The sequence below is a fragment of the Netta rufina genome, assembly GCF_964035555.1.
Source record: "Netta rufina genome assembly, chromosome: 3".
NCBI lineage: Eukaryota > Metazoa > Chordata > Aves > Anseriformes > Anatidae > Netta > Netta rufina.
The window spans coordinates 86315010-86384479 of NC_140125.1; the positions used below are offsets into that span (position 1 = coordinate 86315010).

A 69470-nucleotide genomic window follows, 5' to 3' on the forward strand; every position below is an offset into this window, starting at 1 on the left:
TTTCTTTTGCTATATTCCTACTTGCTGTCCAGAGTTCTTTGGTGACAAGTTAAACATTCAGGTTTCAAAAACGTCAAGATCTTTTATGAAAGCAAGACTTCAAACTCTTTTAATGATTTTCAGACTTCTTTCTTGGAGATTTTTAACATAGTATTTTGATTTCTAAATGTCAAAAGAAGCAAAACAATATTTGCTATGCAATGTTTCTTAGTAGGTGAGTAGTAGATTTCCTTTACAGATTGAGTCAACATTTTCAACCACAGGAAACTAAAGCTAAGGACCTATATCCATGCATGTACATCTAATCAGCTCTGAAAATGCACAATTAGCATTTACATCCCTGAAGGAAGGGGATTGCCTTTATATAGAAGGGCAAAAGTGGTTGTAAAAGGCACGTTATCTAAGATAAGGGCACCTGTACTTTCCCACTCCTGCAGAAGGTATCAGGATCCAGAAAACCACTTAAAAGAAAGGAGTACATTTTAGTTAATTTCTGAGTAAAGAAATGGCAGAAGGAAATGCTTTCAGAGAATGCTAAATGGCAACACCTTGCTGCAGCATATGGGTGGTGGTGGTGTTATCTTCAGTCTGTTGACCAGGGCCATGGTGTTACTGTTCTGCCTGGGCTGTGTTACAGGTGAATGGGACCATTGTAGTTTATGACCCTGCCTCGGTGGGGTGATCCCTGCCCAGCAGTCACCTCTGTGGCTGTCTTTGGCTCAAAGTGGTGCAGACGTGCTGCCAAGTCATTGGGAACCCTTGAAATAACTCACCCACAGGCAACTTGCTTATGTAGTGGTCATAAGATGTCGTTATTATTAGTCTTAACTTCCTATCTGCCTGATCCACTGAAATCATGGCATCATTTCAAGTTTCCTTACAGATGTTTTAGGTTTACTAAGGCCCTAGTTCAGACCATACCAAGAACTGAGGGCATGAGAGGACTGATACTGCCTAAGTAATATTCAAAAGCATTTCAAAGGCTTGCTAGGTGCAGACAATGCAAATGAATTAAAGTCTGATTTTCTAGGTTGCAGTGACTAGAGATCTCCCATTTCTGACTTTCAGTGTAGACTTAATTGACCACAGCAATACTTTTTCTGTTGACAGAACTATCATCTCTATTTCTCTGAGACCAAAAGTTTGCTCTCAGGCATGAGTCACTGGATTTTCTGTGGAGAAGAGATATTACACCACTGTAATATGCAGAAGCACCTCTAAGCTATCTTTACCTCGATTTGGCAACAGTGAGACAAGTCCATGGCAGGTCTTGGGGAAGAAGCATTTCAAGATACAGCAGTGCTGACGTGGCCAGTAAAATGTAACCACATACCAAAATCCCTTGTGTCACCTTTGAAAAGATCTCTCCATCACACTAAACCCATAATGTCCTCATCAGATGTGTCCAGTGGCTCACAAAGCCCGCCTGCTGCCTTTGCTGTTTTTTATGCAAAACTGAGGAACATGAAGCAAAGAAACAGCTTGACCTACAGAGCTCACTGTACAGGTAGAGAGACCTACTAGCAACAGAGATGAAGGGATTACTAAATGAGACAAAACAAAACAAAACAAACAAGCAAACAAACAAAATAAAATAAAAACCTACTTTTTGGTTTGCTCACGTCCACAGAAGTACATTAAACAAACATATGGACAAACAGACCTCTTTGACCTACTTTTCAGGACACAGGCCTACTTTTTGCTTTGTGAAACTATCCAAAAGTGTTCTTGGTCACTGTTTGCTAGGGCACACACAGAAGTGATCCCATGAAAAAACAAAAAAAGAGGCACCTCATAGCCATCAGCTGTTCAGTGGGGCCTCACTATCAGGTGCTCTTCCCAGTGCATCCAAGGGCAAGCCATTCCCAATGGATCAATGAAAGAAAGCTCAAACCCTGGTAGATATGCTATCTATTTAATTTCTGTGATTTCTAGAGACTGAGGAAAAAAAAAAAAAAAAAAAAAAGAGTGGGAAGCAGCAGAGGGAACATCAAAGTCAGAGAAAAGAGGAGGAGGAGGTGCTTCGTGGTGGAGCAGATCAACACTGCAGCCCATGCAGAGCTCACACAGGAGCAGAAGGATATTCCCAAAGGACTGCAGCCTGTGGAGAGCCCACACCACAACAGAATGTTCCTGGCAGGAACTGCAGCTTGTGGGCAAGCTCACACTGAGGAAAAGTGTGAGGAGGAAGGAGGAGCAGAGAGCACTCCATGTACTGACCATGCTCCCCTACTGAGGAGTCCGGAGTGAAGGAGTAAAGTTGAGCCTGGGAAAGGGTGGAGGAAAGGTGTTGGTTTATTTTATTTATTTATTTTGTTTCTCATTTCTCAGATGTATTTTAACTGGCAATAACTTTAATTGATTTTCCCTAAATTGAGTCTGTTTTGCCTGCAAAACTTTTTCCATACCAAAAGTTTTCCTGATAAGTAACCTCCCTGTCTTTATCTCAGCCAGTGAGTTTTCTCACCCAATTTCCTCCCTCTGTCCTGCTGGGGAAAGGAGATGGCAGGGAGGGGGAGGAGGAGGCTGCGTGAGCCACTGGCTGGGCATTTAGCTGTTAGCCAAGTTTAACTCAGCACAGTCCTCTTTTGAACTTGTCTTTTGGGAGACAGGGTAGAGAGATGTTACTTTTGCTTTACTTTTTCTCTCCCAGCCAACAGCAAGGCCAGGCACAGACACAGGCTGACGGGTACTCCACATCTGGTACTTCCAGCATCATCTCCAGCTGAGCCAAGAACTTCTTCCCTCAGGCAGGGAATATCCTCCTCAGCCTTTGTTATAATTAGGATGGGTCTAGTACAAGAGGGCAGATGAGGGCATACTAGCTCAGGCTCAGTGCTGACCACAATGCACTGTTCAGTCTGGTTTTGTGAAGAGCTGCTGTGCAGAAGTCTGCTATGCGCCATACCAAACATCCCTCATCATCCGAGCATCCCCACTACCAGTACACAGAACAATCGAGATTCCTGTTATAGCCAGTAACAAAGTAAGTTGTCCTGACACATTGGCCTGTCCACATGAATTTGTGCATGAAGCGACTGATGGTTGTATAAAAATAATAATGTGTGTGTATGAGGAGAGCAGCATTAAGAACTCACGAGTGGCCTTTTGTTACTATGCGCCGCCATCTAGTGGATACTAATTGTTGTCTCCAATCGTCAGAAAAGAACTGTGCTGCTGCTCTTTACTGCTGATGAGTAAAGAGACAGAGAGAAAGAGGATGCACAGGCAAGAAAATTCCTTTCCTCCTTGTCCAATGCATAAGCATTAGCCTAGAAGTGTGACATGGAGAGTCACACATGGAAAGTGTGACATAGCTTTTTGGCTATGGGTAGTCTTTCTAAAAAGGTAAGTTGGTAAGGTGTGTATGGACACTGAAGTCCCACCAATACCACAAGTAATTCCTGTCAGAAATGGCAACAGTTATATTGCTCCTTGTGTTAGTCCAGTGTGTATGTGCTTACATACCTATAGAAATCCCACACCCAAACAACTTGCTGGTATACTTTTGGCTTCTTTTTCTGTAGAAATCTATTTACACATGACAGTATATGGGTTTATTTCCTAAATAAACTATTTTGCCACTTATTTTCTAAGAAAAAAAAAAAAAAAAAGTTATTTTAGCATTTCTTTGTGTCAGAGAAATGCTGAATGGTCTTAAAGGAATGCATAAAAACTGAAACAAACAGAAAGAGCACACGTATGTAAGGTTTTATTTTGCTGATTTGCATATCCCCAGACAGGATGTATGGGAATACTTACTTAATATTTAGCTAATAGTCAAATGATAATAAAAAGGAGTTGCACAAGAAACTGCAAAAATGTTTAAACATTGATCTAATTCATATCACCAGCTGTGTACTAGTAAAGCTTGTCAGTCTGTGTAGTAGACCTCAGTAGCAGTTTCTACTGCCTGACAAATTACAGTCACAAGGTACGAGAATCCAGCTAGTTTCCCATTTCTGTTGTATCTTCTCCCTCCTCCTCCCAGGAGGCTGCCAGCTGACCCGTGGTCCGGGGCAGGCACCACCAAGCACACCACCCTCACCTCCCCTGCACTCACTAAACAGGTGTCCATGTGCAGTGCAGAGCATGATGGAGTGAGGAATGCACTTATAGCAGCAAGAGGAAAGAAAAAGCAGTTTTGGTCACTCAGACATAGGTCCCCCACTACTATTCTGCCTGTGTGCTGTGTGAGCTATTTTGGGGTCCTGTGTAGCTGAAGCACCACAGAGCAATGTGTGAAAGGAGGCAGGACTCCTTCACCATCATTTAGTGGTGCTTGCCTTAACCAGGGAAACACATTGCAGTCCAGCCCTTATATTTTCAAATTAAAACTAAAACAGTATAAATCTCTGAGAATACACACATAAGCATCTGTGTTTGTATTCTTACGCTGATACAGCTTGCTCTGCTTTGTGTGGCAACCTGCTTGCAGAAGCAAATGAGTACATTAATATGAACCATGCACAAATGAGCCAAATCTTATGTCAGTAGGTTATACACATATTTTGAAAACAAATCCTTCAGGCACGCTTTATTAACATGGGAGAATGCATGAATTTGTACAGGTTTGTGAGAAGAATGTAGAGACCTAAGGCAGAGGAAGCTTTCCAACTCCCTGGTCTAGCCCCCTTTGTCACACCAGCAGCGTGTCTCACCATCAGCCTTTGCTTTGCAGGTATCTGAGGGCTGCGTTTGCTCTGCATTTGCCTCGTTTATGAGGCGAGACCGGCTGGCACGGCCCTGCCCGGCCCAGAGCCCCCCAGTCCGAAGCCCCCCAGCCCCGAGACCCCCGGCCCGGAGCCCCGCAGCCCTGCCCGGCCCCGGCCCCAGGAGCCGCCAGGGGGCGGGCGCGGGCAGCGCGGCGGGGCCGTCCCCGGCCTCCTTCCCCTGGGGGACAGGAGCGCCCTGTGGCAGGCCCTGCCCTTGTGTGGGGGCAGCTTTCTTCTGCCTGCAAGGAGAGGTTTCCTGACCGGGGAAGCAGTCGTGTCCTCGGTCTGGGGGCAGGCAGGTGCTGTGCTGTCTCTCTGCCACGGCACGGTTTGGTATCAAGGGCATCTGGCCACCGCCCGCATCTGTTTTTTTGCAAGCAGCCCTTCCTTTTTTTTTTTCATCCCTGGGGTCTCATTCTTTCACCAGAAGGATCCTGCCCTTATCACTTATAAAGAAATAAGCACGAAATGAGAGCAATTATCTGACATGGAAAATAAAAAGTGTCATTTTGCATGGCAAAATCTCTCTCCTGGTTTAGTAATCGTCTCCACAAAGGCCAAAAGCGGCACTCGGTTCAGTCTGTGGCATTCAAACATGAGCTAAGTGCCTCCCAGGGCTGCCCCAAGGTGGCTTTGTGCCTTCCCTATTGCACAGCAGTCTCTGGAGAACCAGCACGGAGGGCTCCATGCTGGGACCCAAAGCCATTATTTCTGTTGTAGACATAACCATCAGAATTAAGGTTGGCTGAGACACCCTCCTAAGGCAAGCAAGACCTTGCATGGATAAAAGTAGTTCAGATAACCAGTGAATGACTGATTTTACCTTACTTGGGAATTAGCTGGAGTACTGTGGGTTTAGCAGGGACCCTGTTTTTTCGTGCAGTATAAGCCCTCAGGCTCTCTGTCATATGTTTCTGAAGGTAAAGGAACTAATCCAGATTTTTTGCCAAATTCCAGTCTGGGTGTCTAATTCAGCCTAGCAGAAGTTCTCCTGCAGGTTGAGGTTGCTGGTAATGCAACGCACAGGTCCTTTCCAAGCAGCCATGCACTGCTGTGGCATGCTGTAAATCAGCTCCTTTATTAGAAACTGGGGAGTGCAGAGAGGCGAGAAATGAATTACTGTACAAAGGGATATAGTGGATTCTTTTGAAAGAAAACAGTTACAGAGGACACATTTCTGTAACTCGTTTTCCAAGAGATGTGCCAGTACAACGTAATCACCTCGGTGCCCAGTGCAGGCCAACCCCATTCTTTTCCCTCCAGGTGCAACTCCAGAGTCACCACCGCCAGAAAAAAAGAGGCAATCAAAGAGTATTTGGGTGCAGAATTGCAACTACTTTAATAATCCCTTTGATCTGGTTCTCTTTCTGCGTAGGCTGAGGCCGTGTGCTGTGAATACAGCTTCAACAAAAGACAGAAACTAATCTCAAATTGTTCATCCACTTTATCTTTTCCTCCGTGCGCAAACGTGCCTAACCAATTTGAGGAGACAGCAGCTTCCATCAAGTATAGAGTCATGGGTAATTCCCTCGGCGCAAAACAGCCTAGCAGTTGGAGAGTTTTACATGATTTATGACCTTCCGTGCATGCAGGGAGGCAGGAAGGGCAGATTGGCAGGCGCTGTCTGGTTGAAACCACCCCGGTTTGGGTGGAGCAGGCTTCTCACAGCTCCAGCTGACAGTTTCACTCTGTCACCAGGCCAGGGGAAGCAAATTAAACTGCCTGGAGTTGCTACAATTAGACATTAATCTCTGCCTCGCTGCTGATTAACTCCTTAATGTCACCCTACCCACCAAACAATTTGTTACTCAGCCATAGACACGAATCTCTAGCAGCTTACTGCCCCTCCTTCATGGGTGCAAGCAGTGACTCTTCTTCCCAAATCCACAGCTTTTGTTGTGGAGTTAGCTCACATTGTACTATATCCTCAGCCCCAGGCCCTCCCACCAGCAGGGCTAGCACAACACTGGCCCAGGCAGGAGCAGCAGCTGGAGAAAATGCCTGCTGCAGGAGAAAGGGAGCTTAAATGCTCTGAATACATCTGAGTGTGATGGGAACTCCTGAGATGGTTCTTAAAATGCCTTTTAGAAAAAAAAAGGTAGTGCCTGTCAGAGTACTGATGACAATCTATATTTCCTCTGTGTCTTCAGGAGGCCTGAAGCTGATTCCCTAAGCAACAGATAATCAAAATACTGTTATAATGTTGGATGGGAGCCAGAATGCATCTGTGCAAGCTGAAATTATATGGTTATATATGATTAATGTTGGTCTGGCTTTGGTTCATATAGGCAATGCTTTATCCCTAACACAGAGGGCACGACCTGCCAGGTATTTTGGACCATTATTCTAATATCTATAATCCCTTGGTCTTTCAGTATATTTATTCCTGCAGCTTCCTCATAAACAGACTATTCCCCCCCTCCCCCTTCAACATTGGGCTTGAATATGGAGATCTTGAAAAGACACAAAGGTTTCTAGATGCCACAGGTGCCTTGTTTTTTAGCATACACCAGAGCAGAGTAATCACAGGGAGCCCTGGGTTCAGCTGCATCCCATAAAAACGTAGCTATATCCCCTCCCTTTCCCTCAGTTGGAGACCTGTGGCTTCACATCTCACTGGGCTAGAGGCAGCACAGTGGTGAACTACCTCATGTAGTAGGTAAGCGAGAATATGTGGGGAAATGGATTGCAGCCCCCTCTGTGACATATGTTCATGAATATATAATGGTTCTTAAACGTGTAACCAGTACTTTGAGAAAAGGCAGAATCTCAGGTCTCCCTTCAGGTGCTGTGTGCTAATCCCTGAGCTCAAGGCAACGATCCTTGCGATCTCTTACTTTGCTCTTATACTTACCTTTTCCTCTGCAGTGGATAAAAACACATTTATCAGCCCTAAAGATTATCTAACATTCCAAGAGAGGTAGTTTTTAAGACTTGGACTTGCTTTCAAACGCTTCATATCTTGCATCCTTAACAGTATAGCTGTCCTTTACAATTTTACCTAAAGCAACTTCCCAAGGTGACACAGGGCATGAAAGGCAGGCAACAATTAACTTTTCTTTTTCTCGTTCCTCTGAAACCTAGGCTAGGTGGCTGACTGTGCCTCTTTTCTCATAATTTTCTGAGGACAGAATAATATGTATTCCAAGACCATGAGACCCCCTGCTCAGCGCATTGCTGAGGGTTTGGGACGGTGCAGTGCTGCAGTCAGGATGCAGCAGGCACTAAGGGTGGGCACAGGGTGGTCAGTGGGGGCAAAACTGCATCAACAGGTACTGGAAGAGATGCAAAGCACTCTGCAGCCTTAGTGGGCATTTCATCAGCCTTCTCCTAATTTCCTGGTTAGTGCCCTTGAATTGTGCTTCCTTCTCAACTAATTCTAATTTTTCCTTTTGTTTTTTTTCACCTTACTGACACTGAATTACATCAGCTGCTTTTCTTCCTCTGGCAATTAGTGCAGCTTAGTCACTCCTATTGAGCATGACGCCCTACCAGCACCTAAAGGACCCTGCTTGTTAGCAGCACCAATCTGGTCACATCACTGTTTGTGTGTTTGTTCCCTTACAGGTCATTCTCCCCCCACATTCATACACAGCACCTTCTGCATCAGCAGGTTTGGAAAACTAAACCTTCTCTTCTCTTGTCTACTGAATAAAAGCAGGTTGCTAAGCTGCTCTGTAGCTTTTACCCCCCAAGAGCTTAACAGCTCTAAACATGTAGACAGTGCCACTGCAATGTGACACTGAAGAGGGAAGTGGTGGTGCCACCTGCTGCACGGACACACAGACCTTGTGAGCAAAGCAGACATATGCCCACCAAGTGATGACAGAATTTGGCCGGTCCATTAAATATTTCACTGTAAACAACTTGAAACCAGAACTGGGAAACTGAGCTTTGGTTTCAATCTGAGTTTCCTGAACTTTAGAGCAGAGACAAAAGTTTCAGAGGATGCCTGGAGGAGTGTATTTCCATAAACTGTTCTGTCCAAACAGTCAGCTCATACATCAAAGCTCTGTAAATTTGGTCTGCTTCTGGCTGAATCAGCTGAGGTTTTGCCGTGGGCTTGTGTGTGGACGACATGAGACCCAGTTAAAACATATTACTCACAGTATCTCTGTTTGCAGTTTTTAGCCCTGTGGTAAATTTCAGCCTCCTTGCTCACCATGTTCATATTTGAAAACCCTCAGGTGGTGGAACCTGCAGCCTGGGCACGGGCAGCTACAACCACCTGTTACCGCAGGAAGCAGAGAAGCTGATACAGTCACTACAACATATTCTCCATCTTCTCCTATGTAGAGTAAGAAGTGATATTTTTTTTACATACAAGGAATCAAACCTATCTTACACGGCTATGAAATTTGAACTATTTACCAAACTTGCTTCTTATGTTCAAACTCATCATCCCATAAAGTCTTCTAGATACTGTACAAAATCTCAGTGTAAACTATTCTGGGCATCTGTCCATGAGTAACAGGTAAAACTTCTAAGACCATCAAACCTGACGTCAACAGCTCTTCCTTCCAATACTTTTATAACTACCACGTTCAGCCAGAGCTGCTCACTAAGTGAACAAACCAAGGGCACACGCTTAGTGTTTACCAAGTAATCCATAACAGGGATTACAACGTCCTTACCGCAAAAACCAAGTCTCTAGAACTGAAATAAAGAGAAGTCAACATGGGTGCTACTAATACAGAAAGCTAAGGTTACTTTCTAAGTCACACAACTGGAAAGAGTGTAACTGTAAAAAAGTTACCAGCCAAGACATCAAAATCTAAATTGTGGTCAGTGGCTGGGCTTTAATTGCGAGGACTTAATGATCAATTTTGAAAGTTATAAATTTATGTAACAAATTGTTATTTGTCCTATGTAATAAATAACTTCTTATTTGCACAGTGCTGTTAAAAATGTGAACTCCTTCCTCCTGCCCACAGACCACGGCTTGCACTACTGACGTTGTTTGCCAAGCAAGTGCTGATGTAAAGAAAGTGAAATGTCCAAAGCATACCATCAACAGCTCAAGGTTTACTTTAGAAGCTACTGTCCTGGGTGTCTTATTCAATCTGACAAAGCAGACTGCCTTTCCTAGAGCAAGTGAAACAGATGAAATCCTTGAGATTCTTGTGAGATAATTTTTGAGAGCCCATGAAGGTCCTAACACTTTTCTACCTGGGAGATAAACTTGCCTGCTTCTAGATGATTAATAAATATGAGTCCATTATGCCTTCTGATAAAATAAATTAAAAATAAATAAATCCATACAAAACTAATTATTATTTACTTGGGTTTGTTTAGGATAAACTTCAAAGAACTCAAGGGCATGATATGTTGGATCTGAACTTATAACATGCTTCCTGGTGAAATTACATTGATAATAGTGTTTGTCTTTTGTCTATTTTGTGCCATGAAAGGAAAAATCTACACAAAGTGGGATAGGCATTCAGATATATATCTGCAGCAGGTTCCCTTTTGAACCTGTTTAAAAACAGGTTAGTAAAGGAAGGTTGTTTGTACAGATATCAGGTGGTGGTAGTGCCAATAAGTACTGGTAGCATTTCTGAATGGTGCAGTCAAATCTTCCTGTTTTGCACACTGTCCTCCATTTATTCCACTACACGTGGCAGGATGGACTGAAGTATGTGTGTTTTTTTTTTTTTTTCCTTTTTGGGGAGTGGATAGCAAACTCCAGCCATATGACTGTTTTTTTTTTTTTTTTTTTCTAGATCTGCCTGGTGGAGGTCTAACTCAGCAGAGTATAAAGCAAAGAACTGAAGTGAAGAGCTCCTGTCTCAGACAAGACTGTGACTGTAGGTTTAACTTAGTTAAATGATGGGGGTTGACTCCATAAAACAGGATTACGTCATCCATACAGGGAGGGGATGTTAATATTTTTACATTAGTTTACTGGGATAGAAAAGCAGATGTGAACCCATCGTTTGAACTGTCTTCCATAAAATGGAATGAGAGGGGATTTTGCCATTCACTTTCACTAGGAGCAGGCTTACAGGAAGCTGCAGAGTCACAAACAGGGAAAATTTTGCATGCTGAGACACAGATGCTTCCTAGATGCCTGGTTGGCTTTCTTGGCCTGGCCGATGGGGAGAAACAAGCCTTTTCAGTTCTTGCTTTATTTCACAGTCCTTCCGTGCCTGAGACCTGCTGGAGATCATGAGGGAGGCCTCCAGCAGGCTCCCCACAGCACAAGTGGTAGTCGTCCTTCCTCCATTGCAGTCACCAGTCCCAGAGCATCGCCCCAAGCTTGTTCTGGGGCAGGAGATCCTTGGCCAGTGCAGGTTTCTCTAGGTCAGGAGGTCTTGCACATGTGCCCAGTCATGACAGCAAAGCATTGAGCGATATGGGCCCACATCTGCGTGGGAGCTCAGAATCAAGACAACCACAATTCAGCAGCACAGAAAATGTGCACTATAGACATAAATTCTGAGCTATGCTTTAGCCCCAGCTTGAGATGATCCAGGGATTAGAACAGGCAAAGGTGGCTTGTTTGTTTTTGTTTTGTTTTGTTTTGTTTTAATTTTATTATCATTATTAATAATCCATTGAAAAAGTAAGCATTTAAATGGTTGGAAAAGTGATCTCACACTTCAGACAAATAAACGATAAAGGCTGAGTTTGGCAATGCTCAGACATTTTATTCATTAAGAACGTTCACGGCAGTGTCATGCAAGAAGCAAGACTAGTGATAAGAGCCTTAAAATCTGAGGTTATTGAAAATGATACACAAAGTGTCAGAAACTGAGATAAATGTACAGATAGGTTAACCTATCTTAGATGTCTACACCAAAGTTGCTCAGGCTGGGCTCCCTTCATCCTCTGGGGAGGAACGCACAAGGAGATGATTTTCATCTTAGACTCTGACAACTGTAAAATGTCAGCTGTAAAAGGAGGGTGCACTGCAGCAGCTATCTGAATTTTTGTCCCATAGAACCATTTCAGAGGCCTATTTCTTAACTCTTCTGTCTTTCACATTTCCTGCAAACTTATTTCACATGAAACACACCCAACTGTCAATTGTGGTGAGAGACACAGTCCCTCATTTTCCAACAGAAATCTTTCTTTTATTTAAGAACAGAGAAAGGTTAGTTCAGTTCAATCAGTCCTTCCCGCTGATGTTGCCAGTCAACTAGCTCCATTTGCTTTCTGGAACTAGCAGACAATCATTTTAATTTTGTCTCTCTGCTTGGAAGGAGATTTTTTTTGAAAATGACGGAACCCCAAAACCAAATATAGATCTGTTGTACTAAGTGTATTTGGAGCATTAATAAAAACAAATGTTCATGGTTTTGCTTGGTTAGTTTGGGATATTTGATGCCTGTGTCAAGACACACGTACAGTCCTAACCTCCTGCAGATACCTTATGTGTCCACTTGAAAACCTTTTATGTACTGTAGTATTTTTATTTTTCCCTAGAGTGCAATGGATTATCACTTTGAAACCTGAGAAAACATTAATGGAGAATTATCTGTACATTCAGGCTACACAGAAGTGCTTTATATTGTCATTTTATATGGGTGTTTCTAAAAGACGTCTGTGGGGTGTTGAAGGAAGCAGGCAGAGAATTAAGCGGAGTTTGAAAAATAAATCACATGCATATACCCCCATGAAATGACCTTGGTGAAGACAAGGTAGGGCCCAGCTCTCAGGGATGCATTTTGTATTGCAAGGATAGGGCCTCTTCTGGGTCCAGGGACAGCAGAAGAAATGAATCCCACCTACTTTTTTCTTCCACAGCTGTTCTGACAACACTGCAACTACCAAAGCACTTTCTAATTCATGTCACTGCTAATCAACAAATATAAATAATGTAAATTAGAGGAAAGTAGAGACTTGGTAGGAAAAAGTCTGAAAGAATCCAAGTGACTGTGCCAGAAACAAATTAGGGAAAAATAACAGAAATGATTTTGAGGAAGATCAGCATAGGTATAACCTGTCCCCTAGCAAGAGACAATGACAAATAACAAGGGAGGTAGTAAGAAATAAAATCAGAAGAGGATCCTTCTCAGCTATGAAAGCCATGACCATTGCCTGGTTCTCGAAAAGCAAGAGCTCTCATGTCTGATTTTGAGACAAGGTTGTTCTTTCCAGTACTGACAGATGAGAAGATTTGAAAACCAGTCAGTTTCTAATGTGAATGAAAACACTTGTGGCTTAGGCAAGTTCAGTTTAGGGGAGGGCTTTTAGACGTTTGGGCTGAAACCCAGTCAAGGTTGATTTATGTTTAAAAAGAAATGACAGGAAATAAGCTGTTCAAGTTACAGACCTATGACACCTGGAGTAAGGGATAAACTTGCAGTCTGTTCCTTCCATATTCCCACCTGGAGGATCACTGATAAGGAAATTTGCCTTCCAAGGAAAAGAGTCATCTGTGCTACAGCTCACAAATAAACCAAGCCTGCACCAAATGTATCACTCTTTGCACAGCCTCTGGTTTGTGAAATTGTAGATTTACACACCTACTCACACCAGAACTATTTTTCATGGTTTGTTTTGCTTGTTTATTTACCAGTCTTAGCAAAATGTGCAATTGATCCAGCCCTGCCATTCATTATATCCTGTTCTATTAGTAGGAAATATATATATATATGTGTGTGTGTGTATATATAATGTTAGCAATAGTTATAACACTTTCATTAATTTGTTCAAAGTTAAGAGAAAACTTGCTTAGGCAAATCCACTCCTAAAGTCTACATGTGTTTCTAAAACTGGTATCGAATCTCAGAGTTTCTAGTTCTGTCAGATGCACTAAAATCCATTGTTGCTCCAAGAGCTGCTGTCTGGATGCTGTTAGTCTCTGTGTTCACACTCACACAAACACTAGGACCCTGCTTTTGTTTAATAGAGGACGTAGAAATCTTTGAGAAAAAAAAATAATCTAGATAAATATAATTTGTTTTCTAGTTGCTTAATGAGGCTTTTGAGATCCCTGAGCTACTCTGGAAGCACAGGCAGGGTTTTTTCCTGTGCATGCTATCTGTTACATAGATCAGTCCCAGACCTGGACGGTGACAATGACAACGGGAGTGTTTTCCTAGCTCCGTACTGGCTTTGTTAGGCTCCTTTGTGGAGACTTTCTCTAAGCTGAGCCAAGCTGAGCCTGAACCAACACCCTCATGATTCATCGCCCCTCTGTGCAACAGAAACGTGTTGCTCAGCTACCAGAACAAACTGAGTTCTGCAGATGCAGCACCAAGGCAGCCACGCCATGAGCTGGGAGGAGCATCACCACGCCAGCACTGCTAATGCACGGATGAGTTGTCCTTGTGCCTTTGACACTGTGTAGGAACCCCTGTAATGACAATGAACGGAGGGGTGGTGCCACTGCTGCAGGTGACAGAGCGGTAGGCTTTGAAGCTTCTTGTGTATGAACTTGAGCTTCCAACCAGGCTTGCAAAAACAGTAAGAAAAAAAAAAAACTAATGGTGGTGTTTTGTGCTAGAACATACACAACTCCCAAAGAGTTTGCAGATTGTACTGAATCAGCACAAAAGTTACCAAAAATATTCTGAGTATTTTGGATGTGTATCTACTGAAATTACGTTGTACTGTCACAGTTGCTCTTTCTCTAAAGCATGGGAAAGTACATAAAGGACAGTATTGCTTCATCTGCCTCAATCACTGTGGCGTCTGACGTGAGCAGAATGGGGCTTGGGGACACAGAGGAGTAAGAGGAAGGAAGGAAAACAGCTTCTTCATTTCTTTCCAGATCAGGGTGGTGGTGTTGTCTTGGGTGTTGCCCTTGAGGAGTGGCTGCGTTGGCATCCCGAAGAACAACAGGCTCAGATTGTTTGCCAGTTTTAGCAATCAATTACAGCTAAATGCAAAGACATCTGCAGATCCAATGTTCCTTTCAAATATTCATCCTCCCAGTGGCTCTACGAGATGCTGCTCTCCCTATTTTACACGGAAACAGATGCTCAGAGGAGGTAAGTGGCACTGGAGAATTACAGCTCGTTGTTCCTGCACTCCCTGTGTTATTGGCCATGCTTTTCTGTTCATCCTTCACATCCACACACGCAGGCAGAATTGAGATTCCCACTCATGAAAATCACAGCTAAGCTCAGCCCCCTGTAGGTTTCCTTTCCTCCCAACCCTTCACGCACAACCAGCTGCTGAATAATGAAGACTTTCCTGAAGCAAATTTCTGCTATCAAAAGACTTCAGGAATAATCAGACAAGAGTGGATAAAAACGTGGGTTAATATTAACTGAAGTGTAATGCAGAATCTTGTCTTGCACATGTGTATTTGTCCTTTGTCCCCGCCTCCTCCTTGACTGAAAGATTTCCATTTAGTGCAGCTGCTGGTCATCGTCAACCTTTCAGTCCAGGGTAGCTTGGAAAAGCTTTAGCACTAATAACTGCTGAAGAGCTATGATCAAAAGCTTCGTGTCTTTCACGTGAGATGCGTCTGCTTGTGTATGGTGCAATAAAAGCTCTTACTAAATCAGTAACATTTCAGTTTAAATCATTTGCTCATTATATAATTAATAGTCTTCCCTTTGCTTGTAATCAGTCTTGTACTACACAGCGAGCAAAGGAAATGTTGTGGATGCCTCCCTAGACTGTGAAGCAGCAGCCAATACTTTACAACATACAGTCCTCAGTAATACCAGCTGCATTGGTCATTAAATGGTAAGTGGTCATGTTGCAACTCCTCCAATACTGAAGACAGAGGCAGACTTATTCACCCATGTCTTCAGGTCCAGTGGTGCTGCCCCTGCAGTCTTTTAGTAAGACCTTTCATCAGGTAGGCCAAAGGAGGTTGATCTGCTAGGTCTCCTCTTCAAAGTGAGCAGTGGGGTCAAGGCTGGCCAAATGCAGCAAGCTCATGGCCAGGCATCAAACGTTCCTCCAGAGCAGGCGTGGGATGAGGAGGAGGTTTGAACCTGCCGTTTGTTCAGAACCTTTCTCATTTTTTTGGTCCCCAGTCCATCCCGCCTGCCTCCTGGAGGTGCTCGGAGAGGATTTGAGTCTTCCTTTTTCCCATCCCCTGCTTAGTGGGTCTTTCTCTTTCTAAATCTGGTCTTGCACTGAGGAGATGTGGCAGATGTGCCATGAGAGGTCACACCCGTCAGCCACACGCCAAGATATGATGCCTACATAGCTTTGCTCAGGCAGGTGAGGACACATAGGATTTTAATGGTCTATGCCAAAAAGCTATGCCTGAATATTTGGTAGATATACGCATAATATTCAAGTTGAAGAGGACATAATTACAGAAAATCCCAAATTTTAAAGACATATTTATGTAACTCTCCATGGTGCCTGTGGCCCTTACATCCAATACTGGTTCTTACCCAAGTTTTATCTCAGCTTCTGCCCTATATTTACAAACCCATTATTTGTATTTCCATTGACTTTGAATCCATGCTGACCATGGGCACAGCTGGGGTGTTGGTTTGAGTGTAGCTTCATTTTAAGGCAGGATCTAATCTATCCAAATAGTCTGAAGCCCCAGTTACAGAGCTGAAGTGTTGTTATGTACTACTCAAATAGTCAGGGCATTCACAGTTTCCATCAGAATGGATATTTTCTCTACCTTTTTTATTTCATTACATCTAAATGCAGGACTATTGTGTCTTCCCCCCCCCCCCCCCTTTTATTTACATCTTTTTTATTTTACCTGTAGAAAACTTGAATTTCCTAATTTCCATAATGAAAAATAACTCCTGGTTGATACCCCTCGTCCCAACCATTTCACCAGACTCAAAACTTTAATAAACTTTAAAAAAAAAATCAATTTTGACAGTAACAAATCAAGACATTTCTTTTGTGTATTTTTTGTTATAAAATTTTGGTAATTCCACCTGCCGTGAGATACATTTATATTCTAAAAGCTGAAGAAACAATGATTTTAGAATATAAATGAAGGATTTACTAAGGTTATTTTGATGAGGTGAAAGTCCTTTTGTTTTGATAAGATTCCGAAATTCATCTCATTAAACTCTAATTTTGCTGTTTCACATGAATAAAAATAATATCAAGATAAAGTGCCTAAGTCTTCAGATGAAGTGCTACAGTTTTTCCTAATTATTTCTGGTTGAAAAGCTTTATTAAACCAGACTGGTTCATAAAAGTTGTTTTGATTTTTTTTTTCCAAATCTGTTTTTTTTTTTTTTTTTTTTTTTTTTTCAGTGGGAAAGCTTTCCTTGTGAAACTTTTCACAATTTCCATTTTAATGGCTGTCCAGACTCTTACCCTCTTCAAAAACAAACAAGAAAACAGCAGTGTAAAGAAACAGCAACAGACAGGTATAGGGTTCAATGTAAGCCCATAAATCTCTTATTATATACATTGTATTTGTTGCTAATAATACATTTTACTGGTCACAAATGATAGAACAAGGACTATTAAAGTTAAAAGGAAACTATTATGCAGATGAAGGGAGAAGCATCCTTTTAATATCATACTGAAGGTGTTCAATTATTGTTATTAAAATGGGCGAAGTTGTTGCTTTAAATTAACCCTGTGAGGTTACGGTCTTTCCTTAATTTCTGCCCACATGAAAACACTGGACCTATGCAGAGGAAGGTTCTGAAAGCCTCCTCTTTGCACCAGCACATGAGGAAGAGAGAGTATCAGAGGAGGCATCTCTATGATGGTCAAGTGGTGAGTCCTTCACAGTTGCAACAGACTGACCAAATAACCTAGCAAGGAAACCCTGCCTATTCAGATGTGGTAAAACAGAGCATTTCTAGCAGTCACCCACACCTTTCTCATTAAAGTAGGTGCCACCAGCCTCCATCACAAATCCAGTGTTCTGGTTTCATCCATGCCATTTGGCAATCAAAGCAGGTGACCAGTCATCTAAAGCCACAGGGAAAAGTCTGTTGACAAACCTTTGGAGACGAAAATTACAAAAAAAAAAAGAATAATAATAATAATAAAAAAAAATCTAAATTGCACATTTTGAAATTGAATTAGTTTATAATTATGTAAATTATGTAAATAAATGTATGAAAATAATTTTTAATTACTTGTGTTCCACTGCTGTACTGCCTTGTCTCAGTTTCACATCTCCTTCCATTTCTACCACATTTCCATTCCCCTCTCTGGCCATTTTCCCTGTGGCTTTAGCTATTCCTCCAGTGAGACTTCAAGAGATGATGGTTTCAGACACACGGCTGGGCCACACGGTGGTGGTGACATAAAGCCGTTTTTCCAGATTGCAGCCTGCTACTGACCTACACAGAATGGTCCCTCCTGGCTTCCTCACCCTATTTTCAGGATGTTTGCAGTTGGAAGGGTACAACTGTTAATTGGAAATTAGGGCATGAGGGCGGAGGCTCCTAAAACATAATTACAAAGCACCATGCTGTGTCCCAGCACTGCCATGGGAAAGCAGCTTGTAATTTTAATTTCAGGGCTGTGATGGCTTCTCTGCCAACTGTCTCACCGCCCTCAAGCAATTGCGAAGGAGCTGCTCCCTGTACCCAGTGGAAGATGTCTGCACCGCCTGTGCCTGCTGTGGCTTCACCCAGGAGGCTTGGAGCAGCCCAGCCCTAGCCCGAGGTGTATTTTCTGCCCAAGAGCTGATACTGGATGTCTCATCACCAGTGTCTCAGCCCAGCATTTTGTGCCGATTCAGCTTTACAGGACTGTGCAGTGTATTTCTTAATCTGTTGTGTCAGTAGGCATAAACTAGCTGCCCCAAAGCTGAAACAGAGGCTTTCTTCTTTTGCCTAGATTAACTGTTTCATGCTGAGTTTAACTTTTGTACGAATAGATATTATAAATGCCTAGTATTTGCATCTACGTGGTACTTCGCCAGTCCCAAAGCGTGATAGCATTTGGTATTTGAGGGGTACCAATTCATATTTTTTTCTTACATGAGGTGAACTACAGTGGTACTTAAAATAGCAGTGAGGGGAGGAGGAAGCACAATGATGAAGCTCTATAGGAAGGACGCAAGACTCCCTTTTTGGAAAGCCCCTGCACTTTAGTTCTTCAATTAATCCAATAATTTTTATCACCAAGTCAGCCTACACTTTCATTTTATTAATACAGCCTAAGAGAAGCTTCACACTGTAAGAATATTATGTTTAGAGATGCCAACATCTGCAGAGCTACAGCGAGGCTTAAATCAAACTTTTAGTGGCAAGAGTGTATGGCAGCAGCACTGTAATTATTTGGCATTTGTCTGCAGTGCCTCCCTGCCTTCAAAACACTTTTCACAGGCTGTCAACAAGTCTTTGTGTTTGTGTTTGGCTTGGCAGTGACTCTCAAAACTGGGCGAGTAAGTGAGGAGGAGCCCGTGCACAAGCCCAGTCCTATGCAGCTTTGCTCAGTCTTCTGTGATCTCTCATCCGATAACCTTCAAAGCCCTGCCTTTCCCTGCATTTCACTCACTGTTTGTACGTTATCGCTACTGACTTAAAAGAAAGGATCTCTTCAGATTACATTAGCTGTACTACTGTTTCTAATAGCAGAATGGCTCCTATATTTACAACAGCAGAGCACTGGTCTTGGGCAAATAGATTATTCACTTGAATAAACAAATCAGATCTCAGCTTGACTTTAAACTCTCAGATTTGTCATTTGTGAATATATTCATCCACTAAAAAATGAAGTAACTAATAATAAATGAAATAATGTTGTATCTATACTTTTGAAATAAAGCTATTTAATTTCAAGATTTGATTATTCTAAAATCTGAAGAAAAAAAAAAAAAAAAAAAAAAAAAAGATTGTACTGGCAAAAGGAAGCTGAAATAAATATTTTGGTTTGGGCTGAACTAAATCTCATGTAGTAGCCAAGCAAAAAGAAACCAAAAAATGTCCTGAAAAAAAACCCTATCATTTAGGTGAACAACATGAAACTTCTGGATTTTGTATGAGGTAAGCTACATATAAACACAGTCCAAAGTGGGACTGTTTTGATAACACTGAGGTTGCTGAATATCAATCCACATTTCCAGTATTAATCCACCCTAGTACCCCACCTGTAGCATTATTTAATACTTCAGAACAAAGCATCCTTTCCCAAAACAGGCACTGTGTAAGATCTGCATGTGATCTTTATATTATTCTATGCAAAATAATGTTTATACATAGGAGGGGATAGCCCACTACGCTGCCTGAAGCGATCTTTCCTCCTCGGAGATATTTTGGTTTGGTTGCTTCATGTTACTTACACTCCCATTGCAATCTTGCAGTTGTATCGCCAAGAAGAGGTGGAAATGTGTGTGGAGAAGAACCCCCCCTGCTCTCTTTGAACTTCTGGAGGACCCATCCTTGCCAGCACCATGGTTCCCAAGGGCCCTGGAGGCTTTGGGAGGTGAAGGCAGAGCATGTCCTTTCAAGTCCACCCCTGCAAAAGGCATGCGGGCAAACAGTTCCCTTGTCCTTATTTGTCTTAACCGAACAGATGGAGACCTGTGTAAGTTTGTTTTCACCTCATTCTTCACAATTTTTTTTTTTTTTCAAAGCTCCCTCATGCTGGCCTAGCTGCTGTTTAACCACACACATTCACGGAGGGGAGCAAAGCTCCCCACCAGCCAGCTGGTGGCTGCTCCTCACCTGGCCACTTCCTGGCCAGTTCTCAGTAACTGTGCTCTAGACTGGGTAAGGAAAAGGAGAAACCCAGGGGCCTGCCCGGGGCACTGCTCTGAATTACAGCAATCACGCAGAGCAGCAGCCTGAGCAGGGAGCAGCAGTCATGACAGGGACACAGATGTCAAAGGCTGCGTGCGGCCTGGGGAAGGGTGTGTTGAAGGGGCTGGAACAGACAAAATGGGACATCTTGCTGCCAAAGTAAGAGCTTCTGCTTGAGAAGAGCTCAGGGCCAGAGGCACTGCCCCAGGGTGAGGCCTGGATATAGTCACAGGCCCTGTCAGCAGGAGAGGAGCTCTTGTCACCTGGCTTGTGGTACGTGTCAGCTGCAAGGCGGGGGCCTGCTCCCAGTGCAGCCTCCTCGGAAAGCAGTGGATGGCAAGCAGAGCTCAACAGACAGCGAACAAGGAGATAAGAAATTTTCTCTGACAGCCAGGGACAGCACTCCTCCGTGACTCAGATGGTCCCTTACCTGTGCTGTGACTCAGAAATTGTGTGCGATTATGAAGATAAATAGGTGCATCTGTTCCCTGTCTTTTTCCATGTGTTATACATGGGAGTGCAGGAAAGAGAGAGGGTTAGGGCATAAAACCTAGCTGTATTAATACTGGATAGGAGTGTGGTAAGCAGGGGTGTGCTTGCCAGGACCCGGTGTGGTAAAACTGGGGCAGCATACCAAGGAGCAGGAAAGCCTTACAGAACTGAGGTGAGAAAATTTCTGCATGGAGAGAAAGAGAACAAAAACCTCGAAATAACAGTGCAAGCCCAAATGTGTTTATATACCTCACACTGAGGTCGATTTTAGACAAACTGCTGATATATATGTATATATGTGTAAGTCTTTATGTAATATTTTTCCTTACCTAGTTCCTTTCTAAGAAATTGGGAGCTGGGGATGTAACCCAGGCCAACAACTGCTAATTGAGTGAATTTCCTTCTCCTGGCTTTACACTATTCTCCAGAAAAATCCTTTAAGCAACAGCTCTCTCTCTGCTTGAAACACATGTGAACAGTAAAGGGCTATTTAGAGTGATCTATGACGGGTTCTCCATGGATATCTAATATAATTTCTGTTCAGCATAATAGGCTCATTAGAGTAGGCTTGTGCAAAACTGTTTTTACAGAAAAACAGATGGCTCAGTCAAACAGGAGCTCAAGTAAAAGGATGTGCCTTAAAGCTGTCCAGGAAAGGACGTTTTGATCCAATCTTACTACATTTATCATAAGCAGTAAGGCTATTTTGAAAGATGTTCCTATAAATTCACACCCAAAAGTCATGTGCAAAATTCTGCGATGCATCCACATTTTCACATTTTACATTATTATGTAAAATAAGAATAAGAATCACTACACCATTTCACATGCAGGAAATCTGTGGAGCTAACCAGTGTGTATAAACAGGCATATGGGCCCAAATCCCTAAGTACTTAAGGAACCATCTATGTAAACAGCTCTGATGACCCTACCAAAACCATCTGTAACCTTATCTGTGCTTTTCCAGATTATGGCACTTGGCAATGAAAAATTCAGGACATAAAATTTAGACCTAGTCATTATTACAGAGCTGCACCCAAATAGTTTGTTGTTGTTGTTGTTTTGCTTTTCTTGTTTATTTGTTTATTTTTGAATCACAGTTCTCTAGCAATAGCAATATTTTGACAGTGGGAAAAAGTCAAGGGAAAATACATATGACTTGTTCCCTCTTTCTCCATTATTAGCTATGTAGCAGTCTTTTAATTCTTTTTTCTTAGTTGACTTTCCATTACAACTCTGAAGTAACTCTTTGGTAGTTCATTTCAATACCCCTCAAGCAAGACAGTTTGATTCCTGCTTCCTGACAGAGTGTAAAAATAGGTTAATTCTCTTCTCCCTTATCACAAGCTTAATTGTTTCAATCTTTTCTTAAAATTACTCATCTTCAGAGAACAGAGAAGTCCATTGAATATAAAAGCATACAAGCAAGGATTCCAAGAAACTGCATTATAATAAATAATAATTGTACAGCTGAGATGTGCCAAAACGGAAGATCCATCTTTTTCCTGTGACCATGCTGTGTCTTAACAAAGTGTCATGCAACTGGGATACAGATATTGCTTATCTTTGCACAGATTGAATTGTCCTTTTTTTTTTTTTTTTTTTTTTTTTTCTGGGAACCATCCTGTCTTCTGTAATTGTGGCTCCTTACCTCATACGGACTACAGTCCTACTCCAGAAGTAAAGAGAGTTGCTGAAATCAATGGAGCTACCCACAGAGATGATATTGATTCTGAGCACATGTAGGAAAAAGTGTTTGCTCTTCAAGAATGAAATGTCAGCTTCAAGAAAATCAATAATGGATTTACAAGTGATGTCAATGGGGTCAAAATTTCACTCATAGCATTAGTTCATACAGCAAAATATGCACAACTTTAATACAGTTGCAAACTAGATTACGTTTGAATTATTGATTAGGCAGGCTACATTACAGGACAACATGGCAGGTGCCTGAAAAATGCATAGTGAAAGATGGAAATATTTGCAAAGGGAATTGGAAAGACCAAGGCATCAACATGTTACACAAGCCCTGGCAGAAACCCCAGAAATTAAATTCAGAATATTAACTTACCGATAGAAGGATTCATTTACTTCTTCTGCTTTGGTTTGTATCAGTAAGGCTGCTTAACAATCTGTTTGTTCTCAGCACATTCTTTCTTTTGTTTTTCAGTAATATACTTGAATTATGCAATGCGTTTGTTGGAGGATGTTCCCCAATACTTTGTTGTTGTAGCAGACCTCATGTTCTCAAAAGCCAAATCCTGCAGATATCTGTTTTTACCTGGTATCTCTTTAGCATTGCCATTGGGCACAAAAAAACTTTAAGTCTTATTTTGTTTCTTTTAGTCATTAAGTTTTCGTCAAAGAACCGTAGAATTGCAGAATAGTTTGGGTTGGCAGGGACCTTGAAGACCATCCAGTTCCAACCCCTTGCTGTGGGCAGGGACACCTCCCACCAGACCAGGTTGCTCAAATCTCCATCTGACCTGGCCTTGAGCACTTCCAGGGATGGGGCATCCACAGCTTCTCTGGGCAACCTGTGCCAGTGCCTCACCCCCCTAAGAGTAAATGATTTCTGCCTTATGTCTAACCTAAACCTACCCTTTTTTAAAGCCATTACACCTTGTCCTATCACCCCACTCCCTGGCAAAGAGTCCCTCCCTGTAGGTCCCTTTAGGCAAGGAATTCATCACATTGCATTTTGCATTCTGCTTTTGCCATGCTGTCTTGAGTAGCTGGTTGCCCTGTTGTGGCAGGGGGGCATTGGACAGAGTGCTAGATAATCCTGGTCTAGATTCCCTTTTCCCATGGCATCGTGGAAATGATGGTGTTTTTGATGTCCCTTCCAACCTGAGTTGTTCTATGACTGCAAACAAGCTACCTTAAGTATGGACAACCGAGCTCTGGCACCTGAGATGCTTCTGTGTGTTGGATACCTGCCTGCTGGCCTTCCTTTAGAGAAGCCTTTCCCTGTGTGACATGGGGGCTCATGGAGAGGAGCTGGGCTGGGTTCCCTGTGGCTGTGCTGGGGTCAGCAATACCTCTTCACCTCTCCTCCCTCCCAGGAAGGGGAAGGTGGCAGCAAGGAATGGGTACCGGGGCTGTGTCCTGCAATGCCACCACCACCAGCCCTGATGCTGCTCTGTTCTGTGCACCTTCCCACCTCCAGATGTTGGGTCACCATTCAGATAATGGCAAAGAGACTGCAAATACAGTCAGTGGTTGCTTGAGTTCCCCTTTCCGTCCTCAAGGGATTGAGGCATCCATTGGAGCAAAAGCATGGAGCAGGACCACACCGGCTTCCTATTTGGTGAGCCTGGTTGTCCTCCTTGTGAAAGCGAGCTGTAACACACTGCAATACACAACCATGCAGATGGTTACTTGAGTCCACGTGGACCATAAGCTCAACAGAGCAAGTTCAGTATTCATGTAGATGTGAACGAGGTCCCAGGATGTGGTCCACTGAGGAACAGTACAAGCTGTTTTGATGTTATATTTGTAAACTTCTCTCACCCTTTAAATCCAGACAACACACCCATACGCTCCAACATGGTGCCTTAGAAGAGAATACTCTGGGGTCTTCACACTTCCCTGCTCTTGATAGAGAACAAAATCTAAGACTCAGTTTTTAAACAATACACAGATACCATCATTTATTAGGTGTTATAAGCAGAATGAAAAGAGTTACGATTTTTTTTTCCCTAAACAGGTAACATTACATAAAAAATTGCAAGCCATTTTATACAAATTGCTTTTCCATGTGTGTTTATTTTATTTTCATTTGCTTCCGACTAGGAAATAGCTTCTTAATGCATTTGCAAGTTCTTGTCTAGCCAGTCCCTGTTGCATAGACACTCCACACTGGCCTGATACAATTCTCATGTTTATTGATCTAAGTTAGAAGTCAATCTATAAAAGTGAAAGGGATTAACTGTTTCAAAAAAAAAAAAAAAAAAAAAAAAAGTTAAGGCCTGTGTCTTTATTAATTTTAGCTACTCAGAGGTTTTATTAAAATAATGTTCCTACCTCCCATTCTTTGCAGTAAAGAATACTTGGCAAGGCTCTTTTCATAGAGTACAGATTGTTTAAAAATTGCAGATATATTACAAGATAATAATCAACTCTGTTTAAGGATTTCAGTGGGACTCCTTTTTACACACAGTAGAATTATTCCTTTTTTTATGTAAGAGAAGAAAAACAACATTATAAAGCGAGGGTTTGCAATGCAGAAACAAATAGTGTTGAGTATACTTCATTGCTTGCAATATTCCCAGCTCTGAAGCACTGTGGAGCATAAGATACCAAAGAGTGTTTCATGAAGATTTCTCTCACTGAAAGTCTTACTGTGAGATGGTAGGGGGTATTTACACATTTTACGGTACATACTTTCCACTTTTAGAATATTTAAAACAAGCAAATTAATTTTAAAGGGCGTTTTGACCAAAGTTTGATACCTAGAGCCACACTGCTCCAAGTCCACTCCTGCGAGCCAAATGCTGAGGGGAGTCATACCTCTGTTTAACTCCTTTCTGACCCTTTTATCCTGGATAAAACAACTGGAACAGTAAAACAGAGCTTTCTAAAGATAGATGTTGATACAGCCAATTAAAGGGGCAGAGGCCCATGGAGAAAGCCAAACCAGGAGCCTCTTCAAACCAGGTCTGTAGGTTGCAAGGATGGCTGGAAATCCCCTCTGCCTGCTCTGTGCTGGCTGCAGCAATGGCATCCCAGGATTTTTAAGGGTGTTTGGATTACTAATGGTCCTTGCTTACTCTTACTGATACTCAGTAATAAAAGCCTACCCTCCAAATAGATGGGTGGAAGTCTGGGTGCTGGCTTTGGTAGGGGCGGTTCTCTTGCCCTTTTCTTAGTGTAGCCCTATGGCTTAAGTTGAATGAATAGAAAATTGGAAGCAAAGCCATGAAGTCCTGGCTGACTGATTTGCTGCTCTGGCAGTCAGTGGATAAAGGCATTTGGCTTTCTGAAAATGCACAAAATCTTCAGGTTAAAGGAAACTAACACACATGAAGTGGGACTTCTGCAAGCCACTTCCCTTCAGAAAGATGATATACATTTTTTGTTGTCATTGTCTGCTGATAAATTCTTTTCTGAATTTAATTAGAAATATGAAGGCACATAAAATTTAGTAAAATCCATATGCACCCCCACTCATCAGAATGAATGAGGAAACACAAGTTTTTTTTAACATTTAGACTTAACCTAAGCAACCCACATCAGATATGAAGGTCCACAAAAGAGTAGATAACTTTATTGTAAAATGCCAGTACTGATTTTCTACATGTATTGTAAAGTTTCCAGACTTTCCTACTAGCATCTGATGACAATATTCTGAAAAACATAGATAGCCTGTCAGATATCTCTGGAATATGAATGCATTTTTCCTGGTGTTTACGGGGAAGAGTAAAAATATGTGGGCTTCACATTACCCAAGATTTGGTCTTCATAGTTAGGAAGGCAGCAGAAGAAGAATCCCAAGCATATTTCCATAATGGCAGTGGTCCAGCCAAAGCCATAAGCCCAGCTGAACATATTGATTCCTGTCATTTCAATTTCACTGGAGAACTTTACTGGGTAAATGACCAAGCCCATGATGGAGAACACAGCTGAAGAAACAGGAGAAAACAAAACAAAACAAAAGGATTAAACTAACACTCATCACATTGCCCGTCTCCATAATACCTGTAGCTAAATCCAACCATATTTTGGAGGATTTGGAAATAGATCCACTGCCATGACAGATTTTACATTCTTTTTCACTGAGAGTTCAGGTGCATACAGGCATAAAACCAAGTATAGAAGCAGCTGGGAGAAACGCCAGTTCTAGTATGGATATTCCTGCACAAGTTAAACTTTGTTTCACATATTTTCTTACCAGCCACAAAAAGCAAGCCTCCAATCCCTCTTATGAAGTTGAACCGAAGCGTATCAATGGCAAATGCTATGATGGCCAGAGCAAAACAGATGACGAGGAGTATAAATCCAACAAGGTATGTGGCAGCTGCAGCTCTTCCCCAAGCTGAAATCAGAAGGAAGGCAAATTAGAAAAAATAAATAAATAAATAAATAAATAAATAAATAAATAATAATAATAATAATAATAATAATAATTTTTCTCTGGTTTATAGTGAACAGCTAATTTTAAACAATCATGGAAAGAAGGTCATCTCTCAAGAAGAAAAGCAGGGAGCTCTCTTTCCTCTTGTAGCTGAGCATCTGAATGCCACCAGAAATCATTCATTAAGTGCAGAGTGTGTAAGGACACCAGCTTAGACCTCTCCTACAGAATGCAATGGGACTTGCATACATGCTTCCTGTTTAGGTTTTACAATTAAGACTCAAGAGAAAAAGTGACTCTAAAGATTTAACAGTGGACAGTCTACTTCACTAACAAACGTCCATACCTCAGCTGATGCTGTAAAACCAGCAGCATTCTGCATGGGCAAGGAGAACTGGACTATCCCTGAAACCAATCAAACTCTTCCTTAAATACAAACAAAACAAAAGTTTGTACAAGCACTACCACTCTGGCATGCAAATGTAAAAATATGGCAATACTCCACTACTGTCAAAATTCAGCAATTTCCACTTTTTTTATCCTTTGTTTAGCCCTGTGTCCTAAGTGGAATTAAAGATTTGGTGTCTATTCTGTAATGAAATTTGACCTCTCCTTTTGATCCAAAATCAGAAGTGTCTTATTTTGAAAAACTTGTTCAGGATAGTAATATTTTCATTTCCATATTATGTAACTTTACGTTATAACATGTCAGAGCTAAGCATATTGTGTTGTTATAACAACAGAAAAAATATTATTTATTCAATATTTTAAGTCTTGAGGCACAATGACTGCTCCAAGAGATCAAAGTGCCTCCTCCTTTCAGTGTAAAAAGCCTGCTTTGACACTTTTAAAATTGTGTGTGTAGATAGAGTAGGCAGTTAAATCTGCTGGGCATTTACAGACTTCACCCCCTTGCCTACACTGTGTGTTTGCAAGGTGTTGGCTTCTAACCAAAGCAACAGTGCTGTAACATTACCACAGCCCAAACAAGCCTGGTGATAATTAGAACTCAACTCAAACGTGGTGCGCGTTGTTCAGTAAAGGCCTTTTTGCATTGAAGTGCCGTCCATCAGCAGCTGGACAGGCACCATCAGACAGACAAACCGGGGGGAGGACACAGTTCACCAAATAGCTTGGATTTATTATGCTTTTCCACACAACCATCGTATACGTTGGTGACCTGCACACTCTATGGCTTGCGTGCCTGTGCAGGTAGAACCAGAAAATGACCTTCATCTCAGCTCCCTTTTCCTGCTGCTGTAGTAGCCCAAGGCTTAAAGGACGGTCACCCATATAAGAGAATTAAAGTAATAAAATGCAAAGCATCCCCAGTGTTGTGTTGGCGTGAAAGCCCTCTGGGTTCAGCCACTGCTCTGCCTCTGGCTCTTCCCCAGCCCTCTGATATCGGACTAGGAAAATGGGTCAGGATTATGAGTCAGCCTTACTTTTAACCCTTCAGCCCATCAAAACCAATTTCCCTTTCTGTTTACTTTTCACTATCCACCCCCGCTTTTTGACCCTTGATCCAGTCTAACCATTGCACTACACTTTCCGTTTTATGTCCTGTCCGTTTTCTTCCTTATGCCAAAGAGTTTCTGTCTCCTTTAGAGGACTTCCCAACTGTATTATTCGTCATGTAAACAGGCATCTTCCTGAGAAAAACTGAAGGGACAGCAAAGATGTGTCTCACCGTCTAGCCCAGTGTTTTAGCCTAGACTCTTCTCTTAAGGAGTTTACAGGAGGCATGGAGATAAAGAATTGTGGAGATGCAGGGTCCAGCATGGGCGGGGAGCACCTCAGCAGGTCTGCCAAGGCCTAGTGTGCCCGGAGGAGCTGGTGGCCAATCACCACCCCTTGGCTGGAAACATCACCCACGAAGGAGCCCAGTGGGTGCCTGATGGCCACAGCCATGTGCGTGGCACCATGCCCCTACTGCCATCTCCATCCTCCTCGGGGCTCGCCCAGGTGTTTCTCCCAAAGTAGTGTTACAAGTATGGTGACTGTGTGAAAGCAGGTTGGGCGTACACCCGGCCTGCAGGGCACTGGATGCGTGGCAAGAAGAGACATGCTTGCTGCAGGATGCTTACATCTTTAGGATGCGTTGCTTAATCACCTAACAGCCGATTTTGTGACACTTGCTTCTAAAAAGATAAAAAAATGTACCTCAAAGTTGGGAGAAAACCAATGCGCAGCTGCAGTACGGCAATAGGCTTCCATGGGAGAGCCACCATGGTTTTTTTTGAGGAACAGTACCCTGACTTTGCCACCTGTCCTTCACAAAGAGTAGTTTTCAGGAGCCTAAGACCACAGCGTGTAAATGGCTTACATTCTGGGGTAAAAGATTATGTGGTGATAATTGCAACTGTTTCTGTATCTGAGGTATTAATTTTTCCTTGTGTCAGAATAACTAGAGAAGCTTAGTGTCCTTACAAATATGACTAGTACTTACAATTCCTCAAAAAGGTCAGAAATAGAAGAATTAGAAGAATTAAACGGGTCAGAAAACAGAGGGAGAATGTATAACCTCAGCCATTACAACTGCAAATGTCTTCTGCACCTCTAGAGCAGATTCTCAAGCCTTGGCACAAATGCAGAGTCCCTGTGATGTTGAGCAGCAACACCCTTCCCACGGGCTCTTTTCTCTACAGGCTGCAAAACGCTTTGTTGAAAGTACCATTTCAGAATAGGTGTTTTATTGGGAAACACTTTTGAATGGTTTTAGGAAATTATTTAGTTGCAACCAAGTGGCTAAGCTGATCCCAAATGCTTCTTATTTTCCTTTTTTTTTGTCTTTAACATAAAGCAAACATTATAGCATAAATATATATTTTTTTCCTAACTGCAAAGTTTTTTCATAACAATTAAAAAAGGAATGCAGTCCGAAGAATGTAACACCATGGCTGGTGTAACACCAACTCAACGAACACTTGACTCTAGAGAGAAGCAGCTGGAAGTTCTCCCATCATAAAATGAGAAATAGGGACGGAGGGAGCAGCAGCTTGCAGGACATCAAGCTGAGTCTGTAAAAATGCACAGCAGTACGTGAGATCTTTTTTCTCAGTCCCCGCACATGGCAGTGATGTTTTGGCTGTTTAATAGTTAAAATCTGCTTGTTAGAAAAGAAATATGTGTTTATGCAAGAGTGTCCTGGAATACCAGCAGGATCCTGTAACACTGCATGTCAGTCCTACTTCTCCCTTTTCACCTCCTCTGTCAGCTGAAAAAAAGCCAATCAACAAGCACTATGAGAGGCTTTGCAGGAAGCTACACACCACCCTCCCTTCAACTCCTTTTAGCTGGCAATTTTCTGAGTGACTTTATCTTACAGCAAAAACCTTACAGCAAGACCTTGCTATCTCACACAGGCAAAATTTTCATGCCTATCTTAAGCAGAGCACGGAGTGCTTCTATTTACAGTGTCTTGTGCAGAAGTCAGCGATGTCTTGTAGTCATCGAGCCCAGACTACCCACTGTGATTGCAGCCATATGGGACTACTGGAAAGTGAAAATAAGTGCCTGCCTTCTGAAACCCACTGCCATGTGAGGAGACCCAGAGCTAATTTAGAGAACAGAAAGAGTCTACCCATACCCTTGCAGAGCTCACTGTAGCTTCTGAGCAAGGTAATTAGCTGACAGTGTACAATAATAACAGCTTTATTACTGTGCTATTAAAGCTAAGTTAGTTTGGAGGTAGCATGACTACCTCTTGTATTGCTCCATCTGAACATATTCTGAACATCCTCTTGCTGACTGCAGCCATATGGAAGCTGATTGGCTTTATTAGAAACCCAGGACTAAGAATGTCCCCGATTTCCTGCCTTCCTGATTTCACTCCCTCATGTGTTCTCCAGTTTGCAAAAGTGCAAGCACTGCTTGTGCTTCACACACAAGGAGGCAAACTTCCTTGCACAGCAGTAAGCCGAGTCCCTGGTGTATGTGGTTCAAAACACAGAAACGTTCACAGTGATCTTCTCATGCCTTTCTTGATGTGGTACCCCCAAACCACACGAACTCCAGAGTGTCTCTGAGTCATATTTTCTGAAACGAACACCAGAGAGTTCAGGAGTACTTCTGCTCTAATCAATAAGAATATGCTTCATCAACTTTTCCTCCTGTCTTGAAGCTGACATACAACTAGCACTGGAAAGAAAAATAAATGGTTGTTGTCAGCTCACAGACATCAACAAATTATCTATGCATTCTCACCAGCTGATCATTTTATCACATCAGCCACTGCAGCAAATTATGCAGCAATTTTAAGGAGAGTTTCAATACAGAAAGGGGGGAAATGCAGAACTGTCTTGGAAAGACGATAATGTTTACTTTGTTATCCCTCATACCAACAAGGGAGACAAACACAAATCCTGCTGTTCTAGCTCCAGTCTTACATAGCAATTCTTACAAGAGCTGAAATCTGCCTTGGTGGTGATTCATCTCTGTGTTGTACGTAATGAGCATGTTTCTAGACTGAGTTTGCAGAGCTCAACCTGTTTTATGACTCTCTGATTAAAGGGAAAGAGCATTATTTTGGAAACAAAGCTGAACTCAGATTTCTCAACCTGACGTTCTTCACCAGGGTGTGGCACACTCTGCAGAGCACACAATTCACTATGAAAAGGAACTGCTTTAGCCAGGTTTTATCCATTTCATTTTGTTTTGTTCTCACCGAGAACATTTCCATGTGAAAGCAAAAATGTCTGTAGAAAAACATGTCTGCAGCTTTGAATTTGTGCATGCATTTACAGTAAGACTCCTTGATTTGTATCCTTTGGAAAGAAATTAAATTGAAGGTGGTTTTCCTAATTTATATCCCCTTAGCTTGCATTTTACGTGGACCCATCAAACTCATTAACCCTAAGCTTGATTTATCAGCTGAAAGGTTACAAACTGCTGGTGTATATATAAGCCACTGATATCCAGGACTCAAGGTAAGTGGCATGGTCAGGATTTCCTTTTAACGCTGGACAGGGCAAAATCTTGTCTTCTGAAAATCACGACCCTCTAACAAACAAACTACAAGAAATTTCTGCGATCTTTTTGGAAACGAGAGAAAATTAAAATCTCTGCAATTGTTTGCTGATCACAGAGCTGTCTTTGAAATACCTGACTTCATTTATTCATTTACAGCTGAAATAAATCAGAAACTATTAAAAGCAGCTTCTTATGAATAAACAGTATATGCAGACTGAAAGCTATTGACTGAAAATAATTTATCAGAAAGGCTATAAAAAATGAGGAAAATCACATATTAGTCACGGATAATTTACAAACAGAATAAAATGGGGAAAAAAATTCAAAGGCATGACTAGATGTGTATTATTGTCTGAGCTTCTATCCTCCAGTGCTCTTCATTGCATCTGGATTGTTCTTAAAACATCTATGTTTTCTGGATATATTTTCCTTGGGAAGTTGATGCTGGTTGCTTACCTGTTTCTTGTGTGAGTTTATATAATTTGAAATGGAATAAAAAATACACATTTTTGGTTCTTCTTTTCGGTGACTTTGTTCTCTTTTCCTTAGCATTACTTCAGAATTCATTGGCAGTCAATAGGTGTTTCTCAATTAATAATCGAGTATTACCTCATAACATACAGGACATTTTTATGTGGGCAGGAACCAGTAGCTTGTCGCTACTAAAGAGACAACCACTGTGGCAGAGAACAACCTACTTAGGTTCACACTAAGTACTGGCATTCTAAAGTTTCTCCATGATTAGTAGCAGGTCCAGTATAAATGGGAAAGGATCACGACTTCCGATTACCCCATAATAAAGTCTTTAAATTACAACAGTAATGAAAAGAACCCTTATGCATAGACCATCTATGAGTAAAACATAATATGCATTAGCAGAAGACAGTGTCTAGCCTTAATGCTAAGATGATGGTTCATTCAGCTTGGTGGACTTTAACTCATTTAAAGCAAATTACTATGAACTCCCAACCACTGACTTTAGTCGTGAACCTATACAGGCAACACCTGCATCCAAGGCTTCTGAAAACCTCTTCTCTTACTGAGGAAAGCAACCCAACTTAGGAGCTATCCTGACTTGCATTTTGAGGGGAGGAGCAGTGACGTCTTGAGGGAGTGGTTCAAATTAATTTCACCAAAAGCCCAGACATGTATAAGCTTGACTTAGAAGCTGGCTTCTGCAAATCCTGTATTAATGAGGGCTTCTCCTTGATGCTTACTTTGCACTAGGGAGGCAGAAGTGGCAGAGCGTGTAGAGCCATCATCAAAGGGATCACCAAGGGAGTAAGTTAGCTATTAAAAATAATGTGTGCACTGTGCCTCAGAATTAAAGGTTTGACCAGGAGAGAATTAGGGAATATCCCTAGCCCGCATTATCTTCAGAAGCAGTTGCATATGCTGCAAACATCTTAGGATCAAAATTTAGTTTTGTTGTAATACTACAACATTTTTCCTCCTATTTTTCCTACTCATTTTACGCTAAAAGAGGATGACTTAAACTTGAATGGGTGTATAGGGGTGGGCAAGGTCAGATAAATAATTCAGGTAAGGTATTGGTGAATCAGTACATATACATAAATTCAGTTAATCACACAGTGGCAAGATGTACCTGCTTCTTAACTACTTCTGTGCTAAAAATTGGTTAAAATATATAACGTGAGTTAAACAGAATAAACTTCCACGACAACACAGCCTATGAACTAGGACTTGTAATTGAAACAGCAGAGGGGAACCTTTCCAAAAAGCTCCTTTTAAGTTTGATTTTCCTAGGGCCATCTGAGGCTGAAGAATACTGAATTTACATCTCATTTCCATATGCACCAAGTATTGTTCTCCTTACTCTTGACCTGCATTTTTCATGCTGTGAGCAAACTGTGTTCTGAAACCTTGCTGCAAGTAGCCTCTTGCACTAGGGAGTTTCTCTCCAACAGAGAGCAGCTATAAATCTGGATCTAATTTCCTGTTAGAAGCAAAAAATTATCATTTGAAAAAAATAATATATACAAACAGATGGTACTTTGTGTTCATAAAATATCTTGCAAGCCTTATTTACTCTTCTTGTGAAAGAAAATGACATCTTTGACAATACATCTTAAAATTCTTCAGCGTTTCCTGCTTGCTGCTGATAGAGTTGTTAATGAACAAATAGGAACTACACTGAGACATCCTATTTTGGGGTCCAGATTTAAACACATTGTGCATATTCAACATAATTCGTGACATTATGTGTGTTCCATTGCAGACTACTACTCCAGCAGAGCTGTTTGTGATCTGAAGTGCTGTTTCGTACCAATAGGAAGATAGACACCTTTGGGACATAGTCAGAAACATCTGACACAGATGTAAACATCCTCACTTCACAAACTAACTTGAGTTCCCATGAATTTTTGATTGATGAGAGATCTTGTAACAGCGCTTGACAAAGAAGAAACATAGCATTAAAAATGTGCCGACTCGCCATGTTCAGAGTTGCTCAGAACAACACAAGCTGTCAGTGAGAAGTAATATGGAAATGTAAAGCTAATAGATAATAGTATTTTGAGAGGAATGTTTCTTTTCCTGAGTAAGTGATTTTCTGCTTAAGTAATCTGGCTGTTTAACCTTACTGTGGAATTCAAAATCAGCCTTGCAGACCTTATCACCGTTCAGACTAGGGAGAGAGTACTATAGCCCTGTTGTATCAGATTACCTCAATAAACTAGGGGAAGATATGAGGTGAAGAGAAACGAGAATATAACCACAAGTTTCCATAAATTTTCAGCAGAGGTGCCTTCGGTGTGTGTGAGTGAATGGTATGCACTCAAGGACTTCAGATCCTGAGAATTCAAAGCACTGAGGATCTTTGCAAAGTCCTTGACACCAGCAGTTCGTATCCTCACAGGGAGATGAGAACCCTTCACACGGATGATATTTTTCCATGTGATTTAACTGTAATTGTTGAAAGGGATGTTGGATGATAAACAGTGGGATGCCATCTGCAATTGCTCTCTGTGGAGTTAATTGCTGAATAACGTAACTATTATTTAGAAAAGAGTCTGATTAAATGAATCTGCCACTAAACATAAAAAAGGACAAACCCTAAAATTACAAGGGAAAGCATATTTGCAATTGCAGATGAGGAATGAAAATTGCCATGCTAATTAAATGCTCTGGGCTTGTATCTCTTCTCTTACCTCTATAGTAGCAATGGAGTCTCTCCTACAAACTCAGGGGGGGGGAAAAAATCATTCTCTCTTGCATTAGAGTTCCTTAAATATATTGCTGTTGTGATATTTTCATTAATATAGTTTAATACATGCAATTAAGCCTGTATTTTCTAGCATTCTACATTTTGAATACCTATTGAATATTCTAAGTTATTAAGTAACTAATCTTGTCATCCTATTTCTCACTGGTTAGTCCTCAGTAATGTTACACTTTCAGGAGACTGATGACTTAGGCAATGATGTGCTACCCTATGCACTGTCATTAACACTGCTGGAAATTACCGTATATAAATGTAATTGTTTCAGGTTTTGATGCAACAGGAACAGCAAAAAGGTTTTGTTTTCACTTCACCCTGTATCAAAGGATTCAGTGCTTTGCCTTGTAATGCAGGTAAGGCAGGGAGCATGGATCTGGCTCCACTCTGAGCTCCCACACAGCCTTCCTTGGACTTCTCAGAAGCCTCCTCAGCCTTTGTTTCCCATATTTAGGGACACATCTCCAAATCTACCTGAACATCACCATTATCTGGAAAAGTTTAGGTGCAGAACCTTGGCTTCAGGAAAAGCCTGCGAGAATGGCCCTGTGACTTGTGAGAAGCCCTCCTTCAAAGGACAATTACACACCTTCTCCATTTCTCTTCCTACATGCACACACCCTCATACGCTAAGGAGCAGTCGGGACAGGCTGCTTCTCCTCCCAGGCCCTGCTGAAGGGGACTGTCTCCCAGTCTAGCCCTCTGGAAATATCCCTGTGTTGTTCTGCTCAGGGCGCTTGCCTGAGGCAAGAGAAGGCTTTCCCATGCCTGACTGTCAGAGTGATTGCAACATGGGGGAAGGCTAAACAATTTCATGTAGGCAGTGTGGCAGCGGGAAAATGAGGTGTGTAGTCTGCCCTGTGCCCTAGGTGTGATGAGTCAGTGGTCTGGCTGGAGAAGGCAATTTTCCAGAAGGAGATGTGGAGCCAGGACCTCACTGTTGTATCATTAACTGGGGGGGGGGAGGGGGCAAGTGGAAGTGATTTCCATTCATACATGCTTCCTCCATAATAATAAATGGGGCTTCATCACTGCAAAAGGTTTCCTGGACCCACAGTTCCATACAGGAAAAGAATTAAAAAGATAAAAAAAAAAGAAACCAGGGAAGAAAATTTTCTCACCAGTGGGGTTCTTAGGAGAATAAAGTAGACTATTTCATGTCCTGACAGGCTATTGCTTTTTGCAGCATTCCCTTTGTTTACTTATGCTTTAGACACTCATCTGCTATCATTCCTGAGCTGTTTTTTTCCATTATAATCATACTATAGCCATCCCATCCTGTAGTATTGAACTAACATTCACGATCCAAAGTAATACTGGAATTAGATAGAAGATAGTGACCCACTACATAGGAAGACAAGATGGAGAAATGTGTCCTCTCCAGATGGCAAAATCATTCATCCCGCCACTAATCTCCACAGGCAATAAACTCTCCGGACATCCTAGAAAAAGGCTGGATTTGAATACTGTGATGTGAAAATAACTGATGGTCTGGATTCTGTCACATGAAAATACCTTTTCTTGACTTTTTTTTTCCAATATTTCTGTTTGCACTGTGCAAATGACCCAACAACTTCAACCTAGGCTTAAGCTTGAAGATATTTTGATGGCAGCATCTGCACATGGAAAGGCTGCAGGGCCAGGTGGAACATAAGATGGGACAAGTACCCCTGAGTTATACATCTTATTGTGTATTGAAACGAATCAAATAGAATCAGATATTCGTCCTAGCCAAGGACACACATTTAAACATCTTCAGAGCCTGCAATGGAATAAATCACACACTAAAAATTGTCTCAGGTCTGAGACACACCTTGTTCAGGAGAGGTTATACAGCCAAAAAAATCCAGAAAAACAAAGGAATACCATGCCAGCTTCATGAAGGGATTTAACCTCTGTGTTTTCTTTGCAAGCTCAGCCATGTCCCCGCTAGATACTTTCCATATTGTGCTCATTATCCACCTCTTAAGTATTTGTCTCTGTCTTTGTAATGGTTCAGTCATGTTATGAGCTTGAAACCTGTACTTGTTCCAAATAGCAGAAAATGGTATAGCTACAGTTTGCATTTCTCAGTCCCTCATCTTAAACTCCATTCATTTCTAATGTGTCTTAAGGCACTAGATATTTTTCCCTATAAAGTTCTGTTTGTTTGAGCTAGACGTGCTTGGAAAGCAAAAGACTTCTGGTAATGTCTGTATTAGTGTCATATTGTTAAAACAGAAGATCTGGACTCTTGGAGAAGTTAGTAGAGTACATAAACTCCTCATGTTCTCACTTTCCACTGTCTTCATACACTTGCAAAAGACCAGCAGAGATGCAAGGTGAATTACAAACATTGCAGGTGGAGAACGTGATCTGAATTTGCAGTCTATATTGAACAACTTGCAAGATCTTTATAGTTGGATCTATTTATAATAGGATGAAGATGTCTGAAATGGATTAAGACATCTACACTGTCCAAGCCACGTTGAGCATATTCAATGGCAGCCGCTGGGGTAGATGTGAATATCATGCATGTCAGTGAAACTAGCCCCAAAGGAAGACTGAATTTCAGAACGTACCCAGCCTGGGAAGCTGAGAATAAAGCCCAGAAGAAAGGAAATAGGAACTGTGGAATAGAGGGTGAAAGAAAGAATTAATCTCTGGAAAAATGTAAAATGTTTCTGTCCTTTCTATTTACACCATGTCTTTTATCTCTGCACCCAGGAAGGCAAGTAATTGCACTCTGTTTGTCAAGCATGGTGTTTAGCTTGGCACAAGACACTGAATGATTGTTTTCTGTGACCTTGCTGGAGCAGTATGGATAAACACAATCCCAGAACTATTAAAAACCCATGTTCTAGCACTGAGGTGGGTAAAATCCGACTCAATGCAAGACCTGCAGTAGCTTGCAACTGAGATGCTGTTACAGGGCTTGCTTTTTGGGTGGAATCCAGGGCACCAGCATCAGGCACCTGCACCCCACATGAGGAAAGACAGGAGCCCCAAAAGAGACATCCCAAGCCACACCTCAGTACATCCTCAGTAGGCCACACCGACTGAGCAAGAATGGAATGATAGGAAGTACAGAGGACAGGGTTGTCTCCTAACACATCCCACCTCTGAATTCATGGTGCCTGAAGGAAATCTGACCAGAAAGCACCTCCGTCTCCTCAGGGCTGAGAGCTGAGACCAGTCCTCTGAGACAGATTGCTCATTTGCTCTTCCAAAAAAAAAAACAACAAACAAACAACAACAACAACAACAACCAAAACAGACTGCAATCCTTCCTTCCTCTTCTGTGTTTCATAAATAGCAGAGAAAATGGTGTTTCCTGCTGCCTCCATTGCAGGCCACCTCTAGGAAACACCTGAACTGTTAGCAGGCTTGCCTGGAAAGGATGGGACCTGAGTCCAGATCAGGCTGGGGGTCAGCCCAGGTCTTCCTGTAATAGGTCCTGGTCCTGGTCCCCTGGCAATGGGTAGGAAAATCACAAAACCAGAAGTACAAAGAGCAAGGAGGACCACAGCTCTGCTGCATAGTGCTGCAGACACCCTGCTTGCATTAGGGGAGAGTGGGTATTTACATCTACGGGGCTGGAAAGGAGCAGGATAGTGACATGACTTTGCACCATGATAGGTCTACAGCCTTCTTACCCCCCTGGGGGGCCCACCCCTGTATTTTACACAGGCCCAGATTTACACTGCAATGGATTAATCTTGCAAAGCCAAAGGTCTGGCAGCAAAATCCACCGTCATTTGGCTTATGCGCTTATTTGTTGCATTCTGCTTTTACGTATTGTCCCATTGGCTAAATGACTCTACTGTCTCAGACATATCCTTTTCCACCTGGGAATGTTGTCCAGGAGGATTTGCTCAAGCTTTCTGTGTATTTAGTAAATTTGCAGAAGTTAACTGTTAGATATATGTCCACTGAGAGTACTGCAGTCATGCAGCATTTGAACAGCATTTCTAACGCTTTCAAAAGTGCCAGATGACTCTCCAATGCATGTTCTGGAGAATATGTGTGTACTAAGACCAACACGTTAGACGTGTGGCACTTACTGAGGATGTAATTCAAGGTAACATGACATGTTGTGGGATAGTTTAGATGTAGAGCTTAGGGATATGGTTTAGTGGAGGGCTGTTAGCGTTAGGTTGGAGGTTGGACTCGATGACCTTGAGGTCTCTTCCAACCTAGAAATTCTGTGATTCTGTGATTCTGTGATAGTCCAGAGGAGGACGACCTCCCTGGTTTGTCTGTAGATGCTTCCCAGTGGGAAACTGTGCATACAACTGCAGAATTTAAACTTGAAAGAGAGAGGCAGGGTAAGGAAGGAAGTGAAATGCCAAACAAGCACGTAGGACCTGGAAGCATTTGTAACATCAAGAGAAGCATGGTGAAACCTCTGAAATTCTCTGTTCGGGCAAAATGGGCATTCATGACACAGACAGTGCCTAACTGGAGCACCTAACTTTTCATTGAACCTCAGGACTGGGAAGCCCTTTGCGAACTCTAACCAAGGAAGGCCAAGCATTTCTCACCGTCCCTCTACCCACAGTATGCACACATACTTGCAGCTGAGCATCACAGTCTCTCTCCTGCCCTCCAATGCCACGTGCCAGAGACAGCAAATTGGCTCGATCCATGCCCAGCCAAATAGCTGACACAGGAGCTCCGAGAGCAGGACTGGGCATGTGGCTGAATGGAGCTGGCCTTGTCTCACAGCCCTGCACTCGCATGGGCCTGCTACAGTTAACTCTTTACAGATTAATTCTGAGCACAGGAGGTAGAGTTTGGCCATGGATGATATACTTTCAGGAGTACTTTTGAAAAGCTGTAGTAAATGACCTCTGAGACTGCTTCTGCAAGCTCTCATTTTCAACTAAAACAGCTGGAATTTGAACCTTAGAGAAAATGTTCTTCTGTAAAATTTGAGTGAGCGTCAGCATAAATCACAAGAAAGCTTGAACCTTCTGGCTTAGGCTAACAGTCCATCACTCCCAATAACTCGCTTCAGACTGTGGCCCATACCTGACATACAGAAAAAATCTAAGAAACAGCACACATTTACAGTGATCCTTCTCTTGGCCTACCCTCCCAGACTTAGTCGTTTAAACCTCTTCAAGCTGGGACAGCTTGTTTAATAGCACACTTAAGCAAAATTCAACACAAACATAAATGCTTTCTTCTCTTAAAGCTTTCTTTCATAATCACACGAAGGCTCCTTCACACGACTCACCTACCGGAGCAGCGTTCTGCAGTCTGACACTCCCTGGGGATATCTTTGTATCATCTCTACCTCCCCACTTGGCTTATCACACTCATTCCAGGCTTACCCCCACAACTTGCTTCTTGGACATTTGATCAACAGTATCTTTTAAGTTCTGGAAAGCTGTGATTAGTGAGAAAAGTTTACCAGCTTTTTCTAAAAGAGAAAAAAAAGTCTTAAGTGCTGTGATATTTTCTGCACTTGTGGCTTTTTCTTTGTACCATGCATGCCATTTCCTAAAGCGCCCAGGTTTCTTCCTGCACAGGGTTGAGGGCACCTTCATTCTGTTTCTCAAAAACCTTGATGTATTTCGGTGTCGGTCCCTATCTCCCATAGCTTCTTACATGAAGGTCAGATATAAGGAGATACGGCGAGAAGAGCTGAGGGAAGAAGATCTTGGAGAGGTGACCCACTGCTTCAGAGCCCTCCCCGTCACCCCTGCCGATGCTTACCGTAACCCATGAGGGACTCGCACCTCCATTCCCCACCCTCAAAAGGCTTCCTGCAACTCTCCCATAGCGACGCTTGGTGCACGTAGGGCAAGGTCTGCGACTCCAGCCAGCCCCTGCCCGCCAGCGCAATGATGCCGAAGATGACGCCGATGCCCAGGAGCAGGGGTAGGATCCATCTGCACCGCGTGTAGTCGAGGCCGTACTTCACCATCGTGCAGGGCCGCAGGAGGCTGGCGGGGCGAGGAGAGCTGTCTCTGCTACTGACCCAGCTTAGCTAAGGGAGCACCCGTACCTGCCAGCTGGTCTGCAAGTGTCTGAGAAAAGCTTTTTAATCGGGACACACATGGGAGGGAGGGAGGGAGGCAGCTCCTCCTAAATTCAAATGAGTAAGAGCCTCCGGAGCAATAACCAGTCTGGCTGGGGAGAGGCTGCCAGGCTGGGTTTGTCAGTGGGATCCTCTCTGCTCTGCTGACTCGGTAACAAAGAGGGTGATGTTTACCCTCGGCATTTAACGCTTTCCTTCCTGCTGCTCCCCAGGGAAAGGAGCAACTCACTGCTGTGCTTGCAGCTTCGCATCTCCCCTGGGATTCGCATGGGGCAGGTAAATGCAGGAGGCAGCCCAGGCAGCTGTTTGCTTTGGAGGGTGGTGGTTGCTCCTGAAACTTGACACCTGCAGGTTGAAAGATGCCTTTCTTGGACTCCGTTTAAAAAGGAAATGATACCCTATCTTTGGCAATCAATGAAAAAAAAAATGCTCTAGCTGTTATTAAGCTAACACATAGCTGCAGGGGGAAGAAAATACAAGAGTTTATCCTTAAAAATATAGTATATTCAGGTTATAGCCTCTGTGAGAGAATGAAAACTAGGATTGGGTTTGACTGTGCCTTGCGAAGCCTCCCTACATGTGGATCTGGCTGTGCATATGTGGCTCAGGGCCTGCCAGAGCCTGCCTGCGATGTGCTGCGAGCGTGACGCAGAAGAGACAAACCACGGCCTCCTGGCTGCGGGTTGATCTGCCAGCCAGCTTGGAAACAACGCAGGTTTCCAAGCTCGTAGGGCTCTCCCTTTGAACTAACGTGTGCCTCAACCCGGTATTTCAGTTGTCTGCACGTCTGGAATCAGCTGCACCATTTGCAGATTTAAGTTGTTTTCTGTGAAACATGGTGAAGCCCACAGGATGCTAAGAATCCTTTGCTGCCATGGTAGGTTTTGTCAGCCAGGTCTGCATCCAAGCCTGGACCTGATGTACTCAGAGGGATTTGCAACTATACTGCAGTTTTTATGGTGAAATGCAGCATCCATACTGAATGGCAAGCTCCACAGCTTTTTGCCAAATTAATTTTCATAATTCCATAATATAATATAAAATAAATTCATACATTACATAGAATTAATACACTGTACAGGACTGTGCACCAGGAGTTCTTGAGCTCATGTAGACCAAACTGGAACATCGACACCAGTGAGCTGCAGCACAGTGAAGAGCCATTATCTACACCATGAGAGCAATTTGTATGGATTAATGTGACACTGTGCCTTACCTCTAAGCAGACATTACTTGTTAGCCTGGTGGTAGATTAGCAGTGGTGTGGCTGCTTGGTCCCTCACCCTCCAGCTGGAGCAATTCTGGCTAGCTGAAGCCTTCTGGCAGCAACTCTCCTTTAGTATGGTCATGGCCCATTTTCCTGAGGTTGTGAGAGGTCCATCAACAGCGTTCAACAGACCTCCGCTAGAGCAGGACACATCTGTACAGACTTGGCCTTGGAACTGAGCATCACTTAGAACAAAAGCCAACCAACAACACATCTCAACTGCTGTTTTGAGGATGAAAATAAGAGGCAACCTCAAGAAAAATGAAACCATATTTTGTAAAGGACATTTTAGGGAGCTCTGGTAGGTCACATTTGTACTAGCCACAAATTCAGTTATCTGTAACCTAAATATAATGCTTAAAAGTTTAATTATCAATTCTAACACACTGTAATATATCTTTTTTACACATTGAGTTCTTATATTTACATTAAAACAAATATTATTTGAAGCTCACTCTTATTGCAACATATTGGTACCTGCAACCTTTTCACATCTGTTTACACATACTCTTTCTGTTGCCACAGCTGAGGTAAAGATGATCACAAAATATCCCAAAGACTGAGACAAAAGAAGTTTGGATTTGGATATGAGATGTTTTTTAAACAATGACCTCAAAAACACTGATGCACGTGGCAGTAGACTGTAGCCCTCACTCAACTGTCTATACCTGGTCTCTTCTCAGTTCTCAGTCCTTCAAGAACAGTTGCAGTTCTCTAAACACTTGGCTTTTTTGTTCTCACAGAAAACAACCAAATCAAAGCAATTTTGTAGATGAAATCCACTATGAAGTCAAGCACTGTCAGATATTTGAAAGCCAGTGTTTGCCGAAGAATAAAATTATCTTCCCTTTCCTGTGGAATGCTCATCCCTGTTTTAGGTAGCCATATATGACTGAAGGATTTGTCATCAGTTTTTGTCATAACTCACCTTTGAATGAATGCATACTGTCACAAATGTTAGCATTTGCAGGATGATACCGCGAAACGCATTTATCACACTGAAAGAAAGATGAGTAGTGTTCAGTCACAGCAGGTGTTTCTGCATCTTGCTCATCTTTGTCATCCTTAAGTAACTTCAAATGACAAGCAATTCTGACTCTCAATACAAGGGTAATTTGTGGTATCTGGGACAGCAGAGAGGAAGATGTATTCAAAGCTGACAAAATGAAGTATCGTGTGTAATTCTGATACTCCTGTGGCAAACGGGGAAAAATGACTGAAAACTTCTGTTACAAAGTCTGTGATCTGAAGTGATGACATACCCACAGTGGGCTTTGTATTTTGCAGTGTATGAGCTGTGTGAAAGCAACTGGTTCTTCTGCTTTTCCCCATGTTTGTAGATAGCCCCTCAGAGTAAACACCAGCATCATCTGTTGAAAATGAAGATACACTGTCAATGTTAAACTGTTTAGACTTTAGTGCACTTACTGCATCTCAAAATATTCCTAATGAATTTTCATTGCTACTTAAGTAATCAGTAATCAGTAGGATGTTGATAAAACAAACAATTTTAAGACATTAGAGCTAAAAACATCAATCTTCCCCCTTCAGCCAAGACACAAATAGTTTTCTCTTGACGGAGAAGGTAACAAATAATTGGTAGCACATTTTCATCCACCCTTAGTCTGCTGACCCTATCATGTGAACTGTATGTATGACTGCAGATTGACATGGGTTGACCAACTGCAGTGCACATTCATGAGTTTTACAGAAAGAGCATCTTCATTCCATGATGTTCATACTTCTTGTGAACAAGAAGCCTCCAGAGTTGTTTCTCTTTAAAACTTTGCTAACATTATTTTATGATCCATTCTCTTACATCTGAGAAGTCACTCTGAGCAACTGAGAAACATTTTCTGCCTTAACTGTTACAGATAGATCTTACAGTTTTGAAGGTGCTGCCTGAAGGCTAGCACTTGTTGTTTACGTACACAGGGCTCAATCTGGAAGAAGAAGGTTGGGGAAATTACTGAGCCTCCAGCAAGGAGAGGTTCATGTCCACTCTCTCGACTGCCCTTCTGGGGGAAGAGGCCACAGGTTGCTGCTCTCCCAGGTTTTTGCCTCACTGAACCAAGCCCCTGAAGCCTCAGGAGTGGGTTTTTCCTTTCCCACTTGCTGGGCATTTCAAAGGAGTCTCCTGCGGTGGCTGGACACACAGGAGCTATTAGGTGGTGCTTGTGGTGGCCCCGCAGTGGTTGGTGGTGGGTCCTGCTGCCACACATCTTGGAAAGTCCCTCCCCGCTCCCACAGGCAGCACAGGAAGGCTCTGAAGAGGCTTGAGACCTCCACTGTCTGCTGAGCTTAGAGGAAAACCTCCACGGGGTTTTGTTAAGACTTTTAGCAAGAGCCATCTAGGACTAGCATGCTGTCCAACCTCCCAAGCCTGCCCCACACGTGGCGCTCAGTGACTTGTCAGTAAAACAGGCTTCCCTCAACATGGCAGATGTACAAGCTTAAGAGACTCTTCTTTCCCTTAGTGAGGTTGTATGTGCAAAAACAGAAGATTATCATAATAGCAGGTTTTAACTGCAGAGTAGCGAACATGAGGCTGCTCCCACGTTTGTTATTTACGTGGGCAGTTCAAGGCTGTATGAGGAAAACACAAAAGGAAAATCTCCATGTGCCTGAGCGTGGATTTTGTTTTCAGCTAGTTTTTGCTAAAGGACATGGCTTCTTTAGGACAAGCTCTTTGCTGGAACAAGGCTTAAGCCACAGTTACTTCTTACTGATGCTCTGCAGACGTTTGATTCATTCAGCCTTCCAATCACACAAGCAGCTGAAGCCAAGCGTGTGCTATAAAACAGCCACAGTCAGGTCCTGAAGATTTGTGACCATCTGGGGGATCTGCATCTTCCTTGCGTGGCTGTCAGGAGCACCAGCCCTTTAACAATGATGGTTTTACATAAGCGAAATGCTTTAGGGCCCACAGCTTCCCTGTGGCATAGCGAGGGGCACTAAATGCTTTTCCCAGCACAGTAGATCTTAACAGCGACTCCTTGTAAAACATGCAGGTCAGCTGCCTCAGGAGAGGGGTAAAAACTGCCTTACACAGGCAATTCCCAGGTGCTACACCCTTATTGCTTACAATTCTCTGTCAAAGAAACCGCTTCATTTACTGTGCCTTATGGGTCAGCTGGGAGCAGCACCAGCTACTTCTGTAAGTGCTCTGAGATTTACAGATAAGGCATGCATACCGAGCATACCTGTGAGAGTTTCAGCCAGGAATTTTCACTTTGAAATTGTCCAGACAAAAGTAGGGTTTTACTGAAACCAAAATGGTACGTGAAAAATGACTGTTTCACTTTTATGTGTTTGGTCTGGAATGGATTTAGGAAGTAGGCTGAAAAGAAAGCAGTGCCCTCCTACCAACATTTCCAAATTTTCATGCTGTCTTGATACAAAATGCAGTTATGGTTATCCTGAGTTTTGCTTTGCTTTTTTTTGTGACTTTCTGTAGCAAATCGGAGCAAAGGAAGAGCCATGCCTCGCACTGCTGAGGGATTTCACACTTCAGCTGCTCCAGACATAACCAAGTACAGGCTCTTGGGCTCACAGTTCTGCATATGAGTGCATGCCTTGAACCTCCCTGAGCCATCTCTGCTGTCCCTGTCTCATGGATCCCCGATTTCCAATGTGCACCCTCGATGTTCTGCAATTTTCAATATTTATAAGACATTTCCATATTCTTGAAGAGTGCTATGGAAAATGGTATGTGTTGGCCACAATGCCTTAAATAAATAAAAAGCAGCAGTCGTAGCAATTCTTATGGTAGATATTATCCAATCCTGCAGAGACATACCCATGAGGAATATAATTCATGGAAAAGTTCATATTCATTATTTATATCACATAATGCATATTGCTTATCATACATTATAATTTATTTATATTATTTGCTGTTTTATTATTTATATTGTAAAGCTTTAGACACACCTACATGTTTTCCACTACAGTGTTTATTACAAATTCAGCCTTATTAAATTTAGGTATTCAAAATTCATCATAATAATAAAATTTATCTTTGGACTATTCTGACAACTCCCAAGTCATTTAAATATAATTATGTACAGGCAAAATTTGAGGGCAATTTTGGCTTTTTGCTTGGAATTGCTGGATGTCAAGCTCCATAGCTGGAGCAGATCGGCCCACACCTTTGTGTGCCAGCAAACCCCAGACAAATGCTGCTTGCTGCACTGGTGCAGACCTGAACAGGGGATGCCTTGGACTACCTTTTACAGTATTTGCCTTTGGGAAACACATCCTCCACATCTGATTACTTTTCATTCTTGCTGTATTAACTCCCAATTTCATTTCAATATCTGTGCCGCCTCACCTCCTGGTACTGCAAATCCCTTTTTTTCAGACTGCTGTTCCTTATTGCCAGTACCCTCCACTGCTCTGCATTGTGGCACCAGTACTCAGCCCTTTTGCCTGTTGTGAATATCCTAAAGCACACATACAGAAGTTATCTCAAATTATCTGGACTATACTGTATTGACTTATATGTATATTCTGGGTCCAAAAGTCCTTAGATGCAGGAAGTAAAGGCCTTATGAGTATTTCTTAGGAATTCTGCCTCATGAAGGAATTGTCTAAAAAGTGAGTCACGGAAAACACAAAATCTCAGTGGGGTGTGGCAACTGTTTCTCATGTCCATGAGGTTTAATCATTCAGTCACCCCACTCAGGTGAGTTAGCCTTCTCTGGCACCCAGTCCCACGAGCCGAGTGCTCTTTGCTGCCCTGAGCAGAGAGCCGTGTGTGCTCGGCTTCTCTGAGCATCTCTCTCTGCACCAGGGCTGGGTTTCAGCCTGCGTACAGCCTGAAGCTCAGTGAGGTCTTTCAGTTTTACAGAATTAGGCTGTAGCTGAATAAAGACTGCTAGGTAAGCAGTAGTACAGATGTTTTTCGTGTTAAAAAACGGGCATCACAGCATCACAAAAAACCCTCCAACTGTTTTCAGAGCATTTGGGAAAATCTAAGTGAACAACATTTTCCCTAATTGTGTATTCAAAGAAAACACAGAACAAGAAAAAAGCAAACAAGTAGCCAGAATCCAGGGTGGTGAGTATGTTTTAAAACTGAGACATTTAAGAAAAAGGGCAGCTAAAGAGACTGGGAAAATAGTGAACCTGTCTTTCCAGAAATTAGAACCTCCAGGCTGGTTTGATGCAGTGGTGGCCAACACTGCATTTGGTGCCTGTATAAAGTCAGAAAGAGTTGTTCAAAATAAAGAATGCCAGTAACATAGGACTCTTTACAGGCCACGCATAACTAAGGTTAAAAATGAGAAGGTTTTTAATCACTGGAGAAGTGCAGGCTTCCACTGAAACTGCCAGGTGAGTACTTCATCTTTGTCTCCCTACTGAAGGTGCTTGATCAGTATAGGGAAGTTATTTGGCAGTTTTGGTTACAAAGAACACATTTCCCACATCTGAGACCTCCTGTAGACCACAATGTACTTAAAATGTTTGGGGTTCCTCCTGAAGTCGTGATGCATTTAGGAGGTTTTGGCTTAGCCAAGAGTTTGCAGTGCCCGGTGCTTCTGATCAAAGCAGGCAGATGTGTTTCACAGTGTATACTCAAGCTTATTGGACTGGAAAATGCAGTTGGTGCCTCCTGGATAGATGAGGTCTTTGACTTCATTTTATGAACCTAACAGTTCATAGATACTGATGCTCACATTAAGAGAGGAAAAGAATGGCTATTTTCTTGAGTTTATGAATCGAATCCATGAAACACAAATGACACCAAGTTTCTACAACTATCAATTAAAAATTTTAATTAAGCCACCACATTTGAAAGGAGTGCCACATACATCAGTATCACTTGAGAGTAATTAATGACTATTTGCAACAGCTTTCTCCCAGACATCTTAATTGTGTAACATGCTGCTTATGCTTCCACCTACCCAGTATATTCAGAACCACGTTTATTTTACATTTGTGCTTTTTTTGACAAGTTATGACAGTGCTTATAAAAAACATACAAAAGACTTAAGTTATGCTAAACCCTATTACCATACCATCCTCCCTTTCATTAGGAAGGGTGTTCATTTTCTTATGTCTTTTCTCCTTCCCAGCTTTTGCTGTGCAAGGATTTTCCAGACTTGAGATTCTCTTCTGTGTATTGAATTCACTCAAAACGTACTAACGTTACTCAAAATGCAGATATGTCTACACAGTATACCCCCGCCCCCACCAGTACTGTACAGAAAAAAAAAAAAGTGTGTTCTTAAAGACACATTTGTCACGAGTTGTCTTCTTCAGCAAGAATCAGAAACACAGTTGATTGTATATGCCATGACTGACTGAGCTTGTAACACCGTTCTGAAGTCTGCAGATGTTTATACTCTGTAAAATTATAAAATATAGGCCTGCGAGGGGTGTTAAGACATCATCTGGCCTTTCCAAAACAGGAACACACCCAAAATACAGAATTACCCAATTAGAAGAGGTTTTACAAAACAGAATGATATACAACATATAATACAAGATACATCAGGCACTGAAAAAGCTTAGATCTACACCCCTTTCGTTTCACAGGATACTGATTAATGCATTGTAGCTCTGTGTTGTACATGTGCATGAATACATATACTCAGACATTTGCCATCTCCTGAGTGCTGGGTTCATGATAAGGGGAAAGCAGTCTTTCTTCCCCAGCTGAAGAAATCCCTGACAAAGATAATAGACCTTAACTAAATGCGCTGTAAGCTGCTTTGGTCCATGACAGACACAGATGCAGCTCCGTCTCACTGGAAAACAGTCGCCGGCTCCAGAAAGACAAGCTGGGAGCCCAGCAGGTTACTCCCTGAGACGTGTCCATATGAAATTTGCATGTATACATTGTTCACAGACTGCTTTCCTATGTATACCTGCTATCCCTAGTGACTCACAAAACATTCCCAAGCTTACCAATCCCTGGAGTACCTACAGAGTGTTTTAGAAACTTTTGGAGGTTTTCAACACCTTATGCTAAGGTTTCCCTCCAAAGCATGTCTGATAATTAAAATACTGCAGTTTTTAAAGGGCAGACATAAAGAACAGTGTGTGTTTCTTCTGAAAAGCATTTTCTAAATCAGCATCTGTCAAATATCATGTAAAAATGTACACGCTTTAACATCTGAAGATTTATCGGTTCTCTCTGTGACAATTAATATTTAATTATATGTGCCTCCATCACAAGCACTGCAGTGGCCACAAAAACACCAATAAGTGTTACACTAGCCACCATTACACACACTAGCTCCATGCTTTAGAGAAAATCTCCATCCAACTGCAACAGATGGAGGAAAAAAATATTTGTATTTTCCCCTTAGTTCATACAGTTAATAGTCAATAAAGTCCAGTAACAGGAATGAGAAGAGATTCTTAGGCAGCATGTGACTGTAATAGATTCAGTAAAGTTCCTTCTTTAGGACTGACTTTGGTGGAAGAAAAAGCATTCTTTAGAAGGGTTGCATTTTTTTCCTAGTTTTATATAAGACAATTTTGTTAGAGATGAAAAAATAATTTAAAAAAAATATTTTGCAGGTCCCTCTTGTGGGTTGTTTAAAATCTCTCTCCCTCCTTTCTGGACTTGAAACCGTATGTCTTTATTTGCAAGCAAATGTTTGCATAAAATAAGGGTGACTCAATTAATTAGGAGGGAAAGGAGCAAGTAAACCACCTAACAGAACTGACATGAGAATACATAAATAATACTTTAGGTAAAAGCTATTTGCTTAGAGATGCCAATGTTTTTACTATTTTTTTACCAGTGCTAGTAAGAAATACTCTGAAGAAATAAGGTGTGTTTTTTTTTCAGTCTCTTTTAATCGCACCAAAATTCACAGCAGAGGTGCTGTAATGTTGCTCTGATGGTTGATTGTAGTTGGAGTTAATCTTTCAATTTAAGTATGGTGCTCTCTCTGGGGAGGAGTAGTAATAGGTTGGCTTGATGTTTCCCAGGACTTCGTCTTCCCAGTTGGGGAGGCAGCAGAAAAAGAAAGCGCAACCTATCACAACAACAGTGCTGGCCCAACCAAAACCATAGGCCCAGCTGAACATATTATCTCCTATCAGTGGGATTTCTTCTGTGAATTTCACTGGATAGATGACCAAGCCTATGATCTGGAATGCAGCTGAGGAGAGAAAGAAAAGAAAACCAACAGTAAATGACAGTGAATGTTGTTACTTTTCCCACTAAACAACGGTACCTGGAGATAACCGCGTTGCCCTCCCCGATATATAAGGATTAGCTCCAGCCCTGCGATCACACCTGCATTCTTGCAGAGGTGCCTGACTTGTGGTCGAAGCAAATCCCCACTTACCTGGCAGCAGCAGCTACAGCTGACATTGCCACCTGGCTCAGGCACTCAGCTGCACGCCCAGACCAGCCCTGTCCTGCTGCCAGGCACCCTGGTCCTCGTGGAGCCAGTTACCTCCAGCTTGTACCACAGCCTCCCAGTTGCTCCTCTCCCCAGGAAGGTGGGAAGCACCTGGCGTTCTCGGCTCTGAAGTCTTAGCATGTGACATGCAGGGCCAAAGCTGGGTTTTGCTCCCATGCACTAATTTTGGGAAAGCCATCACTGAGAAAGGCTGCTGAAGCTTCCCTAATCATTATCCTCTCAGCATAAGTCAAACTTCCCTTTTTTCCCATGAAAATGAGTCATAAACCAGACAAAGGCATCTTATTTCATGAGGAAGGCTCCATCTAGCATGCTTTTCTGCTGATGTCCGTTTTACATCTAGGACAGCCTTGTCTTTGCACCCAGCCTTACCAACAACAAAGAGCAAGCCTCCAATTCCCCGCACGAAGTTGAAGCGGAGTATTTCCACGGAGAACGCGATGACTGCGAGGATGAAGCAGATGACCAGGATCACAAAGCCAACGAGGTACGTGGCAGCTGCTGCTCTCCCCCATCCTAGTAAAGAAAAGAAGAAAGGTGTCACACACAGCAGTGCACCGAACTGTAGGTCACTGCAGCTCTTCTGTTTCCTTTACTCATTTCTTTGTTGAAATGCTTTACTGTAAGAAGCGTGCCCTGTGTCAAAGCAATCCTGGGTTTCTCCAAAGCACACAGCTGCAGAGCAGCAAGGCACCATCGCTGGACAAGCAGTGCTGAACTCTCTGCCCACTGATTTGTCCTGCTTAAAAGAGGGATATCTTATAGCATGATAATGGAGATAACATCTCCAAAGTCAGTATCTGTAAGAGACCCACAGCCATCTGAGCAGATAGGGCACATACCTGTGAGAATGTACTTTATCATTATCAGCCCTGTTTGACATACAAATATACAAAACCACTTCCACACACGGGGCAGTATGAGAGCGGACAGGAAGGTACAACCACAAGCACAGCCACAACTGCTGGGAAATAAAAATGCAGTCAGCATACAGCTTCCTGTCTGCTTGTTTCCGATAAGAATAATGGATGTGAAGTAAAATTAGCATGACCAAAAAGAAATAGATTTGGGATAGCCAAGCTGAGAGATGACGAAGAGGAAGAGAATAATTTCGAAGATAAGTATCTCTTCACAGCCACAAATATTTAGAAAAAGCTAAAACCTGTGGGTGGAGAAGAAATAGCAGAGTCAGAGGTAAAGTGAAAGAGTCATTACTTTGAGGTTTGGTGGGACCGGGCACCACACAGATGCCCAGGTTCAGCAACAGATCAGGCAGCTGCAGGCTGGGGAGGCTCAGAGGGGGAGAGAGGGGCCTGATCCCAGCCAAGCTCACAACTCACCTGCCACGCACCAGCACGGCAAGGGTAATTCCCATTTCACAGTGACACAGGCTTCTGAAAAGGCACCCGTTACAGCCAGGCCTCATTCTCTTTAAAAACTAGACAGAAGTTTGAGCGAGTCCAATGCAAATAACAGCAAAGGTGTTCCTGCCTGCAGGCAGGATACCTACCCACATGGCCTAAACTGTACCTCCAGTGCTTGGGTTTCAGTGAGCTGTCATCACAGCTTGCTCTCTGTGTCTGCATAGCATGGGTTTCGACATGCATGCGTTCAGATGCACGCAGGGCCAGATCCCGAGCTCCCTCTAACGTAGGTTTAAAGGGAGCAGTGAGGTCTGGGCCAGAATATTTTCCAAAAAAAAATCTTTCATGTCCAGCACACCCGGAGTGACAAAAACAAGGAGACACCTTTTTTTTTACGTAACCTCTGTCAAACAAGTCCTTGTTTGTGTAAAATCTAAGGAAAAGACAGTGAGACAGCGAACATTTTCCTGAGGAGTTAAAGTCCCCTGCCTTTACCTCTGTGCTCTACTGTGACATAAAAAGAAAAAAGTAATTTGAGACAGAGAATGCAACACCACCACCACCTGAAGACAGTCAGGTTGGCACAGAGAGGGCAAAGAAAAGGCTTTTCTTGGAGCTATTGTGAGGAACAAGACTCGAGATAGTGAAATGTTTTTAAACCAGCTCTCCTCAGCCTCCGTACCTCCTGCAGGCAGCTCTGTGTGATTCATGCCCCTTGCCTAGCGGAGTGCTGCAGGGGCAGGAGGGAAGGAGTACACCCCACTGGTGTTTGGAGATCACAGCTATGTCACCGGTCCGATACCATCTTTTCCTTCAAAATCTTCTCTGACGTACCTAATGCAGGTATTGGGCATTGTCTCCACATCAGGATTTATTTAGGGATAAAGAATATTAAAGGGCATTTAGCCATTACACAGAGCCAGCCCAGGAAAAGTGATTCAGACTGAACAAATGAGGAATGCTGTTTATCAATATCTGCCCTATTAAGGGAAAAAAAATAAAAACCAACCTAACAAAAACAGTGACAACAGCAAGAAACACTTTCAGTTACCAAAGTACCTTCCCCCACGGTGCATTACATATGCTAGCACAGTGCAGGAAGCCAAGCCTGGCATCTGCCCGATACAGGATAGATTGCAAACTCAAATACACCATCAGGCTAGACACCTTGAAGTCTGCTGCAACACTAACAAGCCTGCAAGAGATACAGGCTGGAAAGCCCTCAGTGCTATCTCCGTTATTTCCAGACCCTATGTGCTTAGTTTACAAGGGTAAAGAGATTTTTGACACAGCTCAGCCTTGGCTCCACTCACAGTGAATTATTAGCTCGTCTCTGGCAAAATGAGCGACAACACACTTCGCTGTAGGAGATATCCAGTCAGGAAGATTGATATCAAACCCAGCTTCTGTACATCTTCAGAAACAGGGCAGTAGCAGGCACCACCACTATGAAATTCACCACATTTTTTCTGCTCACATGGAGTGAAGTGTAGTGTTGGTGAGCCTGTCTCTTCCCTCCTTCTCCTGCTGGATTATCTTCTCCAGCAGCAGTTATCAGCGGCATGATGTTGACAAGAGCTGATAAGACCGAGCCATTGGTGCTGGCCATGGTGATGGATGGGATCTGCTCTCAGCAGGACTAGATAACAGCTATCGAACGGCCAGCCTGCTACATTAGCACTGGTGGGAAAACAGCAAGAGTAGCCAAGTGTTGCTATGCACAGTGTAAGAGAAATCTCCCCAAATTAACCTCATCATCCCCACACCTATTAAGACAGGCTGTCCTGGCTCTGCAGGCACCCAGCCTCTGTCCTGCGGCTCTGGGCTGTTGGGGGGAGAGGTGTGTATTTTGTGTATTTTGTCTCCCACTGGTTTTGCTCTCCAAAGAGCTGCAGAGATCTGCTTGCAGTCTGAGAAAGACAGATCAGCCCCAACGTCTAGCTGGTTTGTGCTCAGAAGAGCCTTGTAATCACGAGAAATTTCACCAGAATTTATGTTTTCCATAGAAATAGAAAGTCCCTTCATTGGGCAGAGAGACAATTTCTTACTCAACCCAGGCATAAATATGACATCTGTTTATGAAATCAAACAAGAATGCCAAAGTAATTTGGGGCTGCATAAATAGGAGGACAGAAGAATGGGAGAACAGAAGAGTGGCACAGTTTGAGGTGTTACTATTCCCCAGGTCAGCTTTGCCTCAAAGCAGAGTTGAGCTCTTTGCATCTAATGGGCAGAAAAGTATCTATTATCAATTAGGCAGTGTTTACAGAACATTAAAAAACTGTACAGGAGCTGAAGGGCTATAATTATTGGGAAGGGTTAAGAGTTTTATTATTCAGCTTGATCAATGGTGACTATGCAAAAGAACTAAGCTGCAAATATTGCCATGTGAATAACTAGGAGGGGTCAGAATATTTAAAGTTAATGGTGAGCATCAGTAAAAGGATGAAATAAAGGGAAAAAATAAAAAAAAATAAAACAAGAGCCTTAGTGTTAGCTGTACTTCCTGATTTTATATGGCTGGGCCTCAGCCTCAACAGGGAAGAGATGGAAGCTCTACAGGGTAGAACATTTACATCTACATTTCCCTATAGAAACAAATAAAAGGACTGAGAAAATAGTCTAGCAGGAAGATGGACCAGTACAGATTTGAAGTAACAAGCCCTTCTTGTCTTTGTTCACTTATTTACAAAACCAGAAGCTAGTTTGTCAGCTTGTGAATAACTAGAATATTAGGGTGGAAGCTTTTACTGTGACATGCTTAGAAGAGATGCAGTTTTACATTGTAATTATAACAGTTTTCTGTATATAAATCACTGTGACAATTTTTGCTTGGCGTTGAGAGCTCATAGCACTGAATGCCCCCAAAAAATATGCTTTTGTTGACAAAACAACAGTGGACTGAGAGAACGAGAGCACTGAGAGTAATATTTTCTTGCTCACATAATGTGCGAATTTCCATGACGACATGCGTGCTGAAGGAGAGGTATGTGCACACCCACCAAGAGCACAGGGCAGCCCAGGACTGCAGGCTTGCCAGGAGAGCTGGCTGGGAATTAACGCTAGGGATCCCAGCTCTCCCTTGTTTTTAGCAGTCCAGAAAAAGCAATTGTTTTGCTACCGAACTTAAACAAAAGCCTGGTTTCAGACATTTGACACCAGTCAGAAGTCAGGAGAGGCAAAATCCCACATGATTCCAGCTTCTAATGCCTCCCTGTTGCTTACAGCAGAAGTAAGCCTGTCCTGCTCGCTGGGATCTTTCACCGGGGAGTCTCAGGACACGTCTTCTGGGTGTAGCCAGGCATGCTGACTGCTATCTCTTTTCTATTAGCATTCTCCGAGTGCCTTCACCCAGCTGATACTCTAAGTTTGTTTGTCTGGAACACATCCTAGCAACATAAATCAGACAGAACCATGCCTGAAAAGAGGTGAGGGTGCAATGAGTGTACCCATAATGATCCTTTTTTGCCTGGCCCCTCAGCCAAGTTTGGTACATGCTTGCTGTTTCACCAATAATCTGCGGTATCAAAGTCCAGTCCCCTGGCAACAGGGGCACAGTGGCAGGGAAACATGATTCACAGAGGCTGGGCTCCTACCTCTAAGTCCCACCTTTTTTTTTCTTCCCTTTCAGCACTTGTTAAGGTTCCAGGTGAATGCCTCCATTTTTCTAAGTTGTCTATTGCATACTTCATGAACACCAGCCAGCTGTTAGTAATATGAAAGAGCTCACCACCTCGGGATCACCTTAACTGCACACAAACACACCCATCTTTTATAGTGACAATTCAAGCCAAAGTCACTGGGAACAGGCGTTTAGGACTGGGAGGACGTTTACACCCACAATTACTGTTCCTGACCTTACAGGCTCATCACTGTAAAGACACAGGCAAACACCCTCTCCAAGTATCCACGCTGCCAACAATCCTCGTCATATCTGATGGCTTGCTGATATGTTTCAAACACACAGTCAACAGTTTTATCCTGCCATGGCCCAAACTAAGTCATCTTGAGTCATATTATGTGCAGTATGGCAGCCACGCATTGCAACATATTGATAAATACACAGATGCTGCCAGGCAGGTACTTCCCAGATGCAAACCAGTACAGAGCTTAAATCAAAATCCCTTCCCCACCTCCCTGCTGAATGATACTTTACTCTTCTTTTCCCTTGCCACTTCTTCCCTCTTATGCGGACTGTAAATATGCATTAAGAAGCTGTTCAGTTTAGGAGACATTCCTATTTGCAAAACTTTGTTTGTCTGTTCCTGCCTCCTTTTCCCCATTTAAAACAAGTGACCGAACTGCTTTTTCTCTTTCTCTTTTTAGCATACATGCCACAGCTCAATTAAGAGAATGTCTAATGCAGTTTTCTACTAATGGAGATTCACTCTGAAGTCTTCTTCTCATCAGGAGAGTTAGCAGGCTAGTTAGAGTACAGTAGTTATCATATGCAAAACACAAGTTATGCATCTCAATTAATTTGCTTTTATTTTCCTGCAGCAGTGCTGTAAACGCCTGCTAGGCATTTTTTCCTTTGTAAATGCCCTCACCTACTTTGAGCCTAATTGCATTAGCATAGAAAAAAGGAAACAAAATAAATCAAACCTGAACTCATATGTTACATCCTGTCTCCAGATGTAAATAGTGTTTGAGAAGACAGTGGCATTGATTTCCTCAAAATTACAGTAGAGGCAAAGTCAAATTGGTCTCAATAAGCCAGGGATATAAATAAGCTTTGGCCTAAGGTTAAATAAGCAAAGTCAAGGATACTATTCTCCTGCTAACTAGAGAAAACTGCAGAAAGTCACTTTGCCCCGGAACACTCGGGACTGAAGCGAAGCACACACCCATCGGCACTCGGGGACGTGAGGCAGGGTCACTGCTGGAGAAAGCAAACCTCAGCAGCTCCTCTGCACTAGCAGATCTTTTCCGTGCAGTGCAGATTTCAGCCACACTCCCGCACAAGCTTTTCTGCTCTGGGTAGTGGGGGAGATGGGTATTTTCATCACACCAGCCAGATTTCTTTCACCTTCAGTTAAACGTACAGCCATTACCTGGACTTAAAATGAAGCCAGTGCTTTTGCAAAACATTCAGGACTTAGCAGAGGCACGAGTGTGGCAACGGCAGCCTTCTGTGCACTGGTGGCAGGGGATCTGTGCAGGGAAGCCTCCCTGCCTGCACTCACGCAGGCTGCAACGCTCCCTTTCAGCTCTCCAGCTGCAGTCCCCAAGGTACCCTCCTCCAGGATCTTAAGGCGGGTCTGCTTATTTGTCCAGAAATACTTTGTTTGAGAGAAAAGCAGACGTAATCAGACCACAGCTATGAAAAGAAAAAAAGAAAGGCGGGGGGGGGGGGGGGAAAGAAAGTCCCCAGGAAACAGAATCCGTATGTGGTAAGAATGTGCGATGTCAGATAGAAAAGCAGCTAAGCAAGTTAAAACAGCGGCACAATTATTCCCTGATTTAGGTCCCAGTGCAATGGAGAGGTATATACAGAAAATGGTATTTTTTCTGTCTGCAAAGCCATACTGGGCCATTTTAAGCTACAGGTCGGGAGACATCCATCCCTCGGCTAGGCAGGGTTAAGGTCCTCTCTCTGGAGGCAGGGAAAGGCACCTTTGCTACTGCCCAGGTGCGCAGGAAGCCCTGCATAAACACTTCTTCCCTTTCCGTTCGATCAGCAAGGCTGAGAGGGAGCTGCTTACTGCAGGGCGAGGCTGCTGGCACCGCAGCCTGCAAATAACTGATAGAAAGCGAACCCGTGGCCAGTTGGCTCCCTTACTTTGATTATAAAAGAACTTAAGGAGGAAAAAAAAAAAAAGTCTCCTTACTGACAGAAAAGCCTGCTCTGAAGCAGTCTGAGGACCTGTGTTTCTTTGCTCGTTTAAGCTCTGGTACTGGTTCTGCCTGGAAAACCCCATCCCAGCGAGCAGCTGCACCACCACGGAAGTGTTGGGACCATGGGTTTTGCTACCATCTGCTGAACCAACACATTTTGCAGCCAAAGCTCCCCCGGGAGCCTGGCTGCAGAGGTCCCATGCAGGGGAGGGCCCCTCGCGGGCCCCCCGCTTACCATAGTCCATGAGGGATTCACAGCTCCAGTTGACGTCCTGCTCGCTCCGCGTGCAGCTCTCCCACAGCGACGCTTGGTGCACGTAGGGCTCCGACTCCGACTCCAGCCAGCCCCTGCCCGCCAGCGCGATGATGCCCATGATGATGGCCAGGCCCAGCAGCAGGGGCAGGAGCCACCGGCACCTCCAGCAGGCGAGGCTGCACACCACCATCCTGCCTGGCTGTCGGGGGCACCTGGAGAGCCCGAGCTTCGCCGGTAGGGCAGGGTGGGGTGTCGTAGGGACGCTCCTCTGAGAAGAGAGACTGCCGGTCTGTCCGTCTGAGCTGGGTTTTAATGCGCGCCGGGGGAGGAGGGAGTCCCACCCACATTCCTGTGACTAAGCGTGGCGGCGGCAACCTGTGGAGCTGGAGGAATGGAGAGGAGAGAAGAGAGGAGAACGCAGGGCTGGGTCCTGCTCCTCACCCTGCCCCTGCTCCCTCGGTGCAGTGAGGAGCAAACCACCGTCCTCTACGCTCCCTGTCCCGCACTTAACTCCTTGCTATCTGCTTCCCTCCCATGTCCAACCCCACTTTTTTGGTCGTGGTCAGTGGCACAGTCCTGTGTCCTGCTGGCCTTTCACCCGGGCACAGGGAAAGCCAAGACTCTCATGAGGCACTTGAACCACTTGGATGGACACCTCAGATGGCTCTAGAGTCAGGGCACATCAATATGCCTGATCTGAATTGGTGTCCTAAAATGTGTAGTGCTGCATTTTGGCCAGGGACATGTTCAAAAACAGATTCTGCTTTTCAGGTTCCCAGTATATGTAAGCCTTGTTTTGATTTTGTTTTGACTGCTGTCAGTGTTACATGGTGGGTCACTTACCTTATACCTGACCTCTGCTTGATACCCCTACATTACACCCAGCAGACCCTCCCAAAAGGCTGTCTCTCTATCTTTCTCACCACCTCTGCAGGTGTCTTCTTGGTAGCCGTAAATAGCCACAGCTTCAGCTTCTTGCTGTATTTCACAAGCCCTGCCCTCTCTCCAGGTAGTTAAACTCATTTTTCTCCTCTCTGCTCACTGGATAAAGACAGATCATCGTTACCTAATGTTAATAATACTAATAGTGTTAGCCATTTTAGGTACTGAACACATACAATATGTTGCTTAACAGTTCAAGTAGTCAGTTCCTTGCCCAGTTTTTGGACAATTTTAATGCAAATGAGAAGAAGAAAGAGAGGTGTTATTTGAGGATAGGAACATGACATTATTGACAAGGAAACAGCTCATCATAGCTAACAACACTTGTCTGGCATTAAACTTAGCATTAAATAAATGCCTGATTCCTAATGGCCATCTAACAAGTGCTTGATTGCAATTGTGCTTTGACTTTCAACCAGGCTGTGCCAGACACAGTCTGCGAGCCGTACTCAGGACTCCTGTGCCCTATGCCCTGATATTTCCCCGTCCTATTCTGGAAATGCACCCCAGAGGTGACCAAAACAAAGGTTTCCGCACCACATGACATAAATGCAGACTCAATATTTTGATCATGGGAGAAACATTTCTCCACAGTAATATCTACACACATCTCATCATGTTATCCCATTGCCCAGCTCCAATGCAAACTCTTGTCATATGAGCAGACAGGTGCCAAACAGGGGATTCAGGATGCATGTGTTTTTGGCACATAACTCACATACATTTGGTTGAGCCTTAGAGCAGCTTCAAGGCTTCAGCAAAGAGGTCAGTAGGACAGCAAATATTTGAGGTCTGAAGGGCTGAAAAAGATTACTGGGTAGGGTGGATTACATGGCTTTCAAGGAAGATGCAGAGCGCTAAGGTCTTATTGCACTGCATCAAATTTTGTTATGGTCATGTCAAACATGCTCAAACTGTGACCCATGCCAATTCCTCAGAAGATACTCAGAGGAGCTGTCTTGTGGGGAGGGCTGGTGAACCTCATATGAGTATTGATTTCTGGCAAATGCCAGGGAGTGGACTGTGATGCTGGAAACAAAACAACAAGATGATATCACCATAGGGAAGCTGCAAAAATCTCAAGCAGGTTAGCTCAAACCATAAGAAGTTTCACCAACCCCCTCAGCATTTTCTTCAAAGTTCCTACCAGAAAAATCCAAAAAGAAGCTATGCATACCTAAAAGGTATGTACTTGTATGTACTTGTTAAAACAATGTGAGAGAAAAATCAGACAGTGAGAAGTATTAATTCTGTCAATGATAATTAAAGTACATAATTTATATTTAAAAGTAGCTTTAAAGATTATTTGCATATTTGTTACACAGCATGTGGCTTTCCAAAGTGTACAAATAAAAGGGTATAGCTATGAGCTATTGTTTTGCTGAAAACTGAAGAAGGTTACTTTTAAGTTGATGGTTTTAAGAATTTCCATTTCTGAATACTGTTGAAGGACCACTTACTGCTTCACTGTCTCAAGGACTTTTACTGTCAAGTTCATATTGTCTGGCACAATAATGAAGGGCTAGTGTTAAAATCCAATCTGTCTTTGAGTCACCTATCTGGAAAAATGTAATGGCCTGCTTGTACCTGCATACTAACTTGAATTGTGACAAGGGATCAATTTACTGTTTAATATACATACATACATACACATACATAGATAAACATATGCATATATGCATACATATGTACATGAAGGTTGATTAACATGCACATATGTATATATGTACATATAATGTGTGCATTTGTGTACATATATATGCACAAAAACACTTTTGTTCTTTTGTACTTTTGTCAACTTTGTACTTTTTGTTCATAACTCCTCATTCACCCTTCAGTTCCTACCACTGTTTCTATACAATACCAATTCAAATCATAACTACCTGTGTATTGTTCTTGAAGCCCTGATTACCACAACTTGGTCCTTCTCAAATCCAACTGCATCATTGGCAGCACACAGCAACCAAAATAGTCTTCCTCGTCCGTTCCTGACATCCATGCTCACTGTTCATTCCAAATAGAGCTGTAAATAAATTTTACTTAATCTACCAGCGTGTATAATTCTTCAACACATAATGTTTGCATAGAGGAGAAAGGCAGAACTAGGTTTTTTTGTAACTATAGCAGAACTGTATTTGTTCAGTGCTGACAGGTGATTTTCAGGCAGCTCACTATCAGCAGCACTCAGAAGCAGGTACAGAAGGTTTTTTCTTTAGTACAAAAAATAAGAGCTGTTCTCTACAGCTGGAAGAGAAGCAAGGTTAAATTTCATCCATTTTGTGAGAAATAGAGCAGGAATGCACTGCTCAGGAAACTGCCCGCTTTGTTACAAGGTCAGAAGTTAGAGAGTTTCCCCGATTCAGAAATGCATGTAGAGCTGGTTGCCAGGTTTATTAGTAGCATTAATTGGCTCCCCAAGACAGCATATGGCCCTGCAGTGGTGTCCGGAGGGTCACGATGAGACTCCCACTGGGTGCTGAGTGCAGCCTGGCCCCGCTGTGTCACATCACACTGAGCCCACCAAGCCTTCCTCTGGCATCAGCAGCCACCATGGCCTGTCCTGCCTCTCCCCAGTGACCCCATGAGGAGGGAAATGCAATCAGCGTTCCTTTTTGGTTGCAAATATCTGGCTTTTTCACTGGAGAACAGAGTATAGTCCTCTTACCCTCTTACCCATGCTTCATGTCCTGCCTTTTAGTGGCACTGCCCTCTGTATGCCACTGAAGCCTGCGGTTAAGCACAGCACTGACCATTTACAGAGCGGGAACAGCTTAAGGTGAAAATTTCCCTTACACTTCTTCACATTTCTGGGTACTACTGATGGAAGTGTTGCTCCATGTGAGGAGGCATTACCACCAGGCTATAAAGATGACATATAAGGAACAGAAAAGCCAACTAACAAATCCATCTGAAGCTGAAAGACAGCATACGAAAGATTTCTTTTTCTGTTTACCAAGGGCTTACAACACAGTCAGCAAAGTTATCTGCAGTCGGTTCCAATGTTACTTCGATTTAGTAGTGAGAAAATCTAGCAAATTAATAAAGCCATGCCTCCTGCAGCAAAATAAGCAGCTCCAGCAGCATATGTAGTTTTTGTCACCTCCAGCTTGTGTAGCCAGCATAAGCACAGAGACCAGATGGTTGTAGTCAGTTCCATGGTGCTGCAGATACATGCATGAAAAGCACATACTACTATGATCACAAGGAAAAGATGCCCAATACGTATCAAAACAAACTGAAGGTTTCCTTTACTAAATGACTAGAAATGCCTGATTCTATCTGGGCACTCTAGATCAAGCTTCTCTGTCAAATATATGTTACCTTCAGCTACGAAGATAGTTACATGTTCTGTAGTTATTATGAAAATCTAAATACTTGTCTCTTTTTTTTTTTTTATTTATTTAATATTTTTTTTTAGCACGGAAAACAGGATTCATAAGCCTGTTTCACAGCCACTATCCGTACATTTAGTCATTTATTATGCAAGTCATCAGATAATTTCATAATCTTTGGGACTATATAGCAATACTTTACTCTGCAGCATAACAAGGGATGTGCCCCTCTAGTAGATGGTGCTGTGCACAGAGTAAATCATTTACTACTGCTGGCAATCATTCACCAAGCTATCAAAGAAAACCAGGCAGAGCTGAGTGAAGGTCAGAGATCAGCTCCAGTCCAGACGGGTTCTCATGGGTACGGCTTTGAAGTGGGGCGGTGGGAATCTGCAGGTTGGTTCCCAAGGGTGCATTTGGGGAGGACTTGGTGGGTGGCACAGTGCTGAGGTCACTGCTCTGTCCCACATCACAGCTGTGGGGCACAGCAGGGTCCCTTCAGGGCTGGGGTTCCCTTTCTTTTCCCATTTTATCTGAAGACAGTTTTTCCAGCCTGTTTACTTCTCAGCTAAAGCCTTTAGGAAAAAAGTAATGTCCACAGACTGAATACCTGTTGTAAATACAATTATTTTATAATTCATGGGTGTTGTCCTTCACCAGCGTCTTATGCTCACTTTCCTCAATGTTCAAGTGCCCTAATTCTACTTAATCTTTCTTCAGGCATCACAGCGGTAAGACCTCTATTTAGACACTAATTAGCATCACCAAAACAAGGTAGTCATTCAAGCCATAAAACAGGATAGGGATGCGAGGTAGTGTAACCCATACCAACAGCTCCAGCAGTATTTCCAAATCAAATTTCTCCTTCCTTATCTGTGCAGAGACTTTGCCATTATCTGAATTTAAAAGAAAGCAATTTTTCTGAACAGATTTTGTCAGTAGCTCTTGGTTGAATTCAGCTTACATTAGAAACTCATCTGGGGCTGGCGCTACTGAAATAAACTGGCTCTGTGCAATTGATGTGCCACTGAAACTGCTTCAAACGCATTGTGAAAATACCAGGTTGGATGAGCAGCACAAGAATATCAGCATGGCCCACAGAGGCTGACTAACTCTCTCATTCCAGCCTGAGACATCTTAGGTGACTCCAACTGCCTGGGAAGACCTAAAATCATATAAATACAAGGACAGTAAAGAGCCCTCCTCTTTCTGCACACACTGTGCCTCTAGTTGCCATGCAGATGGTCAGAGAGATGCCTGTGAGGTCACTGACTCAGCAACAAGTTTTCCGCACTTATGCTCTGTGTTGCAGTTAGATGAAATTCTGCCTCTATTAAAGGAAATGACAGAATCCCTGGTGGCTGGGATTTTACCCCAGAGCTCTCTAGAGGCCTCAGGTTTACTTGGATCATGTCCACGCAATATCCAAGGTCTACAGACTTGTCACTGCAACTTTTCCTCCTTTACCTCATCCTTTCATTTGTATTTGCAAAACACAAAAGAGGAAAGCATAAAATAAATAGCTGTATCACCTTTGACCTGCATGCTAATTTAGGTTTTGTCTGTAAGTCCTTTTCCAAGGCTGCAAACTGACCATCTTTGTGCATGATGCTAAAATGTGGCAATGAAGTCCTAGGAATTGCCCAGCTGACACTGGAACTATTGCTTCAGGAATGGGAACTTGGTCCAGCATGAGAAAGTTATTTTCCAGAGTTGCTAATGTTTCTTTTTGAATTCCCCTTCAAAGAAAACCCATGGTTCAATGTATTCCTATATGTGAGGGTTTGCAGGTTTTCATTGATTTTAGGTTTGTTTGTTTGCTTATTTTTTAACATTTCCTATTTATTCACGGAGGTCCAGGGAAGGCTTACTCATTCTTGGAGAGCAGCACGCTCATATTTGTTCTGAATTATGTATTCGCTTCAACTAAGTTGAGAGAAGATTTTTCTGGAAAATGTCATGTTTGTGCAATATCAAACACAAACATGGAAACGCAAATATTGCAGCTCAGCTTGATGTATGGGGACACCGTCAGGTCTCTGTGTCATTCTGGGAGCTGGCTTCGGATCTGGAACTCTGTTTAAGTGAGACCTGGGATTTTCCCTGCGACTCCCATGTTAATGTTAACAGAAGAGGCTATGCACATGGTGCTGACTACCTACTACAAGCCTGGGGGAATCGGGGTTCGTGCTTCAGGGATGTCTGCTACCACCAGAGGGCAGGAAACACCTCCAAAACCTGGGGGCTGGGGGCCGGGAGGGCAGCCTCGGCCGTCCTGAGGCGTCCCTGACCTAATGCCTAAATCCCCCCCAGGCATGGCAGCCTGCTGGGCTCCTCGGGGCCTCCCAGGCAGCTCCACAAAGCCCGGAGGAGCCCTCCTGGCCTGCCCTTTGCCACGAAGTCGGTCATCCCGACTTAATTCCCCCAAAACTGCAGACCTCAAACCTAAACTGGAGTTTGCCTCACATTTCAGGCTTAGGGTGCAGTGAAGAGCAGTATCTGTCAGTCTGTCCCCCTGATGGTGACAGGGCTGCGTGGCCTGCTCCTGTCTGGACACTCACATGATGTTTGTGCCTTTATACCTTCCACTGGGAAATCTGCACTTCCTTGTGATTGTGGATACAAGTTTGATCAGGGAGCTGGAAGCTGCTATTCTGCAGTCCATTCTTGTCACCAAGACTTTTAATATACGTGTTTAAATTGATATCTTTGAGGAAAGATCAAGTCAAATCCAGAAAGAGTGTATCATTCAAATATTTTGAGGAAAAATAAATTTACAGAAGCTTTCTATTTTACTGATATTTTCATTTCCTTGCATTAACCCATATTTACTGTCTTTGTTTTTTCCTTCCCCTTTGTAAAGCCACGCACATCTCAAGTCTACCCACACAGCACTGTAGAAGACAGTCATCTTTTTTCGCTCTTTTTAGCCTCAGCACAGGCAGCTCTTGTAAACTGCTGTCCTGGTTCCCAGCAGCAGCAGCAGGAGCTTTTGGGATAAATTTAATCTCCATGTGCATATCGAGAACCAGACAGGGTACATTTCATTGCACAGCTCTACATTAAAGACCCTGTTTAGCTTTTATAAATGACTCATCCAATAGCTCAGTCCACTGAGGCCTGATTTCTAAGAGACAGTCTGGTCTTTAAGTACATTCTCAAATGAGGGATCACGAAACCAAATTAGCAGCACATGTGGATGTGGCACTGGATTCACTCGTCATGCATGAACGTCAAGATTTTGAGTCATTATTTGCAGGGGCAAGTCAGGGGTGCCGTCTCTTACGCACTCTCTCCCAAGCTTTGTTGCATCAGGAGATGCCTCTGTTCCTTCCTGGCATTGACTCATTTTGCTATTCTATTATGCAAAACAATGTTTATAAATAATGCTGATTTTTCTCTCCCATAGCACTGGACAGATAGCAGAACTCTCTATTCATTCAGCTCCAAAACTTTCTTCATTTCAGCTTAATCACACTTACAGGATCTACTTCCCCGTGCAGAAACAGCACTGTACCTCTTGAAATTTGAAAAGCATCTTTCTAGAACGTATTGCTCTGATAGAAGTATCTGAGTGCAGGAAGATGAAAGAAGGCATTGCAGAAGATAGTATCTGTAAATATCTAAATGAATGGGAAGAAAAATAATTTTAAAAATACACAGATACGCAGAGTTAACACAACCGTGCACGAGCAAGAGTAAAAGTGTTAGGAGCAGTAGGAGAAGGCTTGGAGATGGGGAGATGAAGGAGAAAGGAAACACCATGCCTGGAGGGAAAGTTTCCGTCTTGACAAGTGTGCTGCAGGGAAGTGTTTCTTTAGCTCATGAAGTGAGCTCATTTCTCTCAAGTGTTGGTGAGTGTATTCTGTAAACACTTTTGCTTTTTAAAGTAGTAAACACTGAGCTGGAACTATCAGTTTTGAGTAGAAGAGTGGAGATGGGGGATTTGGCTTAAACGTTGTCACCAATAATAAGCAAGCACTGACGATGTATGCTTACACAGGACGAGAGGAATGGTAGACAGGGGAAAAACATCCTCATCTTTCTGCTCCTCTCTTTTTAGTTTACACATCATACAGTAGATAGCAATTAAATTGAAATATAACCTGCAGTACCGTGTGATCGGTTGGAAAAGTGAGACCACAGGAGATTTCAAGTGATCACACAATAACAGATGGGGTAATAAAACCCGGGACAATAAGGGATATTTGCGGAACAAATGAAAGATCAACTTCCCTTCTGTTGCAGGAGCAAGAAAATAGGCAAGTGTTAAAGAACAATCTAAAAGGCAAATTGATGAGGGGAGGAACATATGGCTGAGATGTAAAGTGTTAAATACACACAGAGGAAAATGTTTGTTTTTAAACCGTCATTGCAGAATGCTTGTTTCTAGCTTTTGCATGCTTTTACTTGCCATCATTTGTGAAGAAACAATTCCTTGGATGTCTGTAGTACAAAGCGTGCAGGAGCTAGGTCCAAAATGTAGGTTCAGCAAAAGCTTAAAGAAAAGCACAATAGATAGAAGAGAGAGGGAAAGAGGCTTTATTACGGCTGATCTGAATAAAAAATGCAGCTGAGATCTTTTCTTCCCACACACTGTTGTAAAGGGGCTAGTGCCATTTATAGAAAGTGAATGCAATTAGAAACCAGAGGGGAATTGTCTTGTGTGAGCACTGGTACTATACTCAGTGGAGGCCAAACAGTGAGGTCCAATGAAATCCATGATTCATATGAGTAGCTTAGCTAGCAAGGTCCCACAGAGCTCAGTGGGATTGTCCTGCTTGTAAAAGATAGAGCTGGGAGTTATCTGCCAGCTGCCGGCATTGCAGAGGGTGACAGGGCTGTGGCTTGAACATGAGCACTGCCCACCCACGAAACAGGCTAAGCAACAGATGTATAAACCTCTGGGCCTCAGAGCTGGATCTAGTCTTAGGCAGTTCTCTGTAAGATCAAAAGTAGAGTTGAACAGAACTGAGCTGAAAACCCTGAATTTAAAAGCAAAAAATTAATAATTATATATTCCTATGTCTGTTTTAAACAAGTAGTTATTTCTCTTTATGCTATATTTCCCCTTTCTTATGGTAGTATGGAAAAGACATATATAGGAAAATTAAATGAAGATATATCCCTACCTACACCTCCTTTTGAATACATCACAGTGAATCTTGTCATTCATGGCAGTATAAGGCTGACAACATGAAGACAACAACACTGATGCTTATCACCTGGGCTGGGCTGCAAAGTGCTGTGATTTGTGTTCTTGGCAGAGCTTTTTTCTGGGTTGTGACTCATGCAGAGCCCTACTTTTCCAGTACTCTGCAACCTACCGTGACAAACAAGAGATTTACAGGTAAATAAATAATTAACCAGCTCTTATTATGAACCAGAATTCAACAAATAAATTAATTTAAGGTACTAGCACATCTCTTCCATGCAGGTACATCTGGATCCTGAATCCAACATCACATCTGTGCCATGACCTGAAGCCTTGCCCCCTCTTGCTCTGAAGGCTCAGTCAAAGTTCTCCTTTTTCAGGCCTTCTTCTCATATATGGTTGTCTACCTCTAGCGATAGGCCAGTGAAGAATGGAGGTTTCTAGGGAACCTACAGCCAGGGAAGAGTAGGTAGAGAGATTAGGAGGAAGAGATGAAAAGGCCATGTGATACATGCAGTAGGGAAATGCAGAGGCAAGTCTGGGCAGTGGGTAAGAGCTTGCTGACAGCAGCTCTATCACTGCACCCTGTTTAAGATCTTTCCAATGATATGGGAAGGGTTTAGGGTTTGTTTATAAGGGTTTCACTTTTCTCTTTTTAAAGGATGGGCACATGTGTGTGCCTCAGCACAGTTAAAAATAACCAAATGGAAATTACAAGAGTAGGTGGAAGTGTGTTTGAGATCAGGTGAAACTACTCTTCACCTTACCTGCAGCAGCAGCAAAGCTGAGCCTGCAGAGCCTTCAGCAGCTGAACATTTAGCATGAAGCAAGTGGTCTTGTACCATCCAGTTAACGTAGACAAAGTGAATTGATATAGGAGGCATCCACACCTCCGGACAAGAGTGTGAGCCATGCACGTGTGCCTATTTTGTCTGCACTGCACATTGTTTTTTTGCCAGCTTAATGAAGGAACAAAATCTTGACATAATTCTAAACTCTTGACTATGAAAACGCCTTTATCAAGTGCACAGAAAAAGGACCTCAGTGTCTGTTCCAGTTAGCTAGGCTCAGGCAGAAGTTAAACATTAATAATAACAGGGGTGTTCCTGTATGACACATTAGGATGCAACCAGTTTGACAACCAAGCAACTTAATCTTTTATGAAGATACTTTTATTTGGGAACCCATTAAAAAGCTGCCATAAATTCATCCTTTTGTTTGAACTGATGCACTAGCACCTCAAAACGTAGCAACAGCATTCCATTTTCTTGAGTTTTAGAGTGTTAGGCTTTTGTGCTCATCTTTCTGAAACACTTAGTGGTTTCCTCTCCTACAGTAATTTTATGTTTTTTTTTTTGTTTTTTTTTTTTTTTTTTTTTTTTTTCTTTTTTGGTGTGGGGGGGGAGAAGGGAAGGGGGGACATTTTTTGTGTGCTACTACTGCAAGAGTGAAGCTCTTCCCTCAGGCTGGTTTTATTTTGCGGTCATATGAAACATTTGGGATCAGATTACATACTGGCAAGTAGGACAATGGCATTGCCATAATGAGCTGGAGGCTAATTTATAGGCTTTGCAGATGTGAATGCATTAGCATGCAAATCATGAGCAGCCTCTGCCTATAAATAAAAGAACTTACCTTTACCAAGAGATGGCTGTCCCAAAAATATAATGAGTACTATAAATTATAGACAGGTCAGATTTCAGCTTCCTTTGTATTCTTGTACGTGTTTCTCCAAGGGAGCTTTTAAGACAAAATATGTAGCACAGTGCACGTCATGGCCAGTTATAATCTTTGCTGC

General features: G+C 42.8%; 2 protein-coding genes across 2 annotated transcripts; both read right to left on the minus strand.

Moving 5' to 3' along the window:
- Positions 1–26224: 26224 nt before the first annotated feature.
- Positions 26225–41014, minus strand: LOC311207845 (p53 apoptosis effector related to PMP-22-like; the record flags this gene model as incomplete). Its single annotated transcript, XM_084284159.1, has 3 exons — positions 26225–26439; positions 26709–26852; positions 40804–41014. 3 exons carry the CDS (start codon positions 41012–41014, stop codon positions 26225–26227), a joined length of 570 nt encoding a protein of 189 aa, XP_084140285.1.
- Positions 41015–50282: 9268 nt separating this feature from the next.
- LOC311208350 (p53 apoptosis effector related to PMP-22-like) lies at positions 50283–58433 on the minus strand (the record flags this gene model as incomplete). Its single annotated transcript, XM_084285015.1, has 3 exons — positions 50283–50518; positions 51158–51301; positions 58223–58433. 3 exons carry the CDS (start codon positions 58431–58433, stop codon positions 50283–50285), a joined length of 591 nt encoding a protein of 196 aa, XP_084141141.1.
- Between the last annotated feature and the right edge of the window lie 11037 nt (positions 58434–69470).